The sequence below is a fragment of the Amblyomma maculatum genome, chromosome 7, assembly GCF_055883805.1.
Source record: "Amblyomma maculatum isolate TAMU_Amacu chromosome 7, ASM5588380v1, whole genome shotgun sequence".
In the NCBI taxonomy this organism is placed as follows: Eukaryota; Metazoa; Arthropoda; class Arachnida; order Ixodida; family Ixodidae; genus Amblyomma; species Amblyomma maculatum.
Window position 1 is genome coordinate 83,588,799 of NC_139350.1, and position 72,089 is coordinate 83,660,887.

A 72,089-nucleotide genomic window follows, 5' to 3' on the forward strand; every position below is an offset into this window, starting at 1 on the left:
GGTGGGGAGAGGGAGTAGCATGGCGCTTGCCTCTGACAGCAGAGCTCCGAGCCCCGTTAAAGCCCTCCACAAGTGCTATCGTTTGAGCCGCCTTTGGCTGGATTTGGTTTTTTGGAAGCCATATATGATATAAGCCCGCTGCTTCATAGTGCTTCTAATTTGTGTTATCCAATCTTCAGGTTAGTGGTTACCTCACATATAACAAAGGAGACCGTTTGCTAAAAGAAGTTGCTGCCACCACCATCTAGAAGTTGTCTATCTTAAGAGGCTCGAAATGTTGCTAACGGTAGGTCCAGTTACTGCTTTGAAAGTAGTAGCTGGCAATAAGGCAGTGGCTGTTACTACATTAAGGGGAGCTGCCGTTGATACCCTAGGTAGTAAATGTGGCTAAAGATAATTCCTTTTGGTACAGTCACCCTGCTGGGTAGCGCAGTGGTTATGGCACTCGACTACAGTGCCTAAGAATGCGGCCGCATTCTAATAGAGGCAAAAAGCAAAGCGTCCGTGTGCTGTGCGATGTCATTGCAAGCTAAAGAACCCCAGGTGGTCAAAATTTCTAAAGCCCTCCACTACGGCGTCTCTCTTAGCCTGAGGCGTCGTCCCATAAACCTAGCTAAACCATGTTGGTAAAATCGCGAGTAAAAATATTAGCACACGTGATGGGTCAGCGGATTGCCGGAATGACAACGCAAGACGGTGCGGTTGATGATGAGGCTGGTAACGAGAGTACCGGGCCTTCAGATTCCTGTCTTGAGGGGGGTGGGGGGGGGGGGGGGTTGTTCAGCAACTGTCACGGCTCAGCAAAACCAAACAGGAGTCATAGTTGCTCATCATGATCAAGGCCTGAATAAATGCCACATGAACAGTCATGCAAGACCGCACTTCGACGCTCGAGCGGTGGCACGCTTGACAGTGGTTACATCTTGCCGCCTCCTCCCCCCCCCCCCTCCCCTTTGCTGAAAAAATGGGAACAGCCTGATAGGCATGTTTCCGAGCAGTAGCGCCGCGTGGTGAGATCACAGCTCTGGTCGCCAGTCACTTGTGCTATTATTTACTCGCGACTATCGTGCGTTACTATCGCGACCATCGATCGTAACTATCGTGCAATTACTACCTGAGCAAAGCGAAATGCGACCGGCTGTTGCCACCCCAAAAGGTAGTAACAAACTTTCCATTAAAAGTCGTGTTCCTATCGAGGCTGCACACATTCAGGAACAGGTTTGTGCCTCTTAGCACCTTGGCGGTGGCCGCACCGGACAACGCAATTTTAAGGCGGACATGATTCCAGCAGGGAACAATATTCGCCATCGACCATTCAAACCCATTAAGAATGAAACAAAGAAAAAGTAATCGATGAGCAAGGGCGCACAGCTAGACAAACGGCCCAGGCATGGTGACCTCGGTTTTCATCTGTCTGTGGCATCTTACCTCCAGTCTTGTGTAAAAGCGCTCATTAGGAACAGGCATGCAGTGGGCAAGTAAACCGGAACAATGAAGACCTCTTGCAAATAAAGAGACCGGTCCATTACAAGTAGACGGTTTATTCACGACATGCGTCAAGATTAAAATACACGCGGGCTTGCAGTTTCTCACGTGTCTGCAAGGGCACAATATAAATAAACTCATTCATGCACGGCATGACAAACTGCAATGCAGAACACGCTCATGCTCATGCTAAATAGCTAACACCAGCGACATATTAGGAAGTGAAAGCTTGAGATGCACTCCATCACAATACAGCTCCCTCTAAGCAACAGCAAATAAGTGGGCACACATTGCTTCTCGAACGGTGAACTCAGAGCATTGCTGAAATAAGGCGAGAGTATTCGTCCCATGAACATGAAGTTAAAGTGAATGAATTAAGTTATATGAATTGAGTGATCCAATATGTATATCAGATGAAAACAAAACGCAGATGAAAATGTGTACCGTATGGTTGGCAAAAATACCAAGGTAAATAGCTAAAAACCTGCGCAATAAATAGAAGCGCTACGCGTGAAGATGGGGCAGGAATACGTGTCCTTCTACATTTGCTCAGGAGCCTCACAGCTGTTGTTCAACGTGCGGAGATGATGCGATTCTGGGGCCCGAGTTTAGTTAGTTTTTCCAGTCAAGTAAAAGGGGAAATATCCTTCTAACAATACCCTTCACATTAAAGTATGTCGCTGTAGCTAGCATTACTCGGACACATTGGGGCGGTAATAGGAATATCGTCGAAGCGACTTCTTGTGGAAACTCTCCTCTTGCATATGAAACGCAATTATCACCACTGTGATAAACCCAGGAAGGATAAAATAGCTTGGTGAACTTAAAGCATGCACTCAAAAGCATACTCTGCCTCCACACTTAAAAATTCCAGACTCTTAGTCACTTTTTTCACTACATTTTTCACTTTGATTTCCGTTAGCGCTTAGAAGTGACAGAGTCAAGTTTAATAAAATCTAGAACCAGGGGTGAAAAGAGTCGCATTTTCCCAACTTGTTTTTTTTTTCCAGTAAATCCCACGCCATAGGTACACGCTGTTTTCTGGTTCCTTTAAACGCCACCTCTCCGGGCACAGCCCACCTAACCTGATAGGAATAAACGAGTACGGCTGTTTGCAGCAGGCAAGTAACGACCTGAGCGTGTTGTTAGAATTGCCAAATGAAAGCCGGCTGGTATACTTGTGATCCCCAATCAGACAAGCAACACTGTTGGAGACAGCGCTACTAAGTATACTGGCCGAAAATATCTTTGCCCATGCCACCGTTTACCGTTTGCAGGTAGACACATTCGCTAGAGTCGGCCATTGTGTTTGGGCTGCTAAAGTGATGCGGACATCGCTCTCCTGGAAGGCGGTCATCCGGGCTCGGTGCGGCTCTTCAGAGTCTCCTTGTGCAGCGCGCTCAGCTCCAGCAGAACAGCACCCACGCTGGGACGCTCGCCGCATTCGTGGCTCCAGCAGCGGTGCACCAGCTCCCGTAACTCCGTGACACCATCGTTTTCGCCAAATTTGGGCCTTGCTCGCAGACGCACCACCTGTGTGTGAAGTCCTTCGTCTTCAAGCCTGCTCTTTCAAAGTTGAAACACATGCTGCGGCTATTAAATTTATACCGGGTGACCCGCAAAGCCAGCTTCCGAATTCGTACTGCGCAGTTCTTGAGGCCAGAATTGCCGCTGAGTTGCATGTTGCTCTGCTATCGCGGTTATAGAAGCCCGTACAATGCTCTAGAAAATACAAATATCGTCTTTACCTTGCGTTATTATTTGTTTATGAATGCTTGCCAAGCAAACCGTGTGGCATGCCCTTGCGAATGAACGGCGCCAGCAAAAGCGGTGTTTGAACGCAGACAATGGACGCTTACAAATTCGCCCCAACTTCGACTCCATACCAGTGTAACACGCCAAGCGGTTAAAACATTTTGAGATTGCGACGTGCACTATACCGTGCACTTTGCAGTAAGGAAACGCTCAGTGATAGCCCCGTCACGTCGAAAGTCATACAAAGATGTATGGTCGTCCAGGAACAGCATCTTTCAACCTTGGTTGCATTCGTTTCCGCAATAACTACTCTGGTACACTCATTTTCATTGGTGGTGACTTAAATGGAGCTCACATTTCGTAGGGTTACCCTACGGATTCCTCCCGAGGTCACATTCATGGCACCTTTCTAGATTATTCATTTCATCATCTAAATAAACCGCAAACTTCAACGCGCCGACGGGGCGGTCCATATTAACCTGACTTGTCATGGTGGTTAGGCCCCGGGAACTCCCGTTGGGATGTTGAACCAGATACTTCGGGGATTGACCACAGCCCTATCTTAATCTACATTATACCTTCGCGGTAGCGGAAAATACGCCGCAACGTTCGCTTCACATCTTGGGACGCTGTTCGCTCGGATAACCGGTTTCCTACATTGGATCTATCTACCCCTCTCTCTGCACTTTCGGCTCTTTTGACAGCTCACACATCCTCCAATACTGTAAATGACGATTATCTGAACCCGCACATGAACCTTTTTAAATCAACTCCGTGTTCTTCGTCGCTAGGAAGATCGTTGCGCTTCTCGCAACGCCGATAACCCTTCAGGTATTCCCGCTCTTCATCGGGCTATGTGCACGTGAGCGGCGCTACTCAAAGCGACTTAGCAGGAAACGCTGGGCTGCATGGTGAGCACGCCTCTCCTGTACACAGGGCAATCGGCATTTTGGCGGATATTTGACGCCATGAAACCCCCTTCTCAAGTAGCTGATTACACCGAAAGGATTCGCCTGGCCCTGAATGTGCAAGAAGCTTCATTTGCACAACAAGCAGCAGACCAGTTTTTCCCAAATCATGACTCTATTCCTACTCCTCCTCCGGTGTTATCAATGGCTGAGCCCCTTGATGACATTACTACACATTTCACTATAGCAGAAATGCTGGCCTCTATAGCATAACAAACACTGCCCCCGGGCGCGATGGCATACCTAATTCCTTGTTTCGTAATTAGGAAAGGTTTGCTTTACAGTCTCTGCTTGATAAATTCAATGAGGTATGGCATTCTGGAGTAATTCCGGGAAAGTAGAAACATTCTATTGTTGTGCCGATACCGAAATGAGGTCCACCACCAGTTTCTCTAACGGCCCTCCGCCCTATTTCCCTTATGCTATACTATCAGAAAGCTTACGAACACATTCCAGCAGCTCGCTTGTCATGGTGGTTGGAATAAATTTCTCGTTATCCAGAATTTCAAATCGGTTACTGTGCTCAAATCGGAACGGAAGACGTCCTTTCAGCTTTCGCTGCTGACGTACTTAACCATTCTCCCCAGAATCATTTGGATCGTAGTGTGATCGCTATAGACATCGCAAAGGCATATTACAACGTCCTTCGCTCTGCAATTATTGGCACCCTTTAGGATCTCGGTCTCCCGAATCGCTTTCTTCTCTCAATTTTTTCCTTTTTAACAAACAGAACCTTTATTATTCGAGTGCATGGGAAGCCTTTTGGCGACTTTACCTTCAACTCTGGGGTGCCTTACTGTTCCGTCCTTCGCCTCCACATTATTTAACATAGCTTTTATTCCTCTTGTCCGAGCCCTAGAATGCATGCCGTCTATACGCGTTCTGGCGTATGCCGACGACGTGACGTTGTCGTCCTGTCATCCAGATGCGTCTGTACAACAGTCGGCGCTCCAGCACGCGCTGGATTCTCAAATTCATCGATTGGAAAGTGTTCGTGTTCTAGGTTTTCTTCACACATCTGGGACTGGAACCCCTTGGCTAAACGCTACCTTTAAATCGGCTCACGCTACACTTGGTCTGATTCGTCGCAAAGTTATACGCTCAGGCAGAGCGCGTTCTGATACTGCTCGTCAGCTTGCGCGCTCCGTCCTTCAGCCGCGGAGAGTGTACCAGACACAATTCGAGCGCCTCACCTGTCGACAATGCCAGTCTCTTGAAACTATCAATCGTGAGGCTTGCGCGCCATTACCTATCTCCCTCGACTTACACTCATACCCGTTCTGCAAGAATACGCTCAACTTAATACACTAATTGAACTCATCGACCAACGTGAGACAAGCAGAGCACGGAAAATGTCGCTTCAGCTCCATCATTTACACAGTTTTCCTCCTTGGTCGCACTTTCAACTCACAGACAATCACTCCACTGTTTCGCCGCCGATATCAGCCGCGCATTTGCTTCCAGGGTGCACAATATACACCGATGCATCACACACAACACTGCAGGGAGTTACCGCTGCGTATAATCTCTCCCATCCTCAACTCTAGTGCAACGTACAGCGTGGAAACACGCGCCCCCTTGCCTTGGAGCTTCAGGCGATACACAATGCAATTAGTTCCTTCCCACGCGAATCCACATTTGATACTGTTCATATTTACACCGACTCCATAGCCACCCTAAAGCAGCTTAAGGCTCTTCAGCGCACATTCAAAATTACACAAGCAAAGTCATTCACCAGCTCTGCAACAATACCCCTGCCCTGTACGTATACATTCAATTCGTGGCCATGTTCACGATCTACATAATATCCATGCGGATACAATGACACACCCTTGACACATCAGACATCCCGCCACCTTCTCCTCTTACTCCAGGTTGGTTTGGTTGGTGTGGTTTATCGTCTCAAAGCAACTCAGATTAGGAGAGACACCGCAGTGGAGGACTCCGGAAATTTCGACCACCTGGGGTTGTTTCACGTGCACTGACAACGCACAGCACACGAGCACCTTTCTTTTCACCTCCACTGAAAAGCGGCCACCGAGGCCAGTATTCGATCCCGCATCCTTCGGAATAGTAGTCGAGCGCCGTAACCACTGCGCTACACCGGCGGGTTTTATCCCAGATCCATTCCAGTCCCATGCTAAAAAATCTTTGCGCCAGCGAACACGTGCTCTAATTCCTCCGTGTTTGTACACTCTCCCCTCACTCGGGAGGAGGATGTATCTGTGCTCCCGATTCGGGAAGGAGTGGCTCTGACCCCTTCTGTGCATCATCGGTGGCGTGACGAACGCTTTCAAGTGACCGACAAGTGCCCGCATTGTGGTGCTTCACCGGAACTGTGCGATGTTAAGTATCTGTTGTGGACCTGCCCAGCTGAGGCATCCGTGAGACAGTGCTACTTACGAAAAGTAGGCCTGCGGTTGGACCTTTACTGTGACTACAGGAAGTGGACACTAGATAATCAGTTTATCGGCAACTTATGCGATTATTTAAGAGATACCTGTTTACACTCCTTCTCCTAACTTTATCCTACTCCCGCTCCCTTTTTACAATGTCTGATGGCACAAGTCTCGAATAAAAAAAAATGTATTGTCTCCTTCCTCTTGTTGCGCTGCTGGTGTGCACAAACTTGCTTTTCCAGGCTAGCTGCTGGAATCGTTGCACTCAGAAATCGTGGAACCGTTGCCCTTATGATATAAAGTCAAAGAACATAATGTTTACTATGAATCGAAAAGGTGCGCTAAAAGAATAATCCCGTCTGAGGGGCACTTATTGGCTCACTTTCGAAACGATGACCGGCACAGGCACAACTGCTGATTTCTCGCCCTATCTCATGCGATTTGAAGCGAAAGCTTCACTAGGGTAGCTGCGGTACGCTGCACGTATGCCGCAGTTTGACCTTCCACAGACTTTCAGCCGCGTGACTAGTAGCACGTGGCCTGCTCGCCGCCCGCTTCTTCTTTGCACGGGCGGTGCACTGAGCGAGTGGCGCTTATTCCTTCATCTGCTGCCACTTTTCTTCTGCATCACACACCTTTCAAACGTATTTCGTACCAGTAAACATTTACACAAATATAAAACATTGCCTGACACAATGTCACACAGCCTTTCAGTCCCCAGTAAACCGTATGATTTACGTGGTTCGGGGTAGTTCCAAACCATGTGGAGGATGTCGCACATCTCTCCGCAGGCCGGACATGCAGGCCGGACATGCGGGCGAACTGCCCCGAACAACGTAAATCATACGGTTTACACAAACTTAGCTATGAGCAGTGGGAGGCGAAGCTTGCTCAAACAGAGCTTCCCTTTCAGTGCCAGCTGATCGGTCAGGCCTGAAGGGGTGTATTACCAAATGGTTTCCCGGACCTGGGTGAAACACCCGCGTCATCATCATCATCATCAACCTGACTATTCCCACTGCAGGGCGAAGGCCTCTCCCATATTTCTCCAATTAACCCGGTTCTGTGTTAGCTGCATCCACTTGACCCCTGCGAATTTCTTAACCCGCGTAATTGTTCTATATAAGAAAAGTTTATTCTCTCTTTCTGTCTCCAGTCCCCTACCTACCCTTTCCTCCTTCGCCACTGCTTCTCGTCTGGCTGCCTCCTGGGACCTCTCCCTTCAAAATCTTCTTGACACCTTCATGCCATCTAGACCCGGCTGTGGTGTCCTTGAGGTCCAGAGTTATCGGAGTCGCGCCCTTTCGCTTTGTCTACTTGTGTTTAGCCGTGTTCAACCTTTCCTTGTTGTTGTTTTTTCACCTAGTACAGCTGACTAACTACCTAATCTTACATTAACACATCTCGGTACAGCTTCCTACGCTGCTCAAGAGATATCTCTTCTGGTATTTATGTACGCCTCATACGGTATGCAATCTTTGTAAAGATAGAAAAAAAGGTAAGTATCTAACCGCGGAGAACTGCACTCTCTGTGTCGATCTGGAATCTAGACAATCTATTTCGTTCAGATAGCTGAATAATCATCGATCACAAAGGTATTATTTAACAATATTTAACCAGATGCAGAACGGGCGGGACGATACTCAAGTTGGGATACAACTAGCGGAGCCCCCCGAAGATCGAACTAGACAAAAGTAGACAAATGCAGCGAACTTCTCGGTATTACGAATTTTCTCAATTCTCCAATGTCACCCCCCTTAAAGTGAATCATCTGAAAACTTTATGTAGCGAACATGTTGCGGCGATTGACCTTGAAATAACGAACTCGCGGCATATACTATCTCTCATCTAGTGCAGAATTACTGGAAATTTGGCACAACCCCGCAAGTTTCATGATGATAAAACGCGAACTGACGCAAGAGGAGCGTCTATATGATATAAACAAGCAACCGCAGTTACAAAAAACTGTGTTTGAGAAGCAGCGACGGCTCATCTACGTGGCAAGCGCAGTGGTCTTCGCTACTTTCGCTTTTGGAGTGTGGAATTGCAATAGTACTTGCCCAAAAGGAGCGAAAAGTAACAGGAGGGAGAACAAAGACGAGGTACGAGTAGTGCGAGTCCATCGCAGCCAAGCGGTTGGTCGGTAGCTCTCGCACATCGGTAGCGGTAAACAGCGGTGAATGCCGGCGTTTCGAGGTGCAGTCGGTTTCTAGGGCAATGGTGGCGAAAGAGCGGGAACATGCGCGAAGACGCAGGCATCTCCTCGCCCGGCGTCGAGGCGAACGTGTGCGCTCTCTCCCACGCTCTGACTCGTGCCTAGCTTCCTTTTGACAGATTGAAGGCTACCCTTTTGCAAATCATATTTGATCCTCAACATATCGACTTAGTAAAGGAATAAAGCCTTTCTATTAGCTTTGACAGCTTTGCCAGTTCTACTTTTTTTTTTTTTTTGCGTTAGATGCTTTCATGTTTTCAAGTTTTTAGTGAGGCATTCTGTCTCCTGAGAGAGTTTGCCGGTACTCTAACTAAATTTTACAACCTACTTCTAATGCGCCCTCTTTAACTATGTCTGAGATTAAGCAGTGCTAGAATAGGGTGGGCAACCACCCTCTAGGTTCTTCCAGCGTCAGCGTCAGCTTACAGTGCGATATCCCTCTAACCGGCAGGGTCTAAATATAGTTTAAAGCTCGTAGTCATAATTCATTGCTTTAAACGTGCTCTTGTCGTCCGCGCTAAAGCAGAAAACCCGTTTAATAGAGTGATTTTGAATTATTCTTCTTTCCCACTTACGGCTAATAAGTGTGTGGGCTTCTTCCTAACTGGTTTCTCATTTTAGACCTCAACATCCTGCGGTCACTCCATTGCACCTGGTAGAGCACCTCCACATTTTACGCGACGCAAACTGCCACCATCTCGTCAGAGCTACAGTGAACTAGTTCACTGTATCATATCAGAGCTGTAAAATTCCACCATGTTGCCAGATGTATACAGGGCTTGTCAGCGAAGGTGAATCAATATTTTTAGAAAAGCTGACGTGCGCTAGGATGTTTCTTCAGCTGTAGTTGTTCGGTCGACGTTGGCGGCCGCCATACTGTCGCAAAAATACTGAATTATATGTTGAACGCGAAAAATGGTGAAATTAACTTCTGAACCATTTGATATAAGAGCCTAGTGCATATGCACAATGGAAGCGCGCCCTCTATACACTGCAATGACACTGTTAATGCGATTAGAAAAATAATAGCACATACAGCATGGAGCTTAATTTCGGGTGTCTCTACACTTTCGAGCCGACAGTTAGCGAGAAAAGAGTGCCTGTGACCTACATGAATAAGCCTTTCGCTTCTTGAAGCCGCTTACGTCGGCCGTGAGCATGATTATCGCGACCGGCTACGCGCACCTCGCTCAGTGAGAGGCGGGTCGGTTGCGTGCCAGCACCAAAACAAAATGAGCAACGTTACTGTCGGGGTGATAAGTGGACTCACGCCGAGAGAGCTACGTATAAAAAACAAAGCGTCCGCCCTCATCTGTACCGGTAGTGTAGCGAAGATCTTTAAACATTTTTGCTAGCTATCTTTAATTTTCATCACCACATTGCTCAAAGGGGGAATATTACAATGATGACAGGATCGATTCCCATCCACCGGCGATGACGTAAGTATGAGGCGACAACATGACCGTTACCGGGATACAAGGCGTACCTTTTTAACAAAATAGTTAATGAGTAGTAGAAGGCGCGGCCAAAAGCCTCGCTTTGTTTCTTTTTCTTAACACATGCCTATAAACATTTTATTTTTTCGAAAATTTATTCGAAAAAAAAAAATTAGTAGCAATAAGGTGTATATTAAGAAATATTGATATTTGTGTAATCACGGAGAAGTTTAAGCTGATAATACAAGTAAAGATATTGCTTTCAAACAGTCGGATTCTCATTCGCAGCCGGCCGCAGCGCGTTCCGGATACAATCCGGTTTCTGCCAGGCAAAAAAAATAATAAATCATGCCGGCTTAGGATCAGCTGATTGCTCTAAGGCTTTTAATAATATCGCTTTTCTGTGGCCGTAGTTGAGTGCGATTGGTTTCATTCCATGTTGTTCGAGGATCCCTCGTCTGCGAATGACACTGAAAACTGCGATCGGTCTGTGACGTAAACATCGCCACACGAAGGCGTCGTGCGCGAAGCCCGACTGTTGAGCATCGATAGCGAAGGTTTGCATGCCATCGTCGAATACCTGCGGTTACTTATTGCCGAGAAACCAACCATTAAAGCAAAATCGTGCACGCGTCTAGAGGCGACGCGAAAAGACAGTTTGAATGGCACAGCGGCCTTGGCAACATAAAATTCTTTTTTTTTTTAGCCCCGTGATGCCATGAACGATGCAGTGCCCGAGATAAAACCTTCCTTCAGAGATCTTTTTTTCTTCCCCCTGGCGTCTTTGGCAAGTGGATGCACTTCTGAGCACCACCACGGACGATTCCTTACGCGACGCGTCGAAACCAGTCTGTCCTATTGCTCCCTCGCTCAAAATAAAGCGCGCACACCCACCGTTCCACCGAAGCGCGGTTTCGCGAACGCCACTGAGTTGGGCGGCAGCCTCGCCACACAGTCAGTGCACAGGTTCCTTCCGCCGTCAAAAGCGGCGTCTCAACATATTCGTCCGCACGACCCGTTAATAATCCAAGATGGCGTCCACCTTAAGGATCGAGGTTCGGAGCTCTGCTAAATGGTTTGTTGAGTTAATGAACACAAAACTGCTAGTCGAGTAGAGAATTAAAATGTGTGTCGTAGTCGTACTGACGACCTCTGCTCATTGCAACCGCAACGGGGATGTTACTTCCGGCGGCCGCGGCGATAAAATGTTAAACTGGTTTAGAAAAAAAAAAAAGCGCATATATTTGTCACTTCTCGGTGGACACCTGACCCGCGCCGGGAGCTCGGGAGTCAAAGTAGATAGAAAGAGGTGTTGTAGTGGAAGGCTGCGGAATAATTTCGACCACATTAGAATATTTAACCTGCACTGACATTGCACAGAACTCGGATGCCTTTGCGTTTCGTTCCATCGAAACGCGACCACCGCGGTTGGGGTCGAATCCGGGTGCTCCGGTTCAGTGGCGGATATGGTAAGCGGGTATGGTATGCGAACCAGTAGCAACGGGAGGACGTCGGTGGCACAGAATGAATCGTCGTTAGGTGTTAACGTGTTGATGCCCGAATTTGGAACCTAGGATTGAAATTTAAACGCGCCTGCCACTCAGTGGGAAACTGCTTCCGATCGCTAATGCTCTTCACTAGAACGCTGATCGGTGGTGAACTCAAAACTATATATTAATATAACATGTCCTGTGCTAAAATTGTTACCCTATGAATGGTGTTAGAGTGACCGGAGTGGTATTTAACGATTAGCTGGGCTCGTACGCGTAAAACTGCAATTCTAAATATATTCTCATTTTGATGAGGGAGTCGCATCATCTACATTTGGCGATCCAAAATGGCCAAACTTCACGTTTGCAGGGGATGCGTATTTGGCGAATCACTGGTCATATACGCATGCGGATGCTATCAAACGATTCGTTAACAGCTTACGTTCTTAAATTTTGATGGCTATCGGCAGTGGCTGCATTTTTGTTTATTTCGCACCGACGGCACTACTCCAAACGGTTGCAACGAAAACGCACATTTCATAACCATAATTAGCACGTCATAACCATAATTAGCACTAGGACGCCATGACATCACGCTGTTGCCAAGATACGCAGGGACGTCACCGATGGCAGTCATCATGGCAACCATGTTGGCGTGACGTCACCATCGGTGCAGCCTTTTTGACATTCTTTGGGAAATTATCATCGTTTATTGATTAATTCAATGTTAATCGCGTTCTAATCTATTTCAACCCTTTATCCGTCTTATTTGCATTTTTTGTCACAACGTCGACGACTTCCGCACAATTCCGATGCCACTACCCGCTTGCACGTTCGTAATCTATGTGCACGTTCAAGGCTCTTTCGGCGTGTAATTGACTTTTTTGGCTCTAATTAATTCAACATTCAACTTGTACCAAATCTGGTGCGCAGCGACATTTGGCATCATCTACCTCATACAATCACTCTGTTACTTCTTCTCTATTGAACGGTACAAGGTCTGCGGATGTGATTTGCGTTCACGTTTTGCATCTATTTCCACCTGACGCCAGCTCATTCATTAAAAAAAAAAAGACATAGCAAAGATTTAGGTTTTTTGTTGCAACAGAATTTGAGAAACATTTAACTATTCTCACCCACACCTCACGGGGTGTACTATCTTTCCTTAAGTGCTAATGTAACGTTGAAATCTGAACTTCAAATCAACAACGGAATCAATTTTCAAACGCTTTGTCCCAGTTGTTTTTCTAGTGCTTGTAAAGTAATCGTGTTCACCATCATCACATCACACAAATTTCTTGGATTTCACCTGCCATAGCTTGCATGAAACACCAAACCTGAGTTAGAAAATATTAGCAGTTCATCATTTCTACTTATGGGGCTTCTTCCATAGCCCCTTATGCAGGCATATGCCGATGGTATGGCCTTGAAGGTGCGTGGGTACATGTATTAGTTTAGCTGAATCTCTTTCCTCGTGGAGCTGACACATTCAGCGTGGAACAACGGAGAGTTCACGAACCATCGCCTAAAAGCATTGGACCCCGGACTGCGCCTGCGAATTCCCCACCACACAACACACCGTGAAACAACCTTACTGTGCCGCCTATGGCTTTGTGTTGCTTTCGCAAACATATACGCCTTCCTAATCGGGATGGCTGACAGCCCTGCTTGTGAACGATGTGACGTTGACGAAACAATTGAGCAACTCCTTTGTGAGTTCCCTGTTTTTGCAACTAACAGACATACGCTGCGTACTGCATTGTATCGTCTGGACGCTCATCCCTTAACGGAAGGGAATATCTTGGGACCAAGTTCACAAAAGTCATCTGCGCTCAAAGCCTACAAGGCACTTCTTCGCTTTTTAAGAGAGACTAGTCTGATTGACAGACTGACTTTCTCACTTCCTCTCCTCTTCTACACTCCTCTTTAATCATCCGTTCCCCTTCCCCAGTGCAAGGTAGCCAACCGGAATTATTTCTGGTTAACATCCCTGCCTTCCGCCCTCCTTTTCTCCTCCTCCTCCTTCCTCGTCTTACGCTTATTGTACCTCATCATACGTGGAGGGTGCTCGCATAATATGCTGTTTTAGTCGAACAGGTTTACGGTTTAATAAATATTTATTTCAATGTGTACTATCGGATACAAAGGTAACTGACACCGCCTCCGAACCGTGTCACGCTCTAACAGGCGCTGCCGGACGATGCACGCCTGTTGTCAAGGCCGGCGTATTGCTCAGTTACTTTTGCCCCTGATTGTCCCTTCTAACTGTTTTGTCGCTGCTTTAGTGGGATAGAAAAATATTACTCCAATTTCTCAACGAAAAGCACGAGTCAAAGAATAAAACTGAATGATTATATAAACACAGAAATACCATTACTAAGGCATTTTATATGCGACATTGTGCAGATTATAGGCCTGAATTTTTCTCTTGCTTTCAAGTATCATGTCATGCTGCGCGTCACAAAAAAAGTTGGCTGAAAACATCACATCGAGGCTGAGTCTGTCTGTTCGATTATCTTGAGTGCATCCCGCGCGTTCTGCACCATACCATTACAGAAAATCAACTAACCCAGCAGCACAAGTCCACTATGAGGCGGTGTAACCTTACCTGTCATTTTACTCAGACCAGTTGAGTGTGGAGCATTTAACTGTCTGGTATGAGTCCTTCCTTATGCGCATGGAGTTTAATGAAGGAATACCAGCATATTTAATACCAGTATTTTCTTGCAAATTAGAGTCAAACGAATTTGACACTTTAACCAAGATACTTTGTTGTGCGGGATACCGTTTTTATTAAAAATTGGCGCTTTAAATTGTTCTTTTATATCAACTTCAAATTATTGACATAGAAGGACGTCAACTTCGCGCTCACAATAAGGAAGGTTCGGTTTGGTTTATGGGGTTTAGCGTCCCAAAGCAACTCTGGTTATTAGAGACGCCATGGCGGAGTTTCTTTAAAGTGCACTGACATCGAAAGGCACACGAGCATATTGCTTTTCGCCTCCATCGAAAAGCGGGCGCTGCGGCCAGAAGTCAACCCCGCAACCTTGGGCAAAGTTGTAGAGCGCCCTAACCACTGCATCACCGTGCACGGCAGGGCACAAGCAATGATACATGTGCTATATACAGGGTGTTTCAGAGAATGTTTTTGTTTTAAGTAGTAGTATAAGCTCGAAATGGGAATATTTGCAACAACACACATGACTACCCCAGTGGACATAACGTGTTGCAAAACGTTTTTAATTATGAATGTACTTACCAAAAATTATAATTGCATTTTTAATTATCGTACATGGGTGGCTAGTAGCCTCAATGAGAAGTTTTGTGCCATGAGCGAGACGATGCTATTTGAAACGTAGAAAAACTTATTTTCTATAAGCCCTGCAGCTCAACGAAATCCGATGCCGTTTTCCACACACAAATAAAACTGGGCGCACGAGGAGTACTTGAAATATGGAAGTTTGCAGCGCAAGTGAAAGCTCCTCTGGTGTCATGTTGTAATGAATGCAGCGTCCAATTTGGCTAATGAGCCCCGGCACAGCTTAGACCGCGGCCGGCGTTCTCGTCTGCGTCGTCGTTCAGCGTAAGAAAAAAATTATAGCGTTCGTTATCTACGACAACGCCGCTTTTGGTAGCACTTATAAGCCCTGGCCTGGCGCTTTGCCTCTCCGATTACCTCCGGAATGAACTTTACATATTTAATTTTGTTGTAAGCTTTGTGAAAAAATTCACGCCACGTTTCTGTGATACCGTGCAGACTGCAGTGTAATGTGAAACGGTGCCGGTATATTGACATTTACTGCATTATTTGTGGCGAGCGTCTATTTATTTCACGCAGTAATTGGCTTGGCAGCTAAAATAAACTAGAATGACTTCCTACTTGAAAATATTGTAACTGAAAACATTGAAGTTTACCCACTGCGTTGCTTCGTACCAACTGGCTCGATACACCTGCCGTGTGATGGATTGCACTCTCGTGTTTTAAGAAATGGTAGTGTTTGGTCCTAGAGTGCAGATGTCTATCAATTTCTAGTATAACAAACAGAAATGAACGAAATCTGTAAATTTTAATGACTCGCTTTGGATGCAGTCCCACTTGGATACTACACGAAAGTACTCCTACTTGTGATGACAAATATTTTAGCATGACCTGTTCAAACTGCTTGCCATCCATTGCGATGTACACAAGCTCGCGGTTTCTAATGGAGTTCAGAGCAAAATGAGCACCTTTCGAGGAATCTCTAGAACTGATATCGGGACACGCTGTTTCAGGTCTTCGAGGTTCGCTGTATTCGTATTGAAAACTTCGTTCTTAACGTATCCCCAGAATAAGGTATCCGGCGGTGACAAATAGGGCGACCTAGGCACTGGCCTCCGACGCCAAATCCATTAGTCAGGACAGAATGGCAGGACAGTAGGAAAAAAAAAAAATCGACGGCGCTCCTTTATCCTTAAACCACACTTTTCAACATGACCAGTGGTAGCTCTGAGGCAAATGAGGCAAATTCAAAGACAGCGTGTTTAGAACGCAACCTGTGTACTTTTCCCAGTACGGCTTCCGTCGACAAAGGACCGACAATACAGCCGTTATAAATTTGCTCATCATCTTACATGGCGCTTGTGTTGAAGCAGCGAATGTGGATTCTTGTCGCTCCAATAATGAGCATTGTGCAAACTGACATGCGAGTCACCGCAAAATTGGGCCTTGTCTGTACAAAGAACTTAGTGCAGAAATTATGGGTCTTCATCGCATTTAATTGGAAACCATTTACAAAACTGGACCCATCTCTGAAAGTCATGTATCAGTTTTTGGCCAAGACGCACATTGTATTGGTGGCAACTATGTCTTGAATCTGACCTCCAAACTGAAGCTGGGTTGGCTCTGTACCTATTGGAAGTTTAGTGGACACTTCTGGCTTGACAAACACGCGAGGACATCAATATCAAAATCATCGGTTTCACCTCCTCACCTTTTTCTTGTCTGAACGTGGACTGATCCCGTAGTTTTAAATTGATTAGATATCGATATGCACGTGGAACGAGTGTGCACACGACGATCAGGATGCTAGACAGCATACTGTCTGGAAACCAACTCTTGCGCGCTGACATAAGTGATCACAGTGTGCACCTTCTCGGCAGTGAAATATCGGAGTCACGCTGGCGTAGCATTCCTACAATTCTTAAGATGCGGCGTGACGCTTTAATCTTAGGTGGCTCTTTCACAGATCCAGTGATTTGAAACACTGGCAGTGCAATGGCCCTGTCACACGCGCACTTCCGAAACAAGCACCTAGAATGCAAACGTCTACGCTTTTTGATAAGCAGGAGCTAACACATGCTAACGCAACCTCAAGAACAACTACCTGATAACTTAGTCACTGCTGCGCTAGCCCTCCTTGGCAAGCGGAAAAAGCTTTTCTTTTTCCGACGTGGTACCTGACATACAATGATGATAGGAAAACAATAGCTCCATTTAGTGTGTAAAGGAAACCATGCTTACGGCTGAAATCAAACCGATAGGGCAGCCGTACTACAGCCGACGAGTACAAAAAAAAAAAAAAAAAAGAAACTGGTGCTAAATCGATCCGGGCTATCAATATCAACGTCCGCGTACATGACGATGACTGTCATTCTTCTTTTCCCGAGCGACGGCGCGGACGATGACGCCCTCGTTCTAAGCTAAGCGCCAAGGTTCCCTAGCCAGGGAAAGTAGCACACGCGTTCCGAATTGGGCCCGGCATTCAGTACGACACGTCACCAGCGAATGCTGCGCTTGCGCCATACTTCCAACGCTCCTTGTGCACTAAGTTTAGGGAACGTGGAGAAAAAAACATCGGATTTTCTCGTGCTGCAGGTCTCTGAAAAACAAGTTTTTCTTTGTTGTAAAAGCTGCAGTGGCATCGTTACTATCTCGGTATAAAACTCTCTGTTGGGGCTAACTTCTCAACTCCAAAAATGATAATATAAACAACGGGTTCTTTTTAAGTACAGGAATAATTGGAGAGGTTTTGCAGGATAATATGTCTGTTTCTGCAGAGAGGTATTTCCTGCAGTTATTGTTTTTTTATATTGAACTTAATTTTTCAAAAATTAGTCTTCACTCGAACACCTTGTATATGTATAAATAAAATGTTAGAAGTGCTGTTCTCCGATACCAAAACACATCAAGAGGCGATGCCGCGTATTGAATTGCTCACCCGAGTTTTCATCTGTGGTTGCATTTCAACACATGCACCAATGACCGCCTGCTTGAGGTCGTCAGAGCTTTCCGTTTGGATCGCATACATATCATTCTTCACAAAACCCCGAAAGGAAATAACCTATAGGAGGCTAAAATCTGGAGACCTTGGTAGCTAGAGAACGGGACCCCTCTGTCCGATTCACTGCTGCAGAAAATTTGCATTTAAGCAGGGTACGGCATGTGACTATCCAAGCACTGGCAGTAAGGAGTCTGTGTTTATGTTGAATACAGACTTCTTTTACCACGCTCAGTGGAGGATCATGAAAAAAATCTACTCCTCCCTTGAAAGCTTTCAGCGTAAAATGTCCCAGTCGGTGGCCCTTCAATAAGCTACACGGTTCCAAATCAATACATATTCAGAGACCTTCTTACTTTAGGCTTATGCTTTCGTGGCCAACGATAGTTGAAGTCGGACGAGTAGTGTGCATTGCACGCGTTTACAACGGAGCTCCGGCCTTCCTACGCCTCGTCTGTCGATATTTATTTTTCAAAAATTCATGCTCTCTGTCTGATTCCATTACAGTGCTCAATTGCAGAAGTTCTCATGCCACTGGAAGTCCGTGCTTGCTAACTCCAGGTGGAGACTTAGATGGAATGGGTGCATGCGATGATTTTTCAAAATCCTCTTTGCAGCCGATACGCATGCCACCTCAGGTTCCCCTCCGGCTTTGTTCTTACAGCAGCCAGTATTTTAGTTTGTCTCTGTCAGCATCTGCAATGCTGGAGAGCATACAGTTATGTAGGCAACGGCGCCATTTCCGCCTTCTCTTCAACTGACAGCTGTCCTTCACGTCGTCTTTTCAAAATGCACGCTACGTCTCACTGTCAGGCCCAAACCTACGTGCAACTACTCTAACAAATTCGACGCACAGTGTACCCGGACCGTGCCCAGCCGGCATATCACCCAGGCCATCACAACGCGTGCATCCGAGAGCGATAACCATGCTCAATGCCCACATGCGGCCAACTTCAACGCGCTTTTAGAAACGATTGCACGGTGGCCAAATTTTTTTTTTTTTCACACCACTTAGAAAGCCGCGTTTTCAGAATTGTAAAAACTGATATGAATATTACTGGCAGTGGCCTACAAATTTGCTATTCCAATCAAGCACCTAACTTCAGTAGTTGAAATTAACGATTCAAAATTAGTTTCACACTCGTTAACACGATTTCCACGTTTAATTATTCCCGCCAGCGCTAGGATCATAACATCACTGTTGCCATCTCGATATCCCAGAAAGCCTGTTTTGCTTTTAAACTTGCATGGTCCATCTTTGCTGAAACACCCTGGATATGTCCCAGCTAAATTGAGCCACGAGTTAAAAATTTATATATTTCACGTAGGCCTTGGAAACCAGTTCCATCATCTTGCGCAACGCAAGGTATTTTTTTATCTCTTAAGTAATTAGCTAATTGCGTTATTTTTCTAATATACTAAATATTTATATTATAAAAAATGTGTATTTGCCACGTTGGAGAGCACCTTCAGTATCTCCCACTCCATCATTTGCGATAAAGAAAGCTTCACGTGTATCTTTTTTTCTGAGCTGAAATTAAGCTCGTAATATAAGTAAAATCACGCGACCAGCGCATTCACCCGATATGAATTCTCTGCTCTCAGTCGTGGTTGGAGTGAACGAAATCAGTTGCGACCGTGTCCCTTCGGCCTCGTTGCAGCGGCAGGTCGATATATCTGCGATAGTTTCCCCGCCCGTACCCGCCATCCGGCGCACTTCACGATGCAAGCGGCAGCGAGTGCGGAATGAATGAATGAATGAATGAATGAATGAATGAATGAATGAATGAATGAATGAATGAATGAATGAATGAATGAATGAATGAATGAAAACACCTTTAGCGCGGAGAGCTCGCTGGAACCATCGCAACCTGTCAGCCTCCGCTGCAGTAGGCAGATCGAGCAAAGGCCGTAGCTGAATTCGTTCGCTCAAACCACGACTGAAAGCACCACAATCGTGGCGCGCGAATGCTCTAATCACGTGATTTTTTTTTTTTGTTATTTCGAGGAATTTCTTTGGAGCCAGAAAAAAAAGACATACACTTGAGGCCTTTTTATCGCAAATTATCGAATTGGGGATTCTGATTGGGATCTTCAACTTTGTCAATCACATTTATTGTCTAATGTGAATATTTTGTGAATTAGAAAAGCCAGCTTATTAAGAATTAATGTCCTTCAAAAAATACTGCCTTAAGCGCGCAAGACGGCTGGCAGCGGGAGCAACCAGTTTTATAACCCTTGACTCAAGTTATCTGGGACACTGGTATATTTGTACCGATAAGAAATTTACACGCAATTTTCACCCATCCAATGAACCCTAAAAGCATAATACCCGCTTTTTACATCATCCAAAAAACAGCGCGAACAAACGGGGACGACAGGAAGAATATCTATATGGGTGCTATATCGGTCCATGTAGTCTAAGACTCGCATCTCACATAATGCCATCTATAGCTGATTCAACATCGCTGCTTGAGTAGCCTCACTGGCTTTAAACCCTCCCAGACTCTGCTTCCAGTCAGGTAATGCTTGGAGGCAGATATTTTGAGCTCCCCTTGCTGCACACAGGTCTGAACGCTGCTGCTAAGGAGTTGCTGACTTCGGGCCGGATATTTTAGGTGTGTTCGGAGCGGAGGCTTTTGGCAAGGGTTATACCGAGATACCCCAATCCTGTTCTGGTGAGGAAGTGCTATGGCGCTCTGGTAACCAGAATTAGGTGCAGCCGAAACCTTATTGTGCAACAATATATGCCATCGACTCAGATTTTTTTTTTTTTATCTTGTCGAAAATTGCGCAGCAGCGGGAGTTATTTCGTTGTCCTTTATTTCGTGAGGCAGATTCTCTACATCAACGCCATCGCGGATATTTATCCCTGAACGGGACAAGCGTTGAATAAACGACCAATTAATTATGATGCAATTTGTACTGCAGAAGAAGTACGAATAGTCACAAAATTGATGATTTGGCTTTGCTACACACCTAAACACTCTGACAATACAAGCGCTTATCTGTGCTCCATATGCCATATTCGCCAGATTAGAGTGAAAGCTTGACCCTAGAAGAGCGTAGCGTTTAAATAGGGTAACGCACTGTCCGAAGATTTCGAAGATTTCCAGGGCTCCAGCGTGCTGCATCAATCTTCACGACTGCTTAGGAATTGTACCTCACCTTCACCGTGGCCACTAAAAAGCGTGGCCACTAAAAAGTCTAAAAAGCGGCCTCACATGACCTGGGTATCACTGGTAACAGCGGAACGAATGCCATACTAAGCTTTAAGGAGCACTGTTTTAAAGAAAGAAAAAAACTGGAAGATACGTCCACTGTACTTGAACGAAGACACGCTTCCTTACCCTCAGGGCCGGCCTTACTCCGATCAGCACCCTGTGCGAACCTCTGCGAAGCGCGACCAGTGAATTGAGCAGTCTGTTGTAAATGCGTCCGTCAGAACAACTTTACCTCAAATCTTGAATGTTTGTCAACCTAGAAGTTCTGCAGGGAATTTATTTTGCAATAATATAAGAATTACATTAATGTTGGCGTTAAACATATATCAGTAGTAGGCTACCTCTGTAAGCAATCGTTCTTTATAAGATTTTCTGAAAAAAAAAAAAAACATTGCTAATGCGTCTGAACGCAGCATGAAATTTTACACCTCTAATTTAAGGTCTGAAGCCCGAAAGGAAACAGTGAATTAATAGTACCAATCGATGGTCACCACCATGGCGCCGCCAAAAGCGGCAGACAACCGCCTTTGTAGGCAGATATGCCGCTGAAAATGTATCACAGCCAAAAAAAAAAAAAAAAAAAAAAGCAAATGTCTGCCATCGAAAGATAAAACTTGTGCACATGAGAGGAATGCAAATAGTGACTGCATCATTTAAAGATATCAAAGAAATCAACAATTGCTAGAAACATAAGTGGGACGAGCATCAAAACGGCACAAGTAATACACGCATTACTAAGGAGCACTGTGGTAGGCTAAATAGAAGTAATAGCACTAGGACCTTGTAAACGAAGGGACCGATAAAGTCTCCATTTATCAAAGAAGACTCGAATAGCGCGATCTTTCTGCTTCTGCAGCGGAGTGGGTCGTTTCCACATTCCAAAGGCACTGCACAAGCAGAGGTGAAAAAAAAAAAAAAGATTAAGTGGCGCATCTTAGTGCAGTTTGTGGCCAAGGACTTTCGCCGACGAATTGCAAGTTCCTCTGAAAGGAGTATAGACACGCACATTTTCTGTTTCGGTAATTTTGCTGTAATCGATCCACGATGGTCCAAAACAGTGGGAATGTGACTCAAAAAGCCCCAGCACAGCTCAAGTAATTATTATCAGGACCAGTTTGGGTTTCGATCTCTCCGAGTACGAGTGCGCGAGGACGTCAGAGATGCGAGAAATAAGGTCCCATTAGCGAGAAATAGCGACAAAGCCACACGGGTGCCCTCAACTGGCAAGGCTGGTGGGCACGTTGACACAGAATCCAATAACAGATACGGGTATCGTTTTTTGTCTGCTTGCGATCGCACGTGCAAAACAATATCGTCCTCGAGCAGCGCTTCAGCATAGCATAAGTATTGCGACATTGTTTCGCCCGAAATCCGGTCGTGGTCCGAAGGCACGAACGTTACCAGCATTGTCAGGCACTTTTGATTTCAACCCGCTCGCAAGCGACGAAGCAGGAATCAGCAGCAACCATGAACGCATGGTCGGTTGACATCCAGGAAATGTCAACTGGTGGAACATGTTAAACAAAGGAACCGATTACCGTGAAGATTGGAGCGATCAGCTACCGTGGCCACAGTAGGTCATGACCGTGGCCTGCTACAGCGCAGCTCCCGTGCTCACACCTGCTCACGCGCTGATGGGCCTCGAAGCGTCAAGTCTGCGTGCGCTGTCCAAGCATGTGGCCCCATCTTGTGCCGTCAAGACAATTTGGACATGTAAAGCCGAGGAGAATACTTTTGCAGACAGATCCTCGCTGCGCAATCCTGTAACACATGGGGTGTATCTTTTTATTGCGTAAGCAATACTTCGTCAGATTTCGTGCCGTCGCGTATCTCCGGCGACGCCGTGCTTGACCTTGAGCCGCAGCTGCGTCGACACTTGAACCGCGTCGTAAGGAAAGGGAGGAAGGGTGACGCAAGTTCACACACAGTTTTCAAGCGTCCGCGCTCCGTGCTGACGCACCGCTCTCTTCCATCCTCACGCACTTCGCACTCCTGGCGTTCCCCGAATCGCACTCTCTCACTGCATGCGACGCGAGCAAGGTGCGATGTTGTATGCGCGCGTCGAGATCCAGGCAAGTGCGCCAAAGCGGTGGTCGGGAAGCATCACTTAGGGTCCAAGGGGCGGACGGCCGCCGCCCAGGGTAAGGAATTGCGCATTAATAGAAAGTCGATCGCTAACAGGTGTGTAAGTGGAAACAGAGAAGTAGGAGTCCGCGTCGGGGTAAATCAGTTGCTATGCAGTCGTACAAGAAGAGCATCGGCGATGCGCCGAAGCCAGAAAACGGCAACGGGCTCAAGAGACTACTGAAGAACGTGAACAACGGCTAGCAAAACAGCGAGCGCAAGCCGCTGCTAGACGAGCGTGTCGTGCGCCTCTAGACACTTAAGCGCAACCATTGCAGTATTGCTCGCGCAACTTGCCAGGTTTAAACACAGCTAAACTACTGCATATCTTTATTTTATTTATTTTATTTATTTTTTTGCCTTGCGAGAGGCGCGCTGCTCAGTCAAAACGCGCGATGCGAAGTTTTGAGTGAGCGCCGATGCTGTCGTTCGCAATCTTTTGCTTTCGTTTTTTTTTTTGTTTTTTTTTTAAAGCGACGCAGAGACTCGGAGTCGTGGGTCTGCTGCAGGAATTGAGCGTTTGTTTTCCTCATTGTAATGAAAACGTGCAAGAGTACTGAGTATGCAGGCCCACAAATATATTGAGTACATGCGCATAAGCTATTTGCACGAACGCGCGCCCCTACAAATGCAGCTTTGTAGTGGCGGATAAAGAAAATTGTCTAGACTGAGAGGATCTTGTAAGGGCGCGCAAACGTTGACGTTTGTAAATAAGCTGTGAAATTATACATGATGTTGCTTAGCTTACGGACAGACAATATTCCGTCTCTATAGTTGTTTTATATAACGGCCGTAACTTAAGGCACAAAAATTGGCGGTTCGTTAAACTCTGCTTAAAAAAATGGTGTCGCGAAAGCAACTTGCTTGGCTACCACTTAGGATTCGCTTGTGGTTAGGCGTTGGGATGCCGCATAAAGTTTCTCACCACCACCACCACCACCACCACCACCACCACCATTAACTTGGCTAATCTCTATAATTTATTAGCACGTTCTTCTTCCGTTTCTTCAGCACGTCGTCTACGTCGCGTCTCATTCCAACGCTGCAGTTTAGCTTCTTCTCTAGAAGCAGAACTTGAGCCGGCCTCTTCCACAGTTATTGTAGAGCCACTCTGGGAAGCTGAGCGACTTCTGAGTTTTCGTTCCGACGCTTCTCGAGTCGTGCAGCGTGCTCTCTTGTCTCTTGAGCGCTGTCTCTTCCTTGTTTCGTTCCATCGTTTTCGCCTGCCTTCTCCCAACTCTGATGATGGTGGTTACTATGGTTTATTTTTCTGGAGGGGGGGGGGGGGGGGGAGGGAATGGTCGTGTCTTATGTTGGCCAACTTTGTGGCATGGCGACCAGGGGGATGGGGAAGTTGGAGTAAGGGGGAGGGGGTGTCGGGGAGGGGGAGGTGCTCTCCATAACGCCTTGACTCCACAGATCCTCTCCCTTACTATGCCACGGCCGGTCTCGAGGGAGAGCGCGTTTCTCTCTTCTCTTACGGCCTCTCCAATGGGGTCTGTTTCCACCGCCCGCCGCGCCTCGGTGGGGTCGCCACCGCCCCACTGCTGCTCCTCCGCTACAGCCGTTCACGCGCAAGGGAAACGCGCGCTCGCTCTTCGCTCCGCCCGCATCGGTTGCAACCGGCAGGTCCTGATATTTCACCCCATATGGCTTATAGGAAGAAGCCGTAATCAGCGTCTGATTTATCGTGTATGAGCAATAAAATAGTCAATAATGCGCGTGCGCGCGAGAGCGCGCGCGCCTTCGTCAGTGCTGTCGCGCACGGTCGAATGAAGTCTCGGGTGCACTTACATCAACACTTTTTGCCCCTAAATTTTTCACAAAACTATATGTACCATTTTATGCACTGTGCCTTTGAAAGCTGTAAGCATGTATAGCGCGACCTGACGCTAGTGCATGGCAAACTTCGGTGGATATTCTGTCAACCGCTGCCGTTTTCGTTTAGAGCAAAAGAGGCCCTGACGAAAATTCATAGCACGTCTCAGATTCAGAGTAAGGAACAAAAATTTACGCATACAGTTAAAATTTCAGTTGTCTAGTGAAGTGGGCTGTTCTAGCTTCGTTTAAAACAAATCAGTAGGTTGAAAGACAGCAGATGTATACGTAGTCTCGCGACTGACGCACACGTAGACAGTCGTAGTCAGTTTAATACAGGGATAAAAAACATTTAATCAAGGAAATGGGCACAAACAGATATGCATAAGTGAAAAGAGCGGCAAGCAATAATAAAAAAAAAATGTCCTTCAAAGTTAACACATTGCACTCATTCATCAAAACAGTACATGCAGCTAGAAAATTAAAGTCTCAAAATCTTTCTGGACGGTTTGTGCACATAAGGAGCTGGCCTTTCGTTCCTGTCTGTCACTTTCTTAGCATAATTGACAAGAAGGATTCTGAGAAATTTCTCACATATTAAAGAAGCGGACCTTATAGCATGGCTATTGTCAATGCCTTCCGGGCAACTCAGCAAAGGTGAGTTCTCAAGTTCTGGCTGGATTAAGATTTGAAGGACTTCAAGGACATTTGTGTGTGGTAGGTGCACGACAGCTTTTTCAAAAAAAAGACACAACCTTGTCCAAGAGGGCTACAAACTCTGCTTTTGGATAACGTAATCCGCTAGAATCTTGTCCTCGCAGAATAGTGTACATGGGGCTGCTTCTTTCGCTGGTTTCAAGAAGGATAGCACAAGCGTCACACCCGAAGTCACTGATTAACTTCACAATGTATCCAGCGACGTAAGCTAAACCAGAATACGTGACAGTGGGTAATGGGATGACAGGAGATACCATCACTTCTTTCAATTCCTCATTTACTGATTGCGCAAGAGCTGAAATGATTTCGTCGGTGTCGACACTAGGTGCCTTGATTTGGCTCCCAGATGAAACTTCCATCTTGACAATGTGGTCAAGTGCCGCTGTTACGGCTCTCGCATCTAGCATGTCGTTCCCTCCGCACATTTGCCTTAGTTTTCCGAAGAGAGCCTCAATGGGGTCGCTATTGAGTTTCTTGGTGAGGACGGAGCCGACACCTTTTCGCAGGAGGTATTCTACCACTTGTACAGTAGACTTCGTGGTGAACAGTAGTGCTTGATATGTTTCTTCGGTGAAAGTGTCCTGCTTTAACGCCCTTGAAGTTTCTTGGATGTTTTTGATATAGCAGGTGAACTCAATTGTAAGCCACTGCAATCGAGTATCACTTGCGTCATTTATTGGTCTCTTTTTACCGCTTCCAGCATAAGTGGTGTCATGAATATCAAACCATTGTTTGATTGTTTTCATGAAATGGATTGTGGAGCTAGCCAGTCTGAATACGTAGAGGGCAGGGTCTCCTTTTGTGTTTTCTTGCAGATGTTCTATTGCTGCGATTACCTGGGGCGAGAATATTTGCACAGCCCGCAGCACATTCATCTTTTCAAAATTTGACGGGTAAACATGCTTCCTGATTAGGTTCCGTGCTGGCTTGACCGTCATTCCTTTCTGGAGCTCGTAAAGTTTTTGGACAAATGCCCCGCTGATGATACCCGAACCATCTGTCAGCTCGCGCTCAAGAAACTGGCTCCGAATGTTTTTTAGCACGTGGCAAGGATCGAAGCTGAGGAAAATCACTCGATCAGGATCGTGTGGATGATTCACCACTGTAGACAGGCAGCCATTGCCCATAAGCTTAAACATAGTGGTGTTCGCAGAATAATTGTCCGTCACGATGCGTACCACCAAAAAGCCGCATGATTCAACGGCAACTATTACTTCCTTTGTCCAAGCAAATAGGTCTCTCCCGCTCAGCTGCTTCGTAAAATAGTACGCGCAGGGAATTTTATAGGAACTGCAGATGCCATTAAGCACAAAGCGAAGGACTCTGTTCGCAAGGATTTCCTTTGAATTGCCGGCAGTGTCACTATTAGGTTTGTCTCGGAAGCCGAACACTGCATCAGATTTTCTGTCATAAATGCATTTGGCTTTGATGCTGTTTGGCTTTGTTCTCCTCCATTTCAGCCCAGCTATCGCTCAAAATATTACAGTAGTGTTCAATTTCAGTTTTGGTCAAATGTTATTTCGGTGTTCCTAACGTTCTTTTTTTTTTAACGCCTAATAGAGCTATAAATAAACGTTAGCATAACCTTTCTATAAATATTTTAACAACATATATCTAATATATGTGCAGCATTATACTAGCGTTCTTGAAAATGATAAAACAACCCTGCACGAGCATGTAGCCTACGTACCATTGGTGACGGTACACAGCTACGCAATACAGCGCGACATACAACTCCTATAGTCACCTCTGAATAAATAGCACAGTCAAAAGTTTTTATATCCATTATTGAGGAGTGTCCCTTGAGTAACAGTGCCGAATGTGTAATAAGCAAAGCATTATACCAAAATAATGGGGCAGCGATTGCTCTCTAAGGCAGGCATTACTGCACAGATAGTTACAAGGAATTATTAGTTCAAAAACATACTAGAAAAAGAAAGAAAATATTGCTAGGAATTAGTGCTTGAAATAGATTCCCTGTTCTTTTTTTTTTCATGAAATAGTTATGATATCATGCAAACATTTCATTAAACCAACGTTTATTTGCAAAATTAAAATAATGTTTATAATACAACATAAAACATTTGCTGGTCTATAAATTATAGCAAAATTGATAACAAAACTTAAAAGCGTTTTTATGTCATGTAAGCATTGTGCAACTTACATTACATTTTTATAAAATTATTTTCATCTTCGGTGCTACATCAATGGTTTCTCATCTAGCGCTGAAAGACAGTTTTGCTATTGTCGCTGTTATGTTTGCCTTGAAGAAGCTTCGATGTGATCACTGCTCATTAATTTTTTTATTCATCTTCTTGTACAGGAAAAAATTCAGAATTGGGAAAAAATTCAGATTAAAATGAACAAAAGTAGATACCATGCCGCAATACATGTCATATGCTTGTCGAACGTTTGCTGAGCGACAGTGTTTTTTTAATATAAAGACTCCATTCACGTGTGTAGCACGTTGACAGGATGCCGCTGCAGCATCTACCTTCTGTAATCTTTCATTTAGGGGCTGCACTCACCACGAAACCCGCGGGCGACAGCGCGAAATCAGGCAAAAGCTACCCGCCGCCACTGAAGCAGATGCGGAGCGAACGGTGAGCAGGTCGCGCCCCTTGCGGCGGCGGAGAGCGTGACTCAAGGAGAAAAATTCCCATTGTTCACGCGGCGATTGAGAAGGCCGTAAGAAAGAGCGCGCGCCCTCTCCCTCGAGACCGGCCATGACTATGCACATCTAGCGAAGCTAGCGCCGGCGGCGGCGCCATCTGGCGCAGCGCAGCGGGGCAGCTACTGCAGTTGCTAGGTGACGCCTCTAAGTCATTCGTGGAGTCGGCGCCGCGGCGGAGGCACTATAGCGAAGGTACGACAATGTGCTGAAGAGGCGAAGCGGCTGACGTAGTGTTGCTTTCGAAAAAAAAAACGGCCTATTGAGCCCTGTGCTTTAACGCGTTGCGCACAGAAGCAGTCAGATCTTTAGCGACACCTCCGCTGCCGCTCAGGCCAAATCAGCCCATACCTCACTGCTAGAAAAAAAAAAGGAACGAAGGGAGAAAAAAAGCGAGCGTGCATACTGCTCTGTGCCTGAACGAGGGCAGCTCCACGCCGTCACTGGTTTGAAACCGCGCAGTCTACGTTGGCTAGCCGCTAGCCTGCCCGCCCCTCACTGCTAAGAAAAAAGAAAGAAGAAAGCGTTCGTGCTGGTGTGTGCTTTGCTCGTACGACGGCTTGACACTTCCCTTCCTCCAGCTGGAAGCTGCGCAGCGCTCCGACTGCCAAGCGCCTCCTTTCATCCTTCCCGCGAATTGTGATTCAGAGACATCTTGTAGCCACCCCATCTTAATCCCTCCATTAGAATAAAAAAAAATAAAACGAGTGACGTAGACCCAATGTCACCTGCCATTATGCACCACACGGAGGAAAAATCAGCCTACAAATGAAATTACTGTACGACATGAGTTTCAAATTAAACATATAAATAGCCCCGCCGTCGGGGTGCAAGTGGTTAGGGCGCTCAATGTCCAAGGATGTGGGATCGAATACCGGCTGCGGCGGCCTCTTTTCATTGGAGGCGAAAAGGAAGGCGCCCGTGGGCTATACGATGTCAGTGCACGTTCAAGAATCCCAGGTAGTCAAAATTGCCGGAGCTCTCCACTACGGTGTCTCTCATAGCCTGAGTTGCTTTGGGACATTAAACCCCCTAACGAAACCAAAATAACCATATAAATAAAAAATTAAGTTTAAAAAAAGAATATCCAAATACAGGCTTAGTATACAGCCGGTGTGCTAGGTAAAATTAGCCAAGATTTTAAAACCACTGCTTGTCCTAGGGGAGTAAGGCTAACCGGCTGCTGTTGGGAGTCGCGGCCAGACCACAACACAATTTTCTGTTACTCAAAGTTTAAACCGTCAATTGAAAAATTGCAGATTGCCTTGGGAAACTCCAGTCTCACATGTCTGCAATGCGATGCGCGATGCCATATACACACATTTTTTGACTACCTAAACATGCCAGTGCAAAAACTACATCGTATTAACGGCGGTCGCCGATAGTGCCTAGCCTGCCACGTCCTAAATCCTCCCAAGGCGGTTTTTAAAAACGCCCATTCGCCATTTTTGGCGTGCACCAGAACAGATAGGGAAGTCCTGTGGCAGAGGATATGGATTTGGGAGGGGTGGCGCGGCATCCACAGGCCAGATCGGCGCCCCCTTCCTGCTGGCGCCCTGAGCGACCCCACTGGTCGCCCACCCCTAAGGCCAACACTGCGCATCCTCTTCTCGATGCAAGTGAGCGGCAGTGGGCGGTCGCGCAGCCGCTCCTGCTGCATTAAGAGCGACCCGAAGACTTCACCAAACTGTATGGGCGCTCACACTTCACAGCCAGTTACAGTTCAGAACCTCTGGGATATGTATACTAATATGGGCAGTATCATTTCACATGTTCCTGTGCACACCGGATTAAAGTGCACTTGAGAATAAGAGACCCTATTACGCACCTTGTCTGTTTTAGTCCCTCTGCCACTGTAAACATCTGCATCTGAGAGGTGTGCGAAAGAAGACCTCCAGAAAAGCTCGACGACCAGATGCCGACGTGGAGCTCTACCTTCCCACAAACCGAATTGCCAACTCGATGCAGTTTACGTTTCCCGAAACGCTGGTCCTGTGTACCAGTCAGGTGCGAAATGAGTTCCTGATCTGCGAATTGCCTGCGCGCCAGTTGTAACTATTTTTTTTTTCTCACACGCCCACGGCTTAGATGCATATACAGAGGGCGGATTTGCCACAAGACGCGCATAATACGAGCAGCGGCGAGGGCATTCCTTCTAGCCCCTTTAGTAGCCCGTACTAACAGAAGGAAAGAACGTTCGCACTACGAGAGAGATGCACTGCGCCAAAAATGAGGCGACGAGCATTATTTGCGTCCCTAGCCCATCGATCAGTGCAGTTAGTGACGCCCACCTGAAACATGACAGCGTGCTGGTGGAGGTCGCCGAACGGTCTGGCGCCGGTCTGCAACTGCCAGAGGACGACGCCCAGGGAGTAGACGTCGGCGCTGAATTCCGGACGCTGGCCTTGCAGTACTTCGGGGGCCATGTACTGCACCGTGCCGCAAACCTGTCCAGGGCGCGGACACAAGCAGGAGGTGCAGGAACTTCGTAAAGAAGACACACGCACGTAATGTGATACCAATCTGCTTGGTGTCGTATTTTGATGGCTCTTTTCTCGTTCTTTTGCCTCTAGCATGTGCCTCTTGCGACTTAAGAAGTGATGGCGTGAGTGCAACATCTCTTGATAGCAGTGCAGCAACTCCGACAAGATTCAAGCAATAGTAAGAAGCACAGAAGATTAAGGTGTGTGCGTGTGCGTATGTGTGTGGGATGAACTATACAGCAGCAAGTAATGGCAAACATTAAAATCATAGAAACATATTTATATGAGAAAAGTAGACAATGCGCATTTCTGTTTCCTTCTGACGAGGTGTAAACTGATGACAGGCGCAAAGCTCGGAGTAACGACTGCAGGACTGCAGTGCCGCCATGTTTTGCGGGTTGAGCGAACTGTAGAAAAACATGCAACCTCACCCTCCTCCGGGTAAAAGAACAGGCATTCAGAGCTCTACTGTGTTTCGTACATACTAGCCCTAACTGTAGGAATCATGTGAACTGAATGTCGAGATCTGCAGCGTTAGAGCATGCCTGTAAGCCCATGTCCACCTACCTTCCATTCTTAAGCAACAGTTATTGTAGAAACCTGAACCGCCCCACAATACCTAACAAACTTCGCAAAAACACCAAACGCAGCTGTTATTATAAAAGGTTTCGAAATAATAGCATGTATGGCGGTCCCAATAGGCTACCGCACTTGAGGTTTACAAAACGCTCCTGCGCCGCTAATGGGCTGGATGTTAGCAACATAAAAAGGCTACCTTCTTCATTTATTCCAGCAGTCTATTCTCCTACCCCGCTTAAGCCATAACTTTGCGAAATAATATATTTCGGGCAGATGACGCCGTCATCGGCACAGTAAGCTGCACTCAAGCTCCCCCATTGGCTTGCTGATCAACATGGTGTTGGTCTGCCTGAGCCATACTGAGTTTGCCGCCTGCGGCCATGAGCTCCATCTGGAGCTGACCCAAGTGATTATCTTAGAGTGTACTTTCATGAAAGATGTCATTGCACTCTGAGTATCAAAATCGCTTATCCAGCCGAGGCGCTTGCGAGAAATGTTGGTCTGTCCCATTAATATATTCATCTGCTCATTTTTTGCACAGATAACTGCTCCACAACGTTTTCCCCCACCCTTGCTGAATATTATAATCGATAATTATATAATTATAGTTCTAAGACAATATCTATTCTTTGACTTTTTCTAGATATGGTGACAGTTATATCAGTGGCAGTGAACCTTTGATTAAAAAAAAACGACAAAAATGTCTCCCCGCGCCATGATCAAACCCTCGCGATGTCAAGGTCGAGAATGACACCGCATTATCAGCCTGAAAACAAATAGAGCGGTAGCCTAGTTACCGAGACCCACAGACACAAAAGAATTCTGGGGTGGTTGCGAGTGGGTAACGTAAATATTTGAACGTTGGATGTCATTGAACGGCAAAATATTTTAATGCGAGTACATTTCTTGCCTCATGAGGGGTGTGACCATAAACTGAACAGAATGTGTCACCACGAGCTGTAAATCATTAGTAAGAATAATAATCACGTCCATGTCATGACTAGAACCATCACCCTTCCATGTCTCAGCCGAGCGTGCTAACTACTACTGAGGGCTATTGTTTTTCTTTATTGTATGGGAAGACTTCCGAAAAAGAGAAAATCAAACAGGTCATGTTTCAACTCACCAGGATGTATAATGCGAGCTTTTCATACCCAGCAATTCCCCACCATTGCAAATGTCAACATTCTGGGAGACACACACAAGCATTGAGATGAGGTAGCCAACTAAGCGGCCCTTCCAGGATTGCATGAAGTCTCCGCAACAAAGTGCACTACTCTCGGAAACCTGACTTCGATGATCGTGGAGATTCGGCACTGCGGCCCATCACTCGGCTCTTCCACAAACTACTCCCATTGCTATAAATAAATCACAAGACACGCAATATTTTTTTCTGAACATGCAAAGACCGTATACTATATGGCTTGTGTTCAATGTCATTCTTAAGCGTTGGCTGTCATATATCCCAGAAGAATGCAGGATCACGCCACTGAATAAAACAATGATCAGTGGTTTCTGGCGTCTTAAACAGGAGGTAATTCACCTGCCATGGCACAACCACCTCTTCAGCGTAAAGCCATACCTTGACAGGGAGAGTTGATGCGCGCAATTTAAAAAAGAACATTTTAGCAGCAGATGGAATATACATGCGCTTAGCGCGATTTAAAACGCTAGCGTCGAGAAACCCCAGATAAGGCTGCCGACACAACTATATAGGAAACATATATTCAGTAAGGACCTAGGTCATCTGCCCCTTGAGTAGATATACAGGCAAATAAAAAAAAAAAGCGAGCACTGAGAAAATTGAAGGTGTCGACAAAGTCCTTAAGGAATTCCCGCAGACTCCTTTCACGCGCTTGTCTAATCGTTGTAAATAAATGGGGCGAATGAGCACTATAGTATCTAATAAGCATACCTACTAAAAGTGGATGGTTTGCCAACTGAAAAAAAAAATGAAAAGCGAAACAAGTTTATACAAGAACAAATGAACAGGGGCCCCAACTATATATCGGAAGAGACTGGCTGTCACAACGCATGGGCTCCCACTGAGAGCACAACAAGCACGCTGCTAATATTTTTCGTTTTCCTGCACCTCTTTTCTCGCACAATGCAGGACATGCGGGACGTAGGAAATCTTTGCAAACAAAATGCTTTGCAGACTTGCGTACGAGAAACACCGAAAATTCACTACCCTTCCAAGCCTGGGTTTCTCGCCTCATAGCCAAGATTTATGAATCCTAATATGCTTCCCTGTGGCACACCTGGTGCAGAGCAACCTCTAGGTAGTGTAGTGAGCTACAATCCCAGCTTATGCCACCAAAAAGACTGCTTCGTACCCCATTGACCCCCCAAAAATCATTTGGATTTGTCTAAATTAAGAGCCGCACCTCATACCTCGTAAACTGTTCAGTCAAATGTAAAGCCTCGAGTGCACTCTTTTTGTCAGAACAAAACGTAACGTCAACAGCATAGTCCAAATCCTCAATTTCACAGTTAGCTAGGGGGAGAACAAATTAACTGCTTTGTTAATGGTGCTTACAGATAGGGGTTCAAGGTGTAGGGACAACAACACAGGCGACAATGGACGACCTTGGCGAAAAGCTTTCGGAGAAAAAGGCTTGAGTGCCTTAAAGCACAGCATTATTGTCATACTCATAGCACAGCCTCATGCCATTGAGAAAAATGTCACTATATTTACATGCTCCGAGATCGCGAACAAGAAATTGTGACGAACGCTTTCGCAAGGTCAGTCTGAATTCGAACTATTTGGTCAGTCTCATCGATAGTCTCGAATACCGAGCATGCAATATAGGTACGGGTCTGCATATTGCGGCCTTTGATACCACAGACTTGGGACGATCCTATAAGTACGGGTCTAATAGCTGCATACGGCCGCGAAGAAAACTAGCCAAAAATTTGTAATCTTATTAAAGAGGAAAATTGGGGCGGTACCTTCAACATCCCTCAACCGATCAGTGTCAGTGTCCATAATTCTCCTTGTCTAGCGTAAAGACTCTCGAGGGCGCGGTGAGAAAGGAAATAAAAAAAAATGATAACAAAAGTGGATAAAGTACGCAAGAAAAAATGAAATGAGGAGAAACAAAAACAAAGTAAAAACAAAAAAATTTAACATATATATAAATAACAAGAAGGTAAAAAGAATGAAACATTGAAAACAGCGATAAAAAGGTACAGTAATGCATAAGTAAATTTGTGCACGTCAGAAAAGCAATGAAACGCGAAGTGAACTCATAACAGTAATAGGCCCGAAACTCGCAATGCTTTCGCATATTCGCACTCAAGGTAACTTAAGTGCTTCCCTGCAAATGTTTGCTCGCAAAGACAGACTGCAGGAGCTGGATTCGGACTTTCTCAGGTCTGCAGTAACGCTCGAAAGTGAACTTCTTTCGAAAGATTGCTTACAGCTGTCACAGTTAAGTACGTTTGTTAATACACATTTTATAGAGCGTAAAAACTTGAGCCCCGATGGAACATGATTACACAAAATGCGCTTTGCAAGCTGAGGTATTCGAAGCTGGATTTGCCCATAAATGGCTCAGTGGTGTTTGTAAGCCCTCTTCAACCCCACCCCTTTACTATAAAAGCTGGTTGCCCAGCCGGGTGGAACTTGTCCCATCCTCGTCCGGTAGTGTGTCTTAGACAAATGACTTCCGATAGCTGAGGCGGATGTCCAAGAGGTCACTCTCTCTTTCTCTACTTTCCTTCCACAATTTCCCCTCTCTTCTCTCCCCTAAATGTGCAGAGGGGATCTCGCTCTCTCCACTTTGCAACCTTTCAAATGAAGTTCGCAAGTGGCGCTGAGGACGCCATGGACGCCATGAACGACATGGAGCTAAGAGAAGCTAACATTCGAATACAAACTTGGTATTGATATCTTCGCAGCTTTGCCACCAAAGTGACCAGTAGCGGCGACACCTATGCAACATTTTTGTTTCTATTTACAAAATTTCTGTCTGCACTAAATGTAGCGTTTGTGTGCTTAGAACGAGGTAATCTAACAATACAGGATGGCACCAGCTCTTCGTCATTTAACTGTTGGCCACGCTTTTAAAGGTATCGCGCGAGCGCTGACTGCTCGGCGCTGCTGCGCCAGAAAAAACAACATAATTATGCGAGACAGAGCGTCGTCTGCTTGGACGTTCTGATTAAATCGACGCCGCCCTTGCCCATAATCGCCTGCAATGTATGCATCCCCAAAAAGCTGCAACCACTTCTGCCATCCGCTATGCAGTACGGTTGATATCTAAAAGAGCACAGATTTCCAGTATAAAAGAAAACCTTCCAAGAAACAAGCTTCAATCGTTACTTACGAATAAATAATTGTAACAGAATTTCGATATAGGCGTAATAAATTATTTAAAGGAAACGTCATAGAAACGGTAGCTCAAGCACAAGATGAGCCTAGCGTCGTGCTTAAAACGTTTCGCGTTTGGTCCCGTCAAGAAAGAAAGAAACCCGCAGCAAACAAAACACGAAGAAAGCGCTCTCATAATGCAACCATAAATCTTTCTTCGCGAAGGCTGCTTCGCACGATGCAGAACAACCAAGCAGATGACGCAGCAGCATAATCGGAGCGCATGCGCATTTCTTCTTTCGCTTTCCGCTCTGCTTCGCCTCGGTACCACCGGGCCGGGCAGTCGGCCCTTGCACGTTGCCATTAAAAAAGTGGCTAACTATACTTACATTTAACGTCTGGTTCATTTGCAGGGAAATTTATGCCACCATTTATCGGCTTCTGGGTTCAATCATTTTGGCGTTATTAGGCAAGGATCTGGTCAGTGTCGCTATGATGGCCATGACACTTGAAAAAGATGTTAAGACAAGCCTGATCGGCGTGGAGAGAGGAATTCAGCCGACCTTGGGCTTGGAACCACGGATAGCACTGCTTCCAAAGTCGGCCAGTTTGCAGTCTCCGTTGTGGACTAGTACGTTGCTTGGCTTGACGTCCAGATGCAGCACGTTGTTTCGATGGCAGTAGTGAAGCGCCGAAGCCATCTGGCGCCCAAACCTGTGGAAAGGTAAGAATGAGACTGCAGTGCAGAAGGAATGCCCTCGCCAGCTTACTTAGAATATGTCACATATTAGTTCATATGTGAAAGGAATGGACGGAACAGGAAGACTTCGACGTTAACCAAAAAAAAAGTTCTATACCTCGATGTTCCCAAAAAGGGTTCATGCAGCAAATCCATGTCAGATTCAAGCATCCTAAGAAGGTACACCTTTCAGGGCAAGGCGCACGCTTTTCGCCTAGCAATTCTACGGAACCGCACTTCAGATATGTGGCCAAAGGGAACCTGACTTATCGCTGCAAGACGTCAAACAGGCGACAGGGTGTCGGACACATGTGCTAGATATTTGCCGCAAAAAGGCGGAAGCCATCATAAGGCCACACCCTTTGCCTACATGATAAATGGGAACGTTATGATAATGTAAGCAGTACGCAGTGTCTCCATTTCCTCGTTTAAGAAGTTCCCGCAGATAATGGGAACTAAGGTTTGGTGGAAATAAGCAGGCAATAAGCAGCAAGAGGGACGTTTAGCGAGGACAGATGTGGTGTTTTGAAGCTAAGCACAGTTACATTTAATGAATTTGGTGGTATTCACAACTATGGCAGGATTTCCACCACCACCACCACCATCATCATCATCATCATCAGAAAAAGAAGAAGCATAACTGCATCTGCCAGAAGACAAAGGAGCTTTCAATGACCCGGCCCACAATTAAGAATATACATTGCTAGCTGCGTCCAAGTTATCCCCTCAAGCTGTCTAAACTCAGCCATTCACCTGACTTGCGGATGTCTTCTTCTAGGCTTTCCCTCTCTTGGAATCCATTAAGATAAGGTTATAGTTCCTGTTCATTTCCTTAGAGATAACGTTAAGGAATTCATTTTTTGTTTACTATGAAAAGTAGTTCTTAGAACGCACACCTGGGTTATGCCGTTCTTTTAATTGGGGGATTTTTTATGAAGAAGTTGGGCCTAAATGGACTCAGGATGTCCGGTTACACACGAAGTCGCTGAATCAGATGCGGATACTTAGTGATGTTAGGTCACGGAGGGTACTGAACCTCCACGTGGTATAGTATGCCCTCTGCAGATCGAATAAGACCCAGATGCAGCAGTGTCTTCTGCTCTATAAAACACTAATTCGCTCCAAACTGGAGTATGCGACTTCAGTCTGGCATCCTTATGACAGTCATATTACTGCTATTGAGATGGTCCAAAATACCTCGGGGCGTTTCATTCTAATTATAACCGCACAGCAAGCATAAGTAGTTTGAAATCAAGTCTTTGCGTGAAATCAATGATCTGTAACTGCTGTACTTGGTGGCAGTTTTCCGGGCTTAATAAAGGGTACCATTACAGCATTCTTCCAAGCCCCAGGTATATTTCCAGCTATCCATATTTTAATAAACACCAGAGCCTGCTCCACAGCTTCAAAGCATATCGTAACGTGCATTATCTAGGCTTCGTGCTCTCTGTTCGCTCTAATTACTGTATTGTAAAAAGTCCTGATGTATTCCTGCTTCAGAGGGAAGTTTTTGCTTTTCTACCACTGCTTTGCTTTGCTTTTTTTTTGGAATGTGTGCGGCTAGTTAGATAAACTTGAGACTTCAGCATATTACTTACCCATTACGTTGGCCTGTTCTGTTAATGATGTCTGCGTGCCAGGTGTTGCCAACATTAGAAATGGGAAGGGTGCATAATTCTCAATGAACTTATTGACCTGTTCCCACATTTTATTTAACGTTATAGAACTTTTATACAAGGAATGTAATTCTGCGATATTTTCCTGCCTCTCGCATGTTCTGCCGTGGCCTACGGAAGATGTCATATGCTTTGGTCGTTTTTTTGCCAGTTTGCATTTTAAAGCGAAAGCCTTTCTAGGCTCATGCAATGAATTCCCGTGAGCGAGATTTGTGCTTGAGATCTGTGCGCAAGATCTGTGAGCGAGATCGGTCATACTCCGCCAGATACCGCGAGATGTGCTCTTTCCTAGCGTTTCTGCCATATGAAATCCCACACTTGAATGCGCGCTAAGGAACGCCACGCGACAGGAGCGATGATGTAGCGTCCAAACTCACACTTTAAAGTCTGACAGATACTGTATCTTTCCTTTCCTGTAAACCAATTATTGTTATATGTAGCACTGCAACGAACGCCGATGAGAGGCAAATGATAGGATAGGAGGGGTTGGCTTACGCGATTCTCCTGTTAAGAGACATCTAAGAGACCTAATTTTTTTTTAGTTAGCCATCATTGATTGTAGAATGCGTGAAAAAACCAAAATTTCACCACGATATTCGATAAGAATTTGTTTTATTGAAGACTTGGCGTAATCATAAGTGAGTAAAAATATGTAATTTTTTGCCCACCATTTCGTGTGTATTTTTTTTTTCTGTGCGGCTTGTTACGTTTGCGGAATGGTTAATTTTGCTGCTTCTGTAAAAATTTCATTTATAGATTCTTTACTTCCTCATAATATCCTTTTCCTTAGTTGGTATTGATTTTAAAAGTAAACAGTCGGCAAGATGAAGTTTCCAGCGTCATAGTTTTGGGGTCATGGTGGATTTAGATGATAACTTTAAAACTGTGATCACTACCTCGAGGGATGTCTAAAATATCAGAAATAAATAATTAAAAACAGATCATGATGAAAAACAAGTAAAAGAACATTTTCACTTAGCTGGGAGAGCAAAATGTGGGTTCTCCAGTATTCTTGAGACATGTTATTCAGAAGTATAAAATCTATGATTTCTCTCTTGGTGTCTGCGCGTTCGGTTCTCCAGAGCGTACAATGCCCGTTAAGAACACCAATTATGAAATATGGCTCCGGCAATTGTTTATTACAATCCAAGTTACGGATTTTAACTGCGAGGTATGGTATGTATGTACAAAAAAGCATATTTTTATTGTTTTGTGGCTGAGAACGTTTGCAGCAAATGCTCAAAACTTTGTTTTTAGCATAATTTTATTTTCCTGAGAGGTCGCTCTGCATCAAGATTTCTACGCCTCCCGAGACTACGTTAGCGTCCTGTAGCTCTGTCTCTTCGAAACGTTTAATATTTTTGGGGATGTTTGTGTGCAGTGGCACAAGGTTTGTTTCCACACAGCCGTGGGTGTCATTGATATACGCATACCCGTAATGTCTGTGAAAAAGTCTCTATAAACCTCTTCAGTTTCACTCTATTCAATATACGAAATATAAAAGGAATTAAAAGTTGATTTCAAGTGCGGTTACTGCAGTTTTTCTTGTTTGCTTTCCTGTCCCTCTAGGTAGTCCCCCTCCCCCCCCCCTCCACCCGCAGCACAGCTGTGCTTGGGGGTGACATTCGTCGCGTCGGAGACGCTGGATGCCCATGGTGAGAGCAGACGAAATAAACTTTCGTCTTACCCTGCTAGGAGGAACCTTGCGGGCTGCCGGAAGGCGTGGTGTCTAGGAAGGCTCTAGGAGCAGGGCGGCACACATAACGGCCTCTCAGCAGAACACCGCGTACGCGACAATGAAATGGGCGAGAGAGAAGAGTAAGCACCTCATACATTTAGTGGTCTCCGCCCACCCTTCATCCGTCAGGCAGAGAGATGGACCAGCGGGTACCGTCATGGGGAAGTTCTCGGTATTAAGGTCACCATCCAGTATTGGCGGCCTGAGTGCACAGAGCAGAGAAACTGGCTTTCGAAGGGGAGCATGGGAAAGCTTTGATTAGTATTTTGGCTGCTTTCCGGCGCGCGCATCGATGTAGCATTTTGCAATGACTATCCCCGATACCTGATCGAAGCTTTGTGCTCATTTGTTTAAAATGTCAGAGGTGCTCTTTGGGAGCAATCGAGTCAAATTTCACTGTACTGCCTTCAAACTATACTATATCAATACATAAAAAATATGCAGCTAGCAACGGATTAAGAATCGGCCTATGCTACCTGACGCGGAGTGGAGAATCTGTTCTAGCCTTCTCATTAGGTTTGCCCGAATAATGCGGAAGGGATGGAGTGCGGTGGGGTGGGATGCCGTCCGGGGATGTTTCCTTTCTTTTCTGTGTGTCAATGTGTGCGAGTCACGCGAGAGCAGTCAATATTGTTATTCGTTGATACGTACAGTATTAAGCTTTTGTTATGTAGGAAGGTTATGAATGATGGAATACCGGTCGCTCATGCACTCTTCCTCAATTCAGGGATTATCATTTCATGTGCAGTTAAGGCTAAACTGTGAAAATATCCTCGCAGTCTTAGCGCCATATAGGTGTCATTAGACTACTGGGAGTGAAAAAAAATTCTCCACTTCAGCGACTCTTTCTGTCTCTTTCTTTTCAAACGCTTCTTCGAGTTAACCTTTTTTGCGTGATTCGGGAGTTCGAGATGAGTTTATAAACACCTGTAGCAGTGCGGCTGGCTTGTTACTGTCCGCGTTACTGGAGTTCCGGAATCCTTGCCAGCGACAGAGCTCCCGCACAGATTGATCCCCACGCGGTCGGCATGGGCTAAGCTTCCTAAAGGGGCTTTAAAGCTTCCGTGCAAATAGCGGCATCTGGCGCCCTTAAGTTGAGATGCCACGCGTCGGGAGAAATGAAATGTTTGCGCACTGCCGATGGGAGGGATACTGAAGATGTAGTAACACGTATGGCAACACGCAACATGGTCTGCTAAAGGTGTCTAATAGCGATTTATGGCAACTCCTATCCTCCCCCCATCTCCTCGTAGCGTAAACAAAGTCTCGGTAGCGGCGGCACCTCGGAAATACGCGGATTCATGGGCTTGCTACTCACCGACAGACGTCTAGCGTGCCCAGCGGACCTCGTTCGTCAAGCAGGTGCTGCAGGGTGTGCGGGCCTCCATACTCCATCACGACGAGGAAACGGCGCGGCTCCAAAGGCGCTACACAGAATGTGCGCACCACGTGCTTGTGCACCAGCTGGGAGGCGTGCTGCTCGTTGGGCGCGTCTACATTGCGAACGTCCTTCACGGCCACCAGGCGCCCTGTAAGTGGGTCAAGAAGTTCTCTAAGCGCCAAGTTAAGGCCACACAATTCAGCTTTTTTTGTCGTAAGGCTTTTGTTGCCTCTAAACGAGCCATGTGGTACGGAGCGGAGCCGTAGTAACAACAGGGAGTCTTGTTTAATGCAGTGGTGAAATACGACCACTATGGTACAGTAGAGTGCAACGTTATACCATTGTCAGACGGGCACTTAGGTTCATCATCATCATCATCAGCCGGACTATACCCACTGTAGGGCGAAGACCTCTGTCATTTTCTTCCAATTAATCCGGTCCTGTGCTGGCTGCATCCACCTGACACCTGCAAATTTCTTAATCTCATCCACCCACCTAATTTTCTGCTGGACCCTACTACGCTTACCTTCCCTCGGAATTCAATTGGTTACTCTTGGAGACCATCGATTATCCTCTCTTCGAACTATATGCCCTGCCCATGCCCATTTCTTGTTCTTAATTTCGACTAGAATATCAGTAACTTTAGTTATTTCTCAGACCCACTATGCACGCTTCCTATCTCTTAACGTGACGCCTACCATTTTCTGTTCCATGGCCCTCTGCGTTGTCCTTAATTCAAGTAGAACCCTAGTAGCCGATATAAAGCCAACTGTGCGTTCGGCCTGTCTTCTGGTACGCAGCAAGCGAGCGCAGCTGATGGCCCACGAGAAAAAGAAGATAAAGAATGTTGAGAAAAGTGCAAATAATTTTCGCACATTAAAAACTCTGCGCAAAGTGTTAGGTTACAAGTCTAAGAATAGCGACTCAGTAGTGCGTTCCACAGCGGTAGCACATAATCGGTTGCATTCACACGTCTTGATAAAAAAAAAGAAAGGAATGTATGTGTTAGCACATTTGGCCTCGCAAATTTAAGATCCATTAATAAGTTCACCTGTGTGCAACATGTGGAGCCAAAGTGTATCGCATGAGAGCATGTACGAGACAGCATCATAAGTCATATTTTTTCTACGCCTAAATACGATGTCCCAACTCAAATGACTGTCAAGAGCATTGACGCTATGAAAGTTAACGAATCGCTTGCTCTCTTCGTTCAGCCTGCATTTTTCGGTTAACTGGAATTCAGCAGATGAGCAATGGGCCTTAGTGGAGCAAGAGCTCTTTTTCATTAAGCTGTAATTAAAGCCCCAAATAATTGAATTGCCTCTTCCTCGTTCGTAAACACTTGTCAAGGGTTAAAATGCACAGGCAGTTATACTGTCTTTTAACAAAAGCTTTCGCTTCATGCCAGGTGCGACTTATAAGCTGCACCGTCTCATAATTTGTAATTTTCTACCGCTATAGTGGCTATGCAAATAGCGCTGGAAGGTTCCAATGTTTCGGCGATGGAGTCGTTCGAGGTCACGTGTGAATATCCGACAAGGAATAAGAAGCAGGATATATAAAAAATATTTATAGTTACAGAATGCAAAGATAGCTCACAATTTGAAACGGAGCCCTTTAAATAAAAGCTTTGTCTTGTGCAGGCTTTTCTCTCTTTTACATGCCTTTTTTGTCGGCCAGAATAATGTTCTTCCAGATTCCATTGTTCTAGTTTCCGCCAAGTCGCCGTGGAATGTACAGCGGTACTCATTTTAATTGAATGTAAGGCAAAGCCGTGACGTGAGTGGCATGAACACAAAAAAGCAGCCTTGCTTTGCACCATCCGCGCAAGGACGAATTTCTTGGCTGCCTCTTGGACTGAACACACTTGTTTTCTGTCGCGGTAGACTTGTCTATTATACGAGACGAAGCTATCGCCGGTCACCGTGAGTTGTGCTCCTTCCGCGCCACTGTGGGTTTGAGCCGGCGGCACGCAACTGCCAAGAAGGTGAGGGTGTGTGAGTGAGGGAGTTTTGAGGAGTTGTGGAAAACCACTCCTTCCAAGACGACTAGAGGGCAGCGTCCTCCTGTAGGCTCGGGCTGAACGGAATTACGAAGGAGCGCAGGAAGCCGGGAGCGGACTGCTGCAAACGGAGGTTACCGAGCACCAACACCTTCGCATGCACACCGAGGCGGTACGTTCGGACTCCGCGCCAGAAGGGACGTTGTTCGGGGTAAGCCGCTGGAACTGCAAAGAGCACGGAGCTCACAATTTCAACCTCACTCAACCTCAGAATCACGCTTAAAGTTTACGTCCAATTTCCTAAGCTCACTAAAGCAATCTTGAGCTAGTTACCAGTCTTGGCTTACAGGTTCTGTAAATTATGCTATCGGGTAAACTTATTGCAGTATCTTCGTTTTTCCCTTAATAGATATACTTTGCAGATAAGGGCTTTAAATATTTCATGTTTGATATCATTACAAAATATTTGATTCGCACGAAGATTATTTAATAGTCGTATTCGTTTCGCATCCAAAAGATTTGGTATTCGCATAGTTCTAAATTTCTCAAACAGGGTTCCGCGGGCTGCTTTTGCGGGTACCACCAGTCCCCACGTGGGACTGCTCCTTCTTCGCGCTGCTTTCCCTGTCCACTTCTTGCGGTGACATGTGTCAACAATGAAGTCAGAACCGAAAACTTTGCGTAGATTATTGGGCGTTTCAAGAACATCGGCAGCTTCAAAGCAATGTGTCGCCGCCGGTGAGTTCATATGTGTCACAAACTCAGTATGCACATTTAGAAGCACGTCGAAGTGGTTATGGGGATGCTAAACACCCTTCGCATTTTCAGCCTAGCATTCTGCACCCGCCCCGCTATTCTCCCGCCCCTAAACTGACGATGTAGATCAATTCTAAATATCCCCACAATACGCCGAAAAAAAAAAACAAAAAACGACGCCACCGGATCAGGCAGCGGCAGATTATTCACTCAAAGCCGTACTAGATAGCATAAAAATTTGCGCACAGTCCAGCCGGCCGAGCGCGCAAATTTAGATAGAGCATTGACCTTGGGGCTGTATTTTTCTACATTCTTGTTCTGCAATTAGAGGTCCGATCTTAAGTGAGACGTGGGGTTTAATTTTAAATAAACACGATTGAAGAAAGCAAGACAACCGAAAAACGGTTGCGGATCTGAACTAAATGGCGGCAAAATCAGAAAAGTTCCTTGGCACAAAGTTGATGGTCCTTGACACAAACATTTGAGAATCCCTGCTTTAAAAACGCAAAATTTCCGTTTTTCTTTGCAGTCGCCTTCTGATGTGCGCGCAAAGCAAAATTGCGATTTATTATTTTCTTTAGGACGTTGTGTGGCTCAGTCCAACCCTGGTCGCACCACATTTCTGTAGAAAGGCGATACTTGCAATCCTTAGGGTGGCAAAGATGCGCATCCTCATCTCTCTTTTCTCATTCCACCAGCCATAAACGCCGGGAGCAAACGATGTAACCAATTGTTACACCTGGCGTGTGATGTAAGCCGGCTCTTGTCTTTTGCAGCGCGGTTCCTTTTCGTTGAGTGGCGGCTGCAGGGATGCCCCAAAAAAGCGACTCAATTGACTCAAATCATGAGCTCCCAAGTGTTCGCTGCAGTTCTGCTTTTCGACAACGCTTTGAGCGATCTGCCATCGTGACCCTCTACCGCACGTGGGCACGGCAGACTTTCGCGTGATGTGACAGTTTACAACTGTATCCTAATGAGTATGCGTAAGATAACACAGGCACGTATTAAAGGTCAGTGATGAAGCGAATACGAGAGTGCATGTACGCGAAAGATTATAAAAAAAAAAAGTTATTGCTAGTGCAAATCTCGGTATTCCATTCGCAATACCTGCTTCAAACATTCTTTCCCAACTTTACTTCTGAATGGAATCAGCGAGATAGTTTCACTGCCCTCCCTAAACTTGTTTTCCCCACGCCTCGATCTGCGACTTTTTCTATAAGTATTAAAATGTTTCTGTTTGCCATGATTATTTTGTTTAGGTTATTGCTTTCTATTGAGCTTTGTATGGTCCTTATATTGTCTCCTTGTTGCCTCTAATATAATCCATCATAATGCGTCCCACAAAGCTAAAATTCCGCATGGGATTGCAGTATGAAATAAATAAATAAATAAGAATATATACATTTTGAGCAAGGGAAACGAGCAAACGGGACCTATTAATGCGCTGTGGTGCCATACCCTTATAGGCGCAGAAATTTCTAACGATTGATGCTGTTGCGAAGGTGGTTTTCACGTTTTTTTTTTATTTTTGCTTTCCTCACGAATGCCTGATATTCACTGATTCCTTGGAAAATTGCAGTAACGAAAGCACCGGATTTTGCATTCTGCAGCCAGGGATCACAATTCGGTCATGCGCATACGAAGCCGCAGCCTAAGAATTCCTCCCCCCCCCCCCCCCCATTTGAAACTCATCGTCTGAAAAGGTACACAGAAATAAGCATTTTTCTACGCAGCAGTGATGGCCAACACCGATCCAGTGTTTTACATCCCGTTTTGCGCTGGCTTGCGTTCGCAAGAGAATTAAGAAACAGTGCAGTGGCCACAGCAGCAAGCGTCTTCGTCGGTCGTCGAACTATGGGTGCGGTTGCACTTGTCAGTGCTCAATTTAAAGTCGGCGAAGAAACATCCAGATAAAGCCGTGAAAGGTGACTATCACAACCTTGGACATCGCAAAAACAGACGCGAGTGGGCACAATCATTTGAGATATATCTTGGCTCATCTTGCCCGACAACGAAAATGATAAGGCTGCGTCTCAGACATAATGAACGTAAATAAAGAGCACCGAATATTTCCTTGCGGCACACGCACAGCGGTGAGGCTTTGAAAGATTTTGCAACAAAATTATACTAGCTACTTATTCCTGAGTTCGAAATTAGATGGGCTTAATGACACCACGCGTTCTTTTTCCTCAAAGATTATTGTGTTTCCTAAACACAGGAAATTTTTTTCGCTTTCATATTTCTTTACATTCGGCCATTATAGTTAGTTTCAGAGTGTAGTGAGCGTCTTTCGCCCTCTCGTCATCAAGCAATTTTCAAATAGCAGAAACACGTTGTGCGACCTGCTGGACCTAAACAGTGCTGCCTATATTTCGCCTCTTCACTGCAGTCATTTTTACTTTGTTGTTTCTTTCTCTCTTGATGTTTCTGCGCTTCTGGGACTTTTTTAATTTTTTAATTTTTTAATTTATTTATTGGCGAATTTATGCTGGCTGTACTCCTAATACGAGCCTGCCTACTTACGCTTACATTCCTGAAGCTGATGCGGACTGGCCTATATGGGCGTATCTTTCGCGCTGGATTTTGAGGAAATAGATTGTTCGTCACACGACTGGACGTCTGGTTTCCCATTTCTTACATAGTAAATCTTCTTCGAGAAGAACCCGGTATACCGAAATATGCAAGGTAAAACATGTGAAAAAAGAAAAACTTCAAGTAAAAAAATAAAAGCCTAAAAGGTTGAATTAACGGGCCTCCATGTCAGCCTCTTAACCAGAGCTTTTGATTCATTTCATTTTTGCTCCTGAATTTTTTTCTGCAAGCTATTACATTTTTCTCGTTTGTTTTTTGTACCATTGATCTCTGATTTCTCCTTCTGTTTCGGACTATTGGTCCAATGTAGGCAAACGCGGCCAATGTGGCCCGCGTGACAACATGCGTTCGAGACAATTGTCACATACAGCTGCAGCTGTTATCCGAGCTAAACATTTGTTTCGTAGTGCTGGATTGTATGCAGGTCACAAATAAGATTATTTCACCTATGAAATGTCGTCATATTATTACAATCTGACCTTCTCATCATGTTGGAGCAAGCAGACTCCGAATCCATTGGTTTACCTATGTTACGTTCCCGCTAAATATAACTGTTTAAATCGGTGCCTCTGCGGAGTTGCTATATACCAGTAGACCAATTTCCACCCGTCGAGCGATATTGCCTTGATCACTATAAAGAGCACCACTATAAACACCACGACTAAGCAACCTAGGATTTCAGAATACGTTGCAAGAGAGCATAAAAAACTGCATGGTGTTGCAATACGAAAGATTTTCGAGCAACGACACAGGAAGAGACACGTTCTAGCGAAGCTAGCAATCGTCTGAGAACGACAGCGGAGTGACAAGGTCGGCCTGCCGCGGGAGTTGAACTGCATCAGGGCTTCCACTACCGAGGAGCGTATACCGGGAACACCACAAATAACGGAGAGAAGGCCGACGCTGTAGAGAAGCGCTTCCAGGAATCACAACACGTGACCTATGAGACGCTGCCGACTACGGGGACGGTGGCGGGATGGTTGGTAACAGTGGTGAACGCGGATAAGAAACGTTTAGCTAGAGGAGTGGCCATAGAAACAGGGAAGATGCGGGGAAGAATTAGCGATAGCTCTCACGATAACGGGCACAATAGCCAGCACTACAGTGTGGCGAAGAATTATATTAAAGGGAGGATCTCTCCTGAAGCACTAAGATTTCTGCGGACCTGTCAAGAAAACAGGTCGATACCAGTTATCTTGACTACCGCGCACGCCTCTCTCACTGCACACGAGGGGGCTCACGAACTGACTCGAGGTCTGACTCTCCGAGCCGGTGTGCCGCCCGGCCCCTTCACTGGATGTGACTTGTTAGTCAGCTTCAGAGAGATTCACCAATACTGCAGAATGGGATGGGCCAAATACCCACCTGCATAACGCGGAGGTCAGGCAGCAACATAGTGTCGCCTGCAAACAAACTCATATCCGAATCTGGTTACTTGCTGCCATTACTATCCTGGACACTACACTGATAGATGTATGTCATGTAAGTACAGTGCTGATCTCAACTATATGTTATGGGAATGCCCACAGGCGCCACATGAAATCCTTAATATTAGGCCCAAGAACGATGGAAGACATATTACTCAGCTCTCAACCACTAGCGGGTGTCCCTTGGGTCCCTGCTAGTGTGTGTCTCTTGTTGGTCGTGTTCTTTCTGTCTGTGTATTTTTTACAGCTAACAAAATGATTCCCCAAAGTCATTACGAACTAGACCTACTTGAAGTTTTAACGAAGTCTCAACCAGACTCAACTACGCCACCGGCATCCAATTATTCATGGTCGTCATCTGGGCGGGAGGCCGAAAGCCCCACCTTTGTCTGACAGAGCTATTCCTTCTATCCATTTCCATGCATACCCTCGATCTCTAGGCCTGGTCTAGGTGCACGCGAACCAGGAGTATAATGTCCACGGAAAGAAACAACTAAAACACTGGCGCAGAATTGACGAGAGAAAAACTGCGCGCTGGCCTGCAGTGTGCGCACTTCTTTTAATGTCTCACATTCTCGTCGAAGTTAAAAAAGTATTAGGCAGCTGATGCGTAGCAAATTTTACAAAGCGTAAACTCTGACAAGGAGCTGAGCGTCTATGTACGCGCTCAAAAAGGTAAATCTAAACAGGAGCTTATTTACACATGACAAAGGGGCACATTACGATGAAGTAAGAAAGGTTCGATCGCTGGTTTCCTACTCAAATCTGAAAATTGTCCTGAACATTATTGAGACTTGCTTTCGCCCTTCAAAGGACAACTCAAAGAGATTATCAAGCATTTTCAGTAGGTTGCGAAATAACGTTCCTCATGTTTCCCTCTCTCTACCACAACCAGCAGTTTTTTTTTTAATAGTGACAAGTATTTGAAAACAGCAAATAAGCAGAAACCGACGCTCAGTGGTCAGGAACGAGTCTTAGCTTGACGCAGCTACAAATCACAAAAAAAAAAAAACTATTGAAAAGACACTGGTACCCGTGTTAAGTGAACCAAGTAGAGATAGAAACAATGAGCCCTTTCATAAAATGCCCGAGACAATATAACTCTCAAGAAACGCCCCTGCTGCGTACTTTTCCGGCGCACTCTCATCGGCCGCTTATCTCGGAACGAGAACCAAACGCGATGCTCAACCGGGAAGGCTCGGTCCCAGCAGCACTCAAGTCGCGAATGAGCGCGCTGTAATCGCGGCGTACTCTGCTGCGCGTGGTATCTCGAAATGCACGGCGGCTTACTCTTCTGTCTAACAAAAAAAAAAAAAGAGGGAAGTGGGAAGAGGGGCTAACTAGAGGCTGCCATGACAAGAAATCTGTGGGTCGGAAAACTTTAATGTACTTGACGCCTTTCGATCACACGAGCGTCCAAAGGTCTGTTTAGTTATGTCGACTAATTATTACATTCGGCAAGTTAATATATGTTGGGAAGTACTTTAAATGCCTTTCGATCACACGAGCGTCCAAAGGTCTGTTTAGTTATGTCGACTAATTATTACATTCGGAAAGTTAGTATATGTTGGGCAGTACGTTAAATAACTTAACACTGACAACATTCACTTGGTTTCACTCAGGTAGGATGGTAGAAAGCGCCAGTTTCTTTTTAATGGCTGGGACAACATGTATGTCTATCTGCAGGGACTGTTGGAACTGGTTGACGACCCAGGCGATGACATCTAATCGCGGTCGCTTCGGGCCACGGGTTTTGGCGAGTCGCAGAAATCAGGGGAGGGATTCACGTGAGGAGGCAGTTCTCTCCAGACGAGAACTTAAAGATTCATTGACCGAACTAACACTGCGCAAATGGTGATGGGGTGAGGATGCCAGCACAATGCATCAGTGGAGATGAACATGTGTATACGTAGCATACTTCAAACGCTTGGTACGAGTCAGCCGGATTACATGGTTAGATGACTACGGATTTATAGATCGCCGATGGAACGACAGGGCAAAATACCCTATGGTGGACTTCACTAAGTTCCAGAGCATTGTGCGCGCAGAGATCTTTTCTTCACGCTTACACGTTGATATTTGCAGGCACTGGTGCGCCTGGTTACGTGTCCTTTCACATCACGTCGTGCTTCTGTCGCACGCAGAACGGTGGGAGCTGTTCATCACACGCAGCAAGGAAAAGGTGCTTCAAGCGCAACATTTACTTCCATAGTATTTGAGCGCATCACTTCCGCTTAAGAACATACACTTTCTCAGTTTGAAGCGTGAAACAAAATAGAACAGTTTACAGCGACAGCCGCGAGTTAACTGAATTCAAATCGATGCCGCCGCCTAGAGACGTGGGGCGTAGGATGCTGGCTACAAAAACCACGCTATGCGATAGCAAATGCCAGCTCCCCCCCCCCCCCCCTCCTATTGGAGGAGGAAAGATACCGCTGGTGGACCCTCAAAAGTTTCGCGGCTTGTGTGCCAAACCAAATGCGAAAACCAGGATGGGCATGCTGCTTTTATGGCTGTAGAGTAGATAAGAACTAATGACTCAGACCCAGCCCCTTAGACATGCCTGGCTTAAGTGCTTGATTGCTGCTCAATGGGGAAAGCAAAGCCGAATCCGGCAACCGGTGTTACGATTAAAAAACAAAGCACAGGTGTATGCGCCAAAGCTCCAAATGGAACTCCTGAAAGTTTCTGTCAGATAGGCTTTTCTTGGTTGGCAACCAAAATTTTGAGATTTCCTTACAAGACAAGAAAGCTACAGAATATTCAACGTGACAAAAGCAGTTCTCCTCAGAAGCAGTTTGATAGAAGCGCAGCGCATATCAATGGTTAAACTCTGATCGAACGAATAATACTGCGTATGCATCCTTCTGAAGATGACATTTTCGCTCACAGCGAGACAATGCTTAGCGCTGTGTTGCGCGCTGTCGCCAGCAAACCATACCTTTAATCTGGACTCCGAAGACTCTTCCGAAGGCCCCTCTCCCAAGACGCTGCAAAGGCAGTCCCTTGCTCGCAGTACAAGATGTTGTTGGTGCTTGGCGCCGGGCACCGTAGTCTTGAACTGATGCCTGTGGGAATGCACAGCGGATGTCCTCTTTATTCGCTGAGATGCAGAACTCGTCCTGGTTGGACGCCTCGACGACGTCCATAAAGAGCTGCTCCAGTGCTAGGATTGAGCTGCCGCTTTTGCTTATGCGGAAGGAAGACTTGAACAGGTCGCCTTCACCGGAAGATCCAGAGCTGACCAAGGAAGCGCGCAGTTGTTCGATATCTGGCGACCACTCAGCCGAGTTCTTCGACAGCGATGTGCCCTTGGAACCAGTTTCGATGTTTCGGCTTTTCGATCGCCCCAACACAAACCGTGACGCCGAAGCTGAGTAAGACCCTTGTGAAGTTTGAGATGGCGACGTTGGTCCTCGACTGCTCTCGTCTTCTTCGATTATGTCGAGCATCTTGAGGGGTGAAAATGGGGACGACAGAAAAACAGATCTTGAAGACGACTTAGTGGAGTTGTCAGGGGTAAAACACATTGCTTGACGGGGATCCGAAATATTGCTGCGCGATATATCCGAGAGCGACTGCGAAATATTAGTGCCTCTCGAGTCGTTGGAACGAACACTGGCAGGACAGGCTGTTGATAACTCAGTTTGCTCTTTCAGGTTGGATGAAGGTAGCTGAGCCACAGCATCAATGTGCTCAGGTGGTAACGCAGGACCAACGTTCTCTAGAATTACGTGGTCAGCATTCCACACAGGGTACTGCTGGCAAGGCCTCTCGGCACGTAGCAGTCCCTCAATGTGCTCATCATCGTCGCCGACTTGTCGCAGCCTTTCTACGTATGAAGGCCACTCTTCAGATTCCAAGATGCTCTTTGCGATGGCGTCCGACAAGGCCAGAGGGCCGACTTCATCATCCTCACCGTGAAGATCGTCATCTTTGTGGCAGAGAGGTTCGGACGAGTCGCGTGTGGTAAGCGGGAATGCTTCAGCCATGACGAGCTGCAACTCACTGCTTCGTTCGTTCGCGGTGTTCAATGAAAGTTCTTCCACGGCGGATCAATGAACAAAGAAATAAAGAACGAGCCTACTTGCGCTTCATAAAATGGCAGTAGTGGTACTCAAGATGGGCCTCTTGCAGGACACATGAGCTCGCTGCATGCACAAGTGGTGAAATCCATCCTAGACCACGCCCCTGACGAGACATACCTGTGAGGCTCCTTCGGGTTAAGCAGGGCTTTCCCAGTGCTAATGGCTTTTCTAGCGTTGACAGACGACTGCATGCTGCTCAGTGTTCACTTCTAGAGCGCAGCTGCGCGCCTCTGGCACTGGTCGATCATTAAAAGATGTAGTAGCCCAGACAAGGAAACAGGCACCGTTCGAACATCAGAAACCTATCGTCATCTGCTCGAGCGGTGTGGCGCCGTTCATACATGCACAGTTCATAACGGAGACCAATGTGAGTGCCCGACGGCGAACTATTTGTTCACACAGTTTGTCGCAGTCATGACCCAACAACGCGGCAGTGTTTGAAGAAATAAATGTTCCCGATTACTTTGTCAGTCAATCTGGCGTCTGTTCTTCCAGAGCAAGCCGCAACTGACGTCACATACGTTTATGCTATGAACGCAGGGCTTTTTAAAGAAGCAAAACATTTCAATGCCTTTTTCTCTTTTGGTTTTTATGCTTTTCCGGTTTTTTTTTTGTCATATCGGATAGCGGTGCTTCAGAACGAAACATCATCAGATGTTTTCAAGCACCCTTTTAATCTGAAAGTAATGCGCTTGCTTTACGCCGCGCGCTTTGTTAAGGTTGCGAGAAGGAAAACGTACTACGATATTTAGTAACCTCACCAGTGGTATAACATATCGAGCAAATAAAGAGCAAGAACTAACAGCCGAAATGAACGTCGTGACTAAGATAACTAAGGCGAAGAAAACCACTAGTTACTTCTGTCAGCACACGGGCAGCTTTCGCGAATGCAGTGCAAGCTAGCTGGAGTGCACGTACATGCGCAACAGCGGTCTTATTACCGTTAGTATTATGACGAAGACGCTTCTTTGTTTTGTTGTTCTAATGCTTAGATGCTCTGGCTTCACGATTTTCGATTCGCTGGCCCTGCTGCCTCACCCACCAAACGTTACGTCCCCAGCACATCTTCGATTCTACACAGTGCACCGCAGGGACCATAGCACAGCTTCACGCCTTAGTGGTCGTTCTATCGGGCATAGTGAACCTGCCCCGGCCGGAGCAATTAAGCTCAGTTAGCTGTTTAGCAGGGAAGACATGCTGCAGTGGTTGCCTCAAAGCCACAAGAACTCGCTTAGGATGATGAGACGAACCCTTCTCCTTCTAACTAGGAAAGTAGGCAGGAAGTTTAATGACCCCGGCCCTGCTTTAGTGCACACTTCCCAACACGAAAGCCTGGCGCCGTGTTTAAGTGATTAGCGTGCTCACTGTCAAGCCTGAGGATGCGGGTTCGATCGCGGTGGTGACGGCCTCATTTCAATGAAGGCGAAATGTAAGGAGCCCGTGTGCTGTACGATGTCAGTGCACGTTCAAGAACCCCAGGTGGTCGATAATAATACGGAACCTTCCGCTACTGCGTCCTCATAGACTGAGTTACATTGGAACCTTAAACAATAAGACAAACCAGCTAACATGAAAAGCACTGCTTCAGGACTGCGGAAGAAAGGATTGTCGTTCGCGGAGCAGTGCCGCTTTCCTAGCTTCCAGGTCATCGATTCATATTTTGTGCGAAGGAGGTTTTTGCGTGTATGAGTTTGACAAAACAGAAGAAAAAAAAATGATTTCTAAATGCCATCTCTCTCGTTTTTGTTTACACTAAACACAAAAACGGTTTTAACGTGATATCGTTTAAGGCCCCGTTCTGCAGACAATCTCGGGCTGTCAGCGTTATGATTGAAAATCGCTGGCGTGGCTCTGGCTGCCGGTAACTGGTGGTTAACATGCACGAAAAAATACCGACTGGTTGGCGGGCTGGGCGGAGTCACGGTATCACGCGACACGGCACGCGCTGTAAACTCGGACTTCTCAAGTGAGAAGGAAGGGTGAGATAGAACTTAAACCTTCAAGACCTATGGGGGAGAAGTAAGATGCGCTAATCGAGTATTTCTCAAGTGGGGATCCGGGGATTCAAGGGGGTCTACGAAGCGATTGGCGGGGTCCGCGAAACTCATGGCCCACACACACGAAAAAAGAAAGGTCGCACGATAGCTACGGTCTGGTAAGACACAATTTTACAGGGTTAAAAGCAATGATGCTCAAAACCGACTTTAGCTTCTCAAAGCGAACCTAAAGCGAGACGAGTGCGGAGACCGGCTACAGCATTTTCGTTGCCGGTGTCGATGAAACTCGAGCACTGGCACTACTGCTGGATATGGATGCAATGCAAAGCGTCCTATACTTCGTTTCATACATCAAGTGCAACACTACCAAAGCTACAGCTCTTGTTTGCGCTCTCCGCACCCGCGATAAAAAATAGTGCCTGCTCTTGACGAGAGAAATTAATAGTTGCTTTGTCTGCAAGCTTAATAGATTTTATATTTGCCATCAACTTTATAAAAAACACCTTTTTTAGGGAGAAAAGGTCGGATTCGGCTAATTTGTATGTTTTTTTTATGTCGTTTTCGCTCGTGCCGCGTTTTGCTGCCCCGCAACCTTGCCAGCTGTGCCACCAGATGGCGCTGGCTGTGTCCTCCGCGCTGCGCATCTCTTTTTGAGAAAATTGTTCTTTGGTGCGCATTTTTCCTATAAGATCCGCTCTGTGAAGATGTCTAAGCATGCGAAGCATGTTATTGCAAACGTGTATTGCTCGGAATAGAGCCCGTTTCGGCAGGAACCACTCGCCTACAGAACGAGCGCGTAGTGATACGCCTCCTGTTTTTTTTTTTTCTTGCGGACTACTTGCGTAGCTTTCGCTGCGTTGCACCTGATGTATGAAACGGAGTATAGGTGTCCAACGAGGGAGCGGCGCGGTGTTGCGAGGAGTACAATCCGTTCTAGCGGCACGCATACCGGCGCTGACGCGTCGCTTGTTCCCCAGTTCCACTGCAGGCCATGGCGTGCTGGCTTATCAAGTGCGCGTTTTTTAGATGTGCTTATTTCAATCAAGCATCCAAATTCCGCGACCTGCTCTCTGCAGCAGTCCGCACAACTGCCCCCCCCCCCCCTCCTAATTCTCAAGGGGTATCCTGCCTCTTCCATTGGTCCACAAGGGGTCCCTCCACACCCATGGCTGAGAACCATAGGCCACTGAGGCGCATGTGTGCGGCTTGGTTAAAGCTGGCCATTATAGGTATATATTCCGAGTTGCTTTTTCAGAAAAATGGTACCTTGAGACGGCTTGTTAAGGAACATTGTTGAGTTAATCGAGGCTGAAATTAAGGGCTTAGTGATTCAGCCAGCTACGAAGTGCATGTACACGAACGAGAGAGGAATCGCGCCATACTCTTACAGTTCGAGCTTAAACATCCCCTCCTTCTTTACTTGCGGTATTTTCGAACATAAATGCGTTATATATGCTCAGAGCAGAGGTGGGCAAGTTCCTGAGATTTCGACCTCATGAGGTTAACCTCAACCTCAAAACGACCTCAATATCAAAGAGTGAGATGAGGTTGCGGTGTGGTCGGCCACAGCACAAAATGTATTGAGTGAGGTCTGCAAGTCAGGCCTCTACCTCATGCGTGAGTTTCAGGTGAAGTGAGGTCGCAACTTAGTGAGGTTGGCTTGTGAAGACCAAATGTTTATGGAGTTTTCCACAGGGACAAAATAGCCAACAAAAACACGTTTCGTAACGGTTGTCGTGTGTGCTCTCCTGGTTACCTACTCGCACACAGAAAGGTCTATGTGCGTGCGTGTTGCGTTTGACACGAATGGGAGGGGAGGGGGTCGAAATTTCAGCGCTGCAAACGAACGGGGTCGGATGACGGCAGCAAAAGCCTTCAAAAGACGCTGAAACAATCCGGCGGACACTAAGAGAGGGTTCGGTAAGGAAAGAAAAGTCCGGACACAACTAATGGCGATCTTCCCTGGTTGATCGGAGCTGGGCTCCCGAACCGACCTAAAGCGCTACAGAGCGAATCAGCCTTGGCCGACCAGCGGAACGTGTAGAGCGTGCGATGGAAGTAATGCTGAGCCGGTTCTGGAAGTTTATATATCGCATCCCAGAGTCAAAATTGTTTCGGTTGATAAATGGGCAGAAGTGCGGCCCTCTGCAACATGCTTTCGCAAGATTTTAAAGCTGTAGACGTGTTTCGATAGACGCACTTCGACATATTCGCGTAAAAAAATATGGTGGTGCCCAGTTACCTCTAATGATATCTCTGGAACCGCTGAACCCTTACAAAAATGCATGTTGGGTGTCTATAGAAATTCGGATCAGATCTGTCAACATACGCTGTTGCAACTCTATTGATAATCATCGACATCTTTGAAGGTGCCGTGTTGACCACATGTTGAGCTCTTTTGGAATAATGGCCCATGTGTTTCTTAAGAGCGCTTTTCGAATTCGCACCACTGAAATTCTGTTGATTTCAGGCTCAACTGCTTCAGAAACTCTGCAAGTGACGCTTTTTGATTTTCTGCTACCTTTCCACTCCTGAACAACAGAAAATAGTACACGACCATCGGTTTCCCAGGAGCAGACACTAGGTGATTTTCATAAATGCAAAAGTAGTACAGTACATCTCTTAGCTGCGATAACTCATCACATTATATGTTCTGCTCGACCAATCAACCATCTTGTCAGATCAGTGCTTGGTAATGCTAAGTATAGTGAGGCTTAAAAGAACAACAAGAAAGATCTTGTTATTTTAAGCCCGATTATACATGCTCACCTAATAACGTATAATCTGACCTGGCTAGATTGTTGATTGGTCGAGCAGAACATAGAATGTGTTGACTGATCGCAGCAAGGATATGTGCTGTATTACTTTTGCATTAATGCAAACCAGCTCGTGTCTGCCCCTGGCTAACCGTTGATCATACATCATTTTCTGTCGTTCCGCAGTGGAAAAGGAACAAAAATAAAATGCGCGTTAATAAGAAACGAAATAAGGATTGCATCGTTGCTGAACCCATACCATGAGCTGGGTTGTTTATTCGCTTTATTTCAATTCATGCGCAAGGTATGACGCCAGGCAGTTCTTTGTGTAAGATGCTGATACGTCCGGGAACTCCTCGCATGCGTAAACTGAAATAAACAATGGAAATCATAATTAAGGTGTGGTATATACTAACCAAAAAAATAAAGCGAAGCGATCTGTACGCTGCCCCACGTCATAGGTCAAGAAATTGCATTTCTTGTCTAAAATGAGTTGGCACTCTTTTTCACTGCTTAGTTAGCATCGCCGCTGCCTCCAGAACTCGCCAGCATTACCCTACGGCGCAGGTACCGTATCGAAATAGTACAACACTGTGCCGAACAACCCGTAAAGAACGGTCACCATTTAAAAGAAAGAAAATGTCGCGTCCGCGGTAGTGACAAACCTCGTTCTCTTTATCTCTCTCCCTCCCCCCCCCCCCTCTTTTTTTTCCCGACGAGGCTGGCTTGCCTGCTGGAAATATGTACATACGCGCTTCATTATCTTGTAGCACATACTGTACAAGACTGGCATCAACACGAAAAGGAAAAGCAAAACACTCACCGAAACGCAGACGCTCAGTCCGCCCCGCTTTTCGCCTTGAATCCAAAATGCCTGCGACTGTTCAACTTCTTAAACACGTTCTCTTAGCGCAGAAGCTCTATCCCAACAACGGACTCCTCCGAAGAGTTCAGTGCGTACGGGTCTCACTTCACTTCGCGCTCCGATGTGAACAAAACCAACCTCGTGATAATCGCAACCAAAGAACCTCCACACGATGCTTCGCTCACAGTGCAACATACGACCACGGTGGCGGGAAAGCGCCAACTGACCCACCGCCGCACTCCCGCATACCCGCGTCGCCGCGCAAAGAAAACACATGCAGAAACGGGGCGCAGAAAAACGGTTTCACTTCGGGGAAAATGGGGAGCCGCGGCCACGGCGCGAATCCGGCCCTCGGTGAGGAGAAACGGCCGAGAAGGCAGAGCAGAGACGCAGAGACACCGCGGGGAGCCCCCTCCGAGCAACAGGAAGCAACCCCGACCCTCCCGTCTTGCCGGCGCCCGTCCGCGGGGCACGGGGAGTGTGCGTGTGCGTACGAAGGGGACCGGCCGAAGCAGGCGGCCGAATGCGTGTTTGAAAAAGAGTCACCGGAAGAAAACGCGCTTTATCCTTCTTTTTTTTTTTAATACAGCGAATGTTTTTGTTATTCTTGTTCACTAGTATCCGTGTGATCAAACCGTGATTATTAGAACACCCCAATACTTAAAGCGACCTAATTTTAGCGTGGTGGCCACTTCAAAAAAGGAAAGAAAAAAAAAAAACTTTCGAAAGACACGCAGAGCGGTGGAGGATTCCAATGCAGACTGCACCTCATTTTGCGGCAATAAGCTATGGGAAAAAACATCTAGGCTTCTGCAGAATGTCAGACACTGAAGCATATACTGAACTTTGCAACTGGTTTAATGAAGCTCTGCTTTGCCCTGCATAGTAGGTTAAATCTAGGATCGTGTTCGTTAGTGCGATGACTCACTGAACTCATTTTTTATATAAAATATATACGTATATCCTAGCATTACAGTTACCTTGTGTGACATACAAAATATGATCTATTACGAGGTCTGAGTATATAGCTTTCAGTGATGTGTTTGCATTACTAGTGAGGGGAGCCTTTGCCATCATAAAGTTTTCAGGACAATATTTTCGCTACTTTGTTGCGAACCATGAGCTAGGTGTGCACCGTTAATGTTAAAAACTGTCCATATGCACTTTAATAAACATGAACGTGCACGCAATTGGGCGCTGCTCTTATATTACGTTGTAGAATTTTGTTGAAAACTTGTGAATGTTGAAAACTTACAACAAAAAGCACATAGAAACAATAGTACAGAAAGTCTGTTGGGTAGAACACAATGAAAATTTTGTTGGCCGTGTGAAGACTATACTCAACTGGGGCCGAAAGTCTATCGATATTCAATAAATTCAAAAGGCGGTCAATAGTCCGACAATGGAGTTTCAAAACCCATTTTTATAAGGGAAAGCAGTAAAAAAAAAAAATCCCGCAGCCTCCAGAAGTGACCACATCAGCGACTAGAACTTCCGGCGAGATCTAGCCCCCGGTCGGCAGATCGAACTAGAGCGTTCGAGTTGCTCCAAATGACCAGCGGTATACGCGCAACCTACCTTGGTCGACCAGTGGAATTCAAAATTGACATCTCGGAGCAAGAAAACGGGCTCCGGAGCGACCAGTGGAAATTGCCTTAAGGGTTTGCAGACCTACGTGAGTGTTCCGACTTTTCGGCAAAAAAGGAAAGAAACTAGAACAGTAAAAGAGAGGGAAGCACAAGATACAGCAATTGGGGCATTGCTCGGAGTGGACGGCACAAGAGAGGAGGTTTGAGAAGAGCATATGGGAAGAACAAGCTACGAAGCAGAGGAGACCAGCGGACACTAGATATGGATGCTTTGATTTTTTTTCTAGGTCGCTAGTCAATAAACCAACCCTTACCTAATAAGGTGAATGTATACCCTTCTCGGAGCATCACTGAAGGACAGACAGCTGACTGACAACTGCATATGGAAAGGCAGCATCTATCCAAGTATAAAAAGATGGCATTTAAATTTCCATAAATTACTGAAATTCCTCTGACAAGCTTTTTTTTTTTTGTTGCTTATCTGCCTTATAGTTGTGCGTTCCTCTCAGAGTGAGGTATTCCTGTTCGTCTAGAGAAATATAAAGGCAGGCCTGTCTCGCTCTCGGAAAACGTCGGTCGCTTGCCGACCATGCAGGCATCTCATCGTAGTCAGTGTTTGAACTCTGCTGTTTCTCCGTGTAGCCGGCGCCACTCTGATCATCACCTGCTGGCCTTCCTCTCTTTAGGATTATAAGAGGGGCAGAAGGAATAAGAAGCAAGGGAGAGTTATGCAGTCGAAGACAGAGGAAAAAACCCGCGCGACATGGGACAAGGGTTCGCGCTCCATTCTTCCAGAGGGCGTGATTCTCTCGTCGCGTCTAGACGCTGGTGCGTCAGCTCCACGTTCTCATCGACATCACACATTCCTGGAACGTCCGCTTGGATTTGCCTTTAAACGGCATCGATGAAACTCCTGAAATCGGCCAGAAAAGCAGTATCTAAAAAAAATCGCTATGACCTTTTCCCATTTCCCGAGGCGGCCTTTTCCTCCCGCTTTCGGACTTTTTCAGAGGAGAAGGGGTAGCGTCTCTCTGAAGCTTAGACACGTAGCCTTGGTCGTGGTCGACGACTTGCTGTAATTTATTTCTTAAGATTCCATCTCTTCCAGCTTATGTCCGCCCCGTTTTCGAGGTATGTTGCATTGTCGCGTTCGGCGTCCAGGGCGCATGGCTTGGCTGTAGCAGAGTAACAGTACGCTGTTAGGTGTAGTTATGGCAGCAATAGCGAAGAAATCTAAATGTTCATATGATGATGGATGATGTCAGCGCACTAAAGATCCCCATGGTGGTCGAAATTACTCCGTAGCCCTTCACTACGGCTTCTCTTTCTCTCTTTTCACTTTCACTCCCACCTTCCTCCCTTCCGTTACGGCGCGGGTCAGGTGCCTACAGAAGCAAGTGGGAGAGATACCGCGCCTTTCCCTTTCTGTGTACCAATTATAGTCATTATATGATGATGGTGTGCGCGTTCATTTATCACACTGGCAAAGACATCGAATATACCTCTGTTACATTGGCCACGCAAAATAAATGAAAAACGCTTTGATCTTGGAATGCATCACTGCGACAAGAGGCTGTGTGGATAGGGGAACCACCAGTTGAGCTTCTCTCAGCATCTCCAGGTAATGTGCGAATTATCTCTAATCCAACGTTTTACTTCCTTAATTTATGCGAATCATGAAAGTACTGTTTTATTGCTGTAAATTCACTATTCATTATTGTCAGCAGAAGAGAGGGTAAATAATGTATCGCTGCTAATGCAAGCACGCTTTACTTTTTCGTATTGATGCGTGTCTACACGTGGCAACGTTTTGTTCCGTCCGCGTCATGTGACAAGTCACAAGTGACAAATTAATAAAGAATGCTGGTGTTATAGCTTTCCCCTGTCATTACGTAAATGGTAGATTTCTTTTTTTCTAACAAATGTAACAATGAAGAAACACTAGAATGCTTGTAATTCTGTGGTGTGATTAGATTTTAACTCACAGAAAAAGGTTGGTTGGTTGGTTCCCGGCCTCGGCGGCAGCTTTTCGATGGAGGCGAAAAGCAAGGCGCCCGTGTGCTGTGCGATGTCAGTGCACGTTAAAGAACCCCAGGTGGTTGAAATTTCCGGAGTCCTCCACTACGGCGTCTCTCATAGCCTGTGCCGCTTTGGGACGTTAAACCCCACAAACCAACCAACCAACAGAAAAAGGTTTTCACCGAGCAGTTATAATTGCTTCTCGTGGAGGAATATCATGTGACGGTCACAAATATGGGCGGAGTTTTACTGCAGACTAAAATACTATCAAAGGTTCGTATCCAGCATCTCCAAGGACATACAAGCATGACAGCGGGAGTTAGGTCGCACAAAACATCACCATAACAAAAACAAAATTATAACAATAAAATTTGAAGAGTAATCTGACCAATTGTACTGCTATATAGGTTAGCTTGTTATCAATCAATAGCCTCCCGAAAGGCTCTTTTTTTTACTTTACATTAGGCCTTATTATATTCAATGTTATTTTAAACTGAGGAGTGCTAGGGACACAAAAATCGTGCAAAATACCCGATGCGCTATGAGTTGGATGGATGGATGGAATATAGGAGCGTCCCCTTTGAAATGGGGTGGTAGCAGTAGCTATCATGCTCATTTTTCTCTCTATGTCTTTATTATTGATTTAGATTGGTTAACTAAGCCATCATTCTGTTTATGAAATTTTTGTTTCTACATTACTAACATTATGTCACTTCTCTGCTTTTAAGCCACCAATCTTCCAGTAGTTTTTTGCCAGTTTCTACCGCCGGTTTATTCACCCGGCAACTGGTATCTCTAAACCTCAGAGCTTCAGGAACAGTTACTGCGCCTGCATCAGCTTCCGGGTATATACCATTACATTCGAGTATAATATGGGCAATTGTTTCACTGGAGTTTCCACATACAGCACATGCGTCATCTTCATTGTTAAATTTCTTTTTGTAGCTGCGTGTTCTAAGGCACCCTGATCTGGTTTCAAAAAGTAGGGCACTGCCTCTTGAGTTATCAAAGAAAGCTTCCTTCCTGATCTGCATTTTCCACTTTCGATATCTTCTCCATCGAATTTATCCAATTTTTACCTTCTGTGTTTTTCACCTGTTGCTTAGTGCTCTTTATTTCTCCGTCCTTGTGACTAGCATACTTACTAGTTAGTTTCCTAGTTGTTTTCCTCCATTGTGAGTCAACGCTTTTTAAATACAGGTATTTAAATACTTTAGCTGCCCATCTGTTACTGTCCAATTTCCTCAGGCGTTCCTCTTATAATATTTTACTCTGAGCTTCCACGTACTTCGAACGATGCCCAGCCCATATCTCGCTGTACCGCCTCATTTGTGGTTTTGCCATGGGCACCTAGTGCTAATCGTCCAACGGCTCTATGATTTATCTCTAATGTCGACTGTACCTCTGATTTTAGGCACAAAACCGCATTTCCGACAGTAAGTCCGGGCACCATAATTCCTTTCCAAATACCCCTCAAAGCCTCGTACCTGTTCTATCCCCACAATGCCCTATGCTTCATTATCCCGGCATTCCTTCGTCCTTTGGCCTTAAGTGATTGCTCATGCTTTCCAATGTATGCCAATCCTTCGTTTACCCATACCCCCAGATATTTGTATTCTGCTACTCTCTGGGTATTTCATGGCCTTGTATTTTAAGACCCTGAACAGTACAGCCGTTGAAAATCATCAGACCAGACTTAACTGCGCTAAAACTGAAGCCTAGAGTGTCCCCTTCGTCTCCGCAATACTTAGCTAGAGTTTGCAATGACTGACCTGTGCGGACTCAGGAGCTTCTGCAAAAGCCCGCGTTCTAGGAGAAGGAGGACCGCGAAAATTGGTCGAGGTTCCAACTCGGAGACAGAAATTGCACGGGATTTATATCGTCCAAGAGAACCTCTCCAACAGAGTTTCATGCCTGCGCTCCTAAGCCATGTGGGTGCAGACCTTACTCTGGTTCCTCACGCTCCATAGCAACCAGATGGACCGCAGTGTTGCTTACGTTTCCCCTGATAGCAGCAAGGATCAGAGCAGTAGAGGATGGTTCAACGTAAAGATGGTAAACGTCTTCGATGGACACTAAAATGTTATAGCAGGCTTCAAGTGCTAATTCTTAAAACTCGCGCACTGCACTCTCGAGAGTTCTTTCTTTGTCTGCTGTTTTCCCAGATGGCTTCCGGGACAGAAGGTCAGCTGTGTACAGCTTTTTGGCGGGAGTGTGGGACATGGTGTAGTCGTACTCCAAAAGACGCATCCTCAAACGTTGAAGACGAGGACTCAGCTCGCCAAGTCGCTTAGTCGTCAGCAGTGGTATTAACGGCTTGTGGTCTGTTTCCACGTGAAAGGTTGATCCCAGCAGGTATTTGCGGAAATGTTCGCAAGCCCATGTGATTGCCAGTGCCTCCTTTTCGATTTGGGCATATCTTTTTTCTGTATCCGTAAGAGAGCGTGATGCATATGCTACAGATAGGAGCTTTTCGTGCGACTGCTGTAGAAGTACAGCCCCAAGACCGTATGAGGAAGCATCCACAGACACTGTGTGAGGTGACTGAGCATCGTAGTGAGTGAGAATCGGCGTCCTGCTTAAAGCTTGCTTGAGTTTGTCAAGCTGAGCTGGGCCCCAGTGCCAGTCGGCGTCTTGGTGGAGCAAATCTCTGAGAGGCTTCGTAAAGTCTGCTAGCTCTGGAAGAAATTTCGCTAGGTGGTTTGCAGAGCCCAACAAAGACCTGACTTCTGACGCATCACATGGTGGGTCGAGCTGGACTATGGCTCTGACCTTTTCCGGGTCGGCGCTGACTCCTGATGAGTTTACGACGTGTCCTAAGAATGTTACTTCTGTTTGTCGAAAGGAACACTTGTCGATGTTGAGGGTAACACCTGCATCTTCCAGCTTCCTCAGCACCAGCAGTAGGTTGGTGTCATGTTCCTCAGTTGTCTTCCCTGAGACAATGATGTCATCTTGTAGACAACTCACACCATCTAGTCCTTCGAGCACACGGAGCATTTCTCGTTGGTAGAGCTCTGGCGCTGTGGAGATTCCGAAGGGAAACCTCAGGAACTGGAACCTGCCAACTGGTGTGATGAAGATTGTGTATTCGCTAGAGTCCTTGAACAGTGGCACCTGCCAGTACCCTGCTCGTGCATCTAGGTGGCTGAAAACTGTTGCACCTGCTAATTTTGCAAGAAACTCGTCCTCCGTAGGCATGAGCACACGTTCGCGTATTATTTATTGGTTGAGTTGACCATAGTCCACGCAGATGCGCAGCTCATTGTTCTTTTTTTGTGCAACAACAATTGGAAAACGCCACTCGGTTTGCTCGCTCGATCTTCTGGATGACTCCCAAGTCTTCCATCCTTTCTAGTTCTTTCTTCACAAGTGGAAGAGGCACGCGCCTAGGATAAATGACTGCGTATGGCTCAGCATCCTTTTTGACTTTGATGCGGTACTCAGTCTTCATGACTGCAAGCCCAGACGTTAGCTTTGGGTATAATGCCAAGATGTTGGGGACATCAGTTGATTGTGCGAGGGTTTCGTCAAGCTCTAGAGAGCGCTGTAGAATCCGAAGTGATTTTATAGCTGGTGGACTGAGCAGCGGTTCTTTTAATCCTTTGATGATGAAGACTGCTTCTTGGACTTCAGTGTTGCGCCAGGTGACTGGCATCGATGTAGCCAACAGTGGCTATCGCTGTCTGGCCTGGGCCTATCAACAGCTGTTGCGTTGACTTGATGGGTCCCATGACGGTTCTGTCGTACTGGTCGTGTGCGATTGCGGTCACATCCGCGCCGGTGTTGACCTTGAAGGTAAAAGGCAAGTTGTTTACGGTAGCAGTAATCCTCCACGGCGTGTTCACTCCCACTTTGATTTCGCCTAGACATAGCTCTCCGAGATCTTTTGGTCGTTGTCGGATACTCGAGGTCTCGTCCTTCGGCTTAGACATGCAGACGCGGGCGTAGTGGCCTTTTTTCCCACACTGGTTGCACGTCTTGTCTATCGCGGAACACTGTGTCTTCGTGTGGTCACGCACACCACCAGAGCACTTGCACCGTTCGTCTCCCGTCTTGTGTGTACGTTGAGGGCGCGACTTGAAAGGCACCTTCGCTTCGTTCCGGCGAGTTTTGACGTTTGTCTGGCCGCGAACTTCTCCCATATCGAGAGCTGGCTGTTCGATGTAGTGAATTTTTTTGTGTTGAAGTTTCACGCTCTCTGAATTGGGGGCAGCTGTAATTGCTTTTTCGAGGGTGAGTTCTGCGTCAAGCTGCAGGCTCTCGCTGAGTTTTACGTCTCGCAAGCCGACCACGAGCCTGTCCCGAATCATTTCGTCTTTGAGAGTTCCGTAATCGCATCTTTCGGCCATCTTGAACAGTTCAGTCGCAAATGCGTCGATGTTTTCATGCTGCTCTTGTTTCCGAGAATTAAATCGCGCTCTCTCATAGATGACATTCTTTCGAGGTAGGAAATGCTTTTCAAAAGCACTCACCACGGCGGAGTATGATGCCATCTGTTCGTGTCAGTTTCGAAGCAGCGAGCACGTCCTCCGCTTCTTCGCCCATGGCGTAGAGTAATGTGTTGATTTGCGTCGTCTCGTCCTGTCCTGTCAGACCGGAGATGAGTCGGTAGCGTTCCCACCTGCGGTGCCATCGTGTCCAATCTTCGGGCTTGCGGAAATTGAGCTTTGTCGGCAGTTCCACGGCGAGCGGGTTGAACGTCATTCTCGGAGTGCCGCTCGCGCACTCTTCGTTCGCGCCGCGAGTGTCTGGCATGACGCTGCGGCCGCTTACGTTGGACTCACTGTCCTGGGTGTCACGCTGCGACGGTTATCCCGCCGCTGCCGCCATCTGGTAGACGTAGCCGGTATAACAAGCAAAACTGTTTCTTTATACATCAGGTAATGGCGCCCGTTTTCACTCTGCTTGGTGCGGTTATGGTGGCTAGAAGGGAGAGGTGGCGCGACCGCGCATTCCGCCGCTTGGAGAAAACGCGCCTTCGGTTCATGCCGCCGCCACTGGTCGCCGCTGTGGCGCTGCTGTCAGCTCTTCGATGCATTCTCTCCGGCGCACGCCGGTTCGTTCGTTCTTGTTTGCCTGTAGATGCTGCTTGAGCTGTGGTGCTATTTTTCAATCGGCTTTGCCCTAGCTCAGGTTATCCTGTTTTGTTTGGTGCCTATGTAGTTTTTCTTGCCGAGGTGCTAGTGGGAGTATGTAGTACATGTGCATACTTTTCTGTTTCTCTTGCGTTTAGAAACCCTCCGCTAAAAAAAAAAAAAAAAAATGAAGGAATCGTTGTCAGGCAAAATTACCTCCAATTGCTAAACAAAAAAATTAATGAAAGCATTGTTGTGAGGCAAAAAGCCAGTCAATTGTCAAAAAACATAATGAGAGCATCGTTGTCAGGGAAAAGGCCAGTGAATTGCTAAAAAAATAATGAAAACATTGTTGTCAGGCAAAAGGCCAGTCAATTGTTAAAAAAAATTAATGAGAGCATCGTTGTCAGGCAAAAGGCCAGTGAATTGCTAAAAAAAATTAATGAAAGCATTGTTGTCAGGCAAAAGGCCAGTCAATTGTTAAAAAAAATAATGAGAGCATCGTTGTCAGGCAAAAGGCCGGTGAATTGCTAAAAAAAAATTAATGAAAGCATTGTTGTCAGGCAAAAGGCCAGTCAATTGTTAAAAAAAATTAATGAGAGCATCGTTGTCAGGCAAAAGGCCAGTGAATTGCTAAAAAAAATTAATGAAAGCATTGTTGTCAGGCAAAAGGCCAGTCAATTGCTAAAACATAATAATGAAAGCACGGTTGTCACGCAAAATGCCAATCAATAACTAAAAAAAATAATGAAGCATTAATGTCAGGCAAAAGGCCAGTCAATTGCTAAAAAAAAAGATTAGTGACAGCATCATCCATGACCAGCTTCTTATGTGCGAGACCTGAGTGAGGCAAATGAAGTTCTCAAAGACTGTGGCATCGAACACACATCTGTCATCACTCAGGCCAGTTATTCAAGGCTGATATTTTATATCGCTGGATATGTGGCGAACAAATGCATCGCTGGCACCAAATGTGAAGACTGATGCAGACAACTCCTCAGTCTCAAGAACGGAACTGAGCGTGTCTTAATTACCAGTTGAAAGTCAGCGCTCGTTGTGTCGTCTTCTAATCTTGTGCTCCCGTCCACATTCCGCGCTGTTACCTCAAGATGCATAACCAACATATGCCCAAGCTGCTATTCTAGTTAATTACCAGTGCAGTTGACATAGGCGGTCTTATGTTTCCATCAACCAATCTAAACGCCCCTGTGACATCCCATGAAAACACCTTTACTCGCTGTTTTAGTGCGCGTGAAATCCGAAGAGACAGCCTTATTGACTTGGTATCCATTCTCCAAATGACCAAACTGCAGCTGGTTGGTTGTCACGGACATATTAAATTTGTGACAAAGTGATCAAGTTCTATGTTCTTAGCAGACTACACCTGAAGACGCAGAATTCATTTTCAAAAGAAAGGCAAGGGAGAATGAAACTGTTGAAACTGAGGTGGGTTGTTTAATTTGCTATTTGGTTGTGAGCAGTTGTGTCTGGAAATTGTGTTTATTCTACCTGTATTACATGTATATTTGAGGCCATCAACAGCAACCTCAACATTGTGATATTTCACTTTTCTTTCCAGCATTCTTGCCCTTAAGTGCAATAAACAAAACTTTGCTTATCCATGAGAGGTTTTTGTGAATAAAACTGCAATTTGTTCCTTCTGTACTTATAATACCGTTTCACATCGCATGTTGCACGTTCTGGCTATCATCTGGCTAAAAATTGCACTTTCCCACTTTAGACGCACCGGAAATTCGCAGACAACAAAGAATAGAAATTAGCCTGATGCCTGCGTACTGTGCGACGTAACCGCACGTTAAATAATCGCTTGTCATCTGCATTCTCTGTAATCTTCGACTGCAACGCGAGTCGCTTTGGCTTTTTTAAAACTCACGACACCAAACCAAAATATTTAGCTTTATAACTTCGACCACTGTGCCCATCGGGAAATGATGTAATGCATCTTCAGACCAAAACTTCTTCATTTAAGCAGCATTTAGTAGCACGACAAGCAAAACAACCGGCACAGCCGCATCGCCCGCTTTCACGGTGCCAAAGAGCATATTAGCAGTCGACGTCACTCCTGACTTGCCTATTTTGCTTACCTGGTTAAAATATTTCAAGTGGTAACAATAATTTTAACATTTTGTTGGTATGACTGCGCTGCAATCGCACCAAAGTTTACCCCAGCCACGGCCCGTCTCGAGGGGAAGCGCGCGCTCTCCCTCGAGACCGGTCGTGCCCCAGCGCGAGCCGAGCATGCATCGAAGTGCTGAGAGCAGCGCCACCTACGAGAGGCATGAAATGTAGGAGCGGCGCTCGCGGCCAGCTCGCGTCACCTAACCTTTCTAGCCACCATAGTGCGGTCGCCCATGCCGGGGTCTCCCGGTGGTCCGCCTGGTTAGCTTGCCGCTTGGGGCGCTGTCGTCAGTGGCGCCCACAACAATAATCAATGTCAGTTATTTGTTGTTTTCTCTCTCTTTACCGTTCTTATTTTCTTTCGTGACGTGCTCAACAATTATCTCACTGTGTATATAAGCGATGCTACTCATTTATTGATAACTTTCCGTGATACTTTTCGTCTCAGTTTCATATCATGTGTTATTTATTTCTTCTTTTGTTTCTCTCTGTGTGTGTAAACATGTTTGTGCATTTTCATTTTTGTTTTTTTTTTTTTTATTTATGCTGCAGCACGAAGACCACATGATTGTTCCTGCGCACATTAAATAAAGATTGATTGTTTGGTTATTATTATTATTATCAATCAATCAATCCTTAATTAATGTACGCAGGAACAACCATGTGGTCTTCCTGCTGCAGCACAAATAAAAAGAAAGAAACAAAAATGAAAATGCACAAACATGTTTACACACACAGAGAGAACACAAAAGAAGAAATAAATAATACATGAAATGAAACTGAGGCGAAAAGTGTCACGGAAAGTAAGCAATCAATTAGTAGCATCACTTATATACACAGTGAGAGAATTTTTGAGCACATCAGGAAAGAAGAAAAAAAAAGAATGGTATATAGAAGAGAAAAAATAACAACACATAACTCACATTCATTATAGTAATATAGAAATATACATAAAATAAACAACCATTCCAGGCGCAACAAGTGCGTGGTACTTAAAACACAGGCTAGAAATACAGAATAATACAAAAAAGAAATAGAATTGAACACGGGACAGTAAGATTCGAATATAAAGTTTAAAGTTGAAATATAAGTAAGAAACGGATAAAAAGCAGTTCAAGATACAGACAGCATTGAACAGGAGAGAAAGCAAAAAGTGAAGTAAATACAATATTAAGGCTAGAAAGTGGGAGTTATATTTGATAAAGTACTATTTAGAATACAACGCTACGAACATCCAATGTAAATGAACAGAGCGAGTTTTGGAAGATGTCAAGGTGAGGACAAAAAGAGTTAATTAACCACTGCATCCTGTACAGAGGGGAGTGGGAATGAAGAGGAGAAACTTGAAATGGTCTAAATTCCCTCGTGCTCTTTCGCGGAACGCGCAGTAGGATGTACTCTAAGAGCTGAGGGCACATGATGTGGCCATGAAGGAGTTTGTACAGAAATATCATATCAGGTCTGATACGACGGCAGTGAAGAGAAGGTAGATTCAGTTGGGCGCTCCTGGTGAAGCGAGAGGGGGAAGTTGAGCAAGGGAAGCGATAATGAAACATCCGTAAAAAATTTTTTGTACTCTGTCAACCTTGTCCAAGTTCGATTTGCAAGTGCCATTCCAAACAACCGACGCGTACTCCAAGAGCGGCAAGCATATGGACAGGTACCGTTTTAGGAACGGAAGTGGAGTATGGAACTGTCTCGAAAGTCTGCAAACGAATCCGAGTGTGCGCATAGCCCGCTGAACAATGCGTTTAGTGTGAGAGGAGAAGCTGGAGGGTGCGGTCAAAAAGTACACCAAAGTCATTAATTTCATCAACCCTGTCCAACAGCCTAGAATTCACAGAATAAAGGTAGAGAAAGCTATGTGTTTTACGAGTAAAGGACACAACCCTAGTTTTGGAAGAATTGAGGGTAAGTCGATTCTTCGCACAAAAATCAGAAAAAGCAGATACGTCCGATTGCAACAACAAGTAATCTTGAAAAGAATGTATTACCTTGAATATTTTTATATCATCAGCATAAAGAAGGAACGAGGAGTTCTTTATCGCCGAGGAAACATAATTAATAAAAACTGAGAAGAGAAGCGGGCCTAGTACTGAACCTTGAGGAACTCCACTCGTTGCAGGGTAAACGAAAGAAGTCTGTCTATTGACACTGACAAAGCAGAAGCGATCAAGGAGATAGTTGCGTAGGAGGGCTACGAGTGAGACTTCAACGCCAGAGAGTAGAAGTTTTTCAAGAACTAGTGAGTGAGTAACGACGTTGAAAGCTTTGCTCATATCACAGTACACATTGTCAACCTGACCCCTCTGAAGGACTGCTGCAGAGGCATACGTCATAAACGTGGCTAGGTTGGTAGAAGTAGAGCGACCCGACATGAAGCCATGTTGATTCGGTACTGTGATATGTTTGACATGGAAGGAAAGTACGTTGTGCAAAGCTAATTCGAAAAGCTTAGAGGTTGCACATAGAACAGAAATCAAACGATAATTGGAAGCATCAGGTTTGTTTCCAGACTTGAAGACAGGAAACACGCGTGCCATTTTCCACACGCGAGAAAAGGCAGCGTTTTTTAAACAGTTATTAAATATGGCAGTCAGTACTGGTACAAAGATATAACTGAAGGCTTTTATAATGGCGGCTGGAATGCCATCAGGTCCAGGAGACAAAGATGGTCGCAGACGCTTAAGGCTCTCAGTTATCAACTCCTCGTCAAAGAGAATGGAATTAGATAGTGCACCGGATGGGAGGCAAACGGAATCACAATGTGGATGTTTGTAAACGGAGGAAAGATGTTGGGCAAAACTTTCGGCAACATCCCGAATTTTCGAACCCTGAGAGTCAACTAAGCTGATACTTAAATCTGATGTAATGGAACGCTTGCGAACGTAACGCCAGAACTGACTAGGACGATCTGAGGCACTCCTCTCTAAAGACTCAAGATAGGAGTCGTAGTCCCGCTTGTATAAGCGTTAGCAAAGAGAACGCACACGGCGAAACTCATCTGCCCAATTGTGAAACCCAGGGCATTTCGCTTTACGATGGGCCTGTTCCTTGAGTTTTACCGCCGTTATTAGTTCCCTTGAAAACCAGGAAGGGAACTTCCTACGCGTAGGAGTATGCAAAGGTATGTACCGACGCATACCATCAAGAACTATTCCTGTAAAGCGACTAACTTGTTCATGTGAATAATTAATGTCATTTAAAAGGGACCAGTCGACCGAAGAGAAGAAATTGAACAGACCGACATAATCACCATGTGCATACGCGAAACGGGGCGAATTCCTCACCCGATCTGAATTGGTAGAAGG

General features: G+C 45.8%; 1 protein-coding gene across 3 annotated transcripts; it reads right to left on the minus strand.

Annotated features, from left to right (window-relative positions):
• Positions 1–1,531: 1,531 nt before the first annotated feature.
• LOC146183771 (uncharacterized) lies at positions 1,532–52,791 on the minus strand. Of its 3 annotated transcripts, none has more exons than XM_084609195.1 (5): positions 51,189–52,790; positions 41,408–41,618; positions 36,500–36,650; positions 30,851–31,043; positions 1,532–3,018 (listed from the first exon to the last, which is right to left on the minus strand). In XM_084609195.1, the coding sequence occupies exons 1-5, from the start codon at positions 52,237–52,239 to the stop codon at positions 2,750–2,752; spliced, it is 1,875 nt and encodes a 624-aa protein (XP_084465321.1). In that variant the 5' UTR covers positions 52,240–52,790; the 3' UTR covers positions 1,532–2,749. The 3 variants fall into 3 exon arrangements, with proteins under 3 accessions (XP_084465321.1, XP_084465322.1, XP_084465323.1); XM_084609196.1 differs by having other exon boundaries at positions 30,851–31,006; positions 51,189–52,787; XM_084609197.1 differs by lacking the exon at positions 30,851–31,043 and having other exon boundaries at positions 51,189–52,791.
• Positions 52,792–72,089: the final 19,298 nt, after the last annotated feature.

Coding starts and splice junctions, on each gene's coding strand:
- LOC146183771 (XM_084609195.1), bottom strand. CDS start 52,239: ATGGCTGAAGCATTCCCGCTTACCACACGCGACTCGTCCGAACCTCTC. Junction 41,619..51,188: donor CTTCGGAGTCCAGATTAAAG/GTATGGTTTGCT, acceptor ACCCACTTACAG/GGCGCCTGGTGGCCGTGAAG. Junction 3,019..30,850: donor AGCACGCTGTCATGTTTCAG/GTGGGCGTCACT, acceptor CTTCACACACAG/GTGGTGCGTCTGCGAGCAAG.